Source organism: Balaenoptera borealis, assembly GCF_965194805.1.
Source record: "Balaenoptera borealis genome assembly, chromosome: 4".
Lineage (NCBI taxonomy): Eukaryota > Metazoa > Chordata > Mammalia > Artiodactyla > Balaenopteridae > Balaenoptera > Balaenoptera borealis.
This window is the reverse complement of record NC_138861.1, coordinates 43,331,585-43,403,673: the sequence shown is the minus strand read 5'-3', so window position 1 is coordinate 43,403,673 and position 72,089 is coordinate 43,331,585. Positions and strand designations below refer to the sequence as shown.

Sequence of the window (72,089 nt, the reverse complement as noted above, 5' to 3'; positions counted from 1 at the left end):
AGAAGATTGGATCCTCAAAATGAGAACAGTAATTCTGAAGAACATCAGTAGCATGAAAAATGTATGGTACTTGTGATCAAAGACAGATCCTCAGGGTCTGATTTACCACCTTTATTTTAAAACTTTCATTAGTGATTTGATACGAAGAAAACTTCTTTTATTGAGCAAACATAAGTTTATTTTTTCCATCTTATGGCTCTCAAATGAAAGTGGTTGACATTTATCACTGCTGACTGTATGTCAGACACTGTGATATGCTTCACCTCATGTGATCCTCAGATAATCTTATAAAGTTGCAACTTCATTTTACAGATGAGGAGACTGAGGTTCAGAGTGGCTAAGTAAGAGACCACACAGCACGTGTGTGACAGAGCTGGGGCCCAACTCCAGGTCTGAAGCCGAAGTCCCTGTTTTAACCAGTTCTCCATATTTGTCTCCAGCTCAGCCTGTCCACCTCAGTTCAGATTGTTCCAGCGTTTCATCCAAATAACAGCCAGTCATTATCACCTTTCGCTGCTGCACTCTATCATGAAAGCATTCTCTTGTCTATAAGTGAACCATCCTCCTCCACTAGTCCTCTCTCAGGGCTGGACACACAGGAAGGGAGGAGCAAACAAACACCTTGCAGAGGTGGGAAAGCTGTGGGTTCTGAAGATCACACTTAGCTCTCCCAACCCATCCATCAAAATCCTATGCACCCTTCGCCAGAGACCACCCTTCTCAGACCGAAGGAAACAGCTCCCTCTGGGGAGGCTCAGAGCCCTTCACCTCCCTTCCATTTGTCCTCCAGAACTGAGAATACACACCTACTGTGTGACTGCACACCTACTGTGTGCACCGCTCTTTGTGTACTTGTCCCATTCTTTCCATGAAAACGTTGCCTTTTCTCACTGTTGTAACTCAGAGTGCATAGCATTGGCCCAATGTATTGAGTCAGTAATTTTCTAATAGAAAAAAAGAAAGAGAAAGAAAAAATGTGAACGGCAGCATGCTGCACCACAGCTGATGGGTCAACAAGGGGAGTGGGCATGTTTGGAACACCTACTCCAGGCGCTGGATGCAGGTCCTGTATTGCAGCCAGCCGCACTCTGGGAGGCAGGACCTGTTCCCACTTTATGGAGAGGGAAACAGATGGGGCTTGGCCTGTAACAACCAGGATAGAGCCAGGGCTGCAGCCAGGGGGCGACCAGGAGTGCGCTATGAGAAGATGCGGGACCGTGGGTACCAAAAGCTGCTGGGATTCACCATGGAGCAGGAGTCAAGCCCCCACATGACACCTAATGAAAGGCTGAGGGGACCACGTCCTAGAGTGAGAAACAAGAGGGAAGGGGGTGGGAGACCAGGGATGTGGCAAAGGGCCAGAAGCAAAGGCAAACTCATTTTCCCTCCATTCTGCCCAAAGTAACCACAGCCCTAACTGGGAATAAAGTCCGCAGGAACTAACTGGTAAGGGGTGCCTGCTACAGAGGACGAAAATCAGTCTCACGGGTTCTTGGAACTTGACTGAGCGGCTTGCTTCCTACTAAGCAGGACCTTCCTCCAAATTCCTGTTAAACCTCACTTTCTTCTGATTGTATGGACACTCATTACATGGATTTATGACATTTTGTTTAATAAAACTTCATCCTCAATTCCGTGTCTTCAACAGCCTCAACAAAAATGTGCCTTTCTGGAGATGGGGGATGGTGATGGTTGCGCAACAACGTGAATGCACTTAGTGCCGTGGATCTGCACTTAAAAATGCCTAAAATGGTAAATTTTATGTTATGTCTATTTTATCACAATTTTTAAAATGTGATTACCAAGCGCTTACCAAAACTCTTCACCAACTTCTATTTAGGTCCTGTGACTTTATGGTCACACCCAAATCGTCCGGAGCCTGGGCTTTTAATTATGCCCTCCTCCAAGTGTTCCTTGCCTGCCCTCCACCCAACATCAGTCCCCCCCAGCCCCTCCTACCCTGCAAGCCCGGTCAGTCCCGAGGGGGCAGGCACAGGAGGAGATAGTTAGCTGTGGGTCTCGCTCATGCCTCCTGGTGAAGCCTTGTTGCCTGTGTCTGTGATTTTAGAAACAACGTACATCAAGGCTCAGCAGTCCCTGGCCTACGAATGCACAGTGCATAGACTGAGCTCCTGGCAGAAGGGGCATCTCTGGGGAAGATACTGGGCACGAAATCACTTTCCCTGCAGGTGCTGGAAGCAAAGAATTTCCTGTGTTCTACCAGCACGTGGTAGGAAACAACCCTCAGGGTGAAGACAGAGGCCACCTTTCAGATTGTGTTTTATAGCATCTAGTTTCTTCTTTTAATTCATCGGGCATGAGAAAGATTCCCATTCATAGTGCCTAAATCTGCATTCACTGGTTTGTAAAATTCAGAAATTGACTCAAAAGAGGCCAGAGTACTCAAGTGTTATAGATGTGTTTCTGTGTTACAGATATACTCCCAAAGAGCGGGGGGAAATCAATTGTTGAGCGTGACAATGACAGCTAACTTTTCCTGAGTGCTTCCCTGCACCTGGCACAGGGCTAACTTTCCCCCCATGCTTTGTCTCATGGAATCATCCAGGCAACCCTATGCTCAGGGCACAAATGAGGAAGTTTGGCACAAAGCAATTCCTTAGCTCACCCCAGATCCCAGTGGGTATACATGGCAAAGCCAGACTTGAGCTCAGGTGGCCTAAGATCAGAGCCCTACCTAATGTTAGAGCTCTTTCTTATCACCAAAGTACAAAGGAACCTTGTAAAAACCTATAAAAGGGCTTTTGATAAATCCTTTCAGGGAGAAGAGAAAGATTCAGCACTAAAGATGATTGGACCATAGTTCTTTCCATTCTGTACATTCAGACTTTCATTTATCAGATTTTAAGTGTAACATACTTTCACACAGTTCACCTAAGATGTTTTGTGGCACATTTAACATTTCATTGTCAAGGCAACAATCCAAATATGGTAATCCTTAGAAGTTGGAAGAGGAGCATATATATCACAGTCTGTAGAAAATCAGAGAGAAATGAACATTTCTGCTACCAAAACCTTTTGTTGAAAAGAAGAAAAGAGGCACTTAGCTCTCTGAGTCATAGAAGCCTTCTGTCATTTTAGATGAGCTGCCAGCCACCGACCAACCAGAACCCACGGGCCTGGGGCAGGCATCCTTGTTCAGATAAAGGCTGCACATGACCAGAGCAGGAAATAAAATAAAACCCGAAAAGCAGTTCTGAGGGTGATGAGAAAGATTCTGATGCTGATGAGATTGTTTGGCACTTTCTCCCTTGCAACCCACACCAGCTTTTGTAGTTTCCTGGGAACACTTGATCCCATGATGTTTGCAGTCAGTGATTCTCGGCTGGAACTGGGTCGTGGGCTGTTCTAGAGGTGATGCTGCTGGTCTGTGGAGTCCAGGGCTGGAGCCGGTACCTGGGGAGCAGCGTCCGCCCTCAGGAGGCTCTGGCCGTCCCTAATGCTGTGGGTTCAGGGCTCGCTCTCATCCTCAACCCCACCCCTTACCCCAGCATTCTTCCACCCTCACTCCTGAGATGCTCCTTCCCAACAACTCAGACTGAAGGATCTTTGATGTTAAGCACCTGCCATGCGTCTGCTGCTGAATCCATGGGGGGAAGGGGAATACCTTTTAAAAATTTCAATAAAGTAATGGGAGGAAACCACCCCCTTTGAAACCTTCCCTTCCTGCTTTCTCCTGTTGAAACCATTTTTACAAAAAATAGAGAACTCCCCCAAGACATATTAAATAGAACCTGACTGAGGAAAATTCAGTTTTTCAGACACACAGAAATGTTGTGTCTGTCATCTGGCAGGTTTGAAGCCGAGTAGACACCACGCTCTGTCTGGCAGTCGCTGGAGAATCCTGTGAGTCATCTGTGATTTCTCATCCTCGGAGTTTAGGGAGGGGCCGGGGACGTAAGCCAGGAGAGCAGGGTTTGGAGAGTCTCAGACTCAGGAAGCTTCCAGACTTTCATTTATAGTTTTTGGATACAGTCCAGCTGGGTAGGGAGGGAATTACCTGCAGCTCCTGGCACCGCTCAGACTGTGTGTCCCAACATGGGCTGGATAGGGGAGCAGGTGCTGGAAGTTAGGAGCCGGGCTCTAGGGCACTTTTGGTGATGCTACAACGACCAGAAGCAGATGTATCTGCTGGCACCCTGGCTGACAGTCGTCCAAGATTAAGTCCAAGATTAAGTGAATGTCTCTCCCTTTCTTACATAGCTCACACTCTCTTATTCTGTCTGCATGAAGAGTGCAAATGGCCCATTTTCTTTTTCTTTTTTAAATACATTTATTTATCTTATTTATTTATTTTTGGCTGTGTTGGGTCTTCGTTGCTGTGCACGGGCCTTCTCTAGTTGTGGCGAGCGGGGGCTACTCTTCGTTGCGGTGCGCAGGCTTCTCATCGTGGTGGCTTCTCTTGTTTGTGGAGCACAGGCTCTGGGCGCGCGGGCTTCAGTAGTTGCAGCATGTGGGCTCAGTAGTTGTGGTTCGTGGGCTCTAGAGCGCAGGCTCAGTAGCTGTGGCGCACGGGCTTAGTTGCTCCGTGGCATGTGGGATCTTCCCAGACCAGGGCTCGAACCCGTGTCCTCTGCATTGGCAGGCGGATTCTTAGCCACTGCGCTGCCAGGAAGCTCCCCATTGTCTTGAAATCACAGCTTTACTTCCACCCGTGTTAAAATCCCATGCTCTACCATGTGTGGCACACCTTGTCCTCGGTGAACTTCTGGGGCAGTTACATCTGTCATTCTCGCCGCACCCCCCCCAAGAAGGGCCTGTGAATACCCCGCTGCTGCCCCGCCCCCACCATGGGCCGTTCCCTGGGCGTCTCTCAATCCGCAAAGATGCTCCTGCCATGCTTACTGGAAGTCTCATTATGATTCTGGAAACACCTGCTTGGCGTTTCCCTGCTTTAGTTTCTGCTTCAAAACGATTCTGTCAGGGTTTTATGTCACAATCACTTTCCTAGTCAGTTTTTTCTACTTTTCTCTTTTGAAAATCATAATGCTGGTGACACTTTGAAATCCCACTAGTACACACGAGGAGGGAAAGTGAATAAAAACCCTCATGGTGTCTACCCTCTGTGCCAAGAACTTTGCTTATGACTCATGTGAAAGTGCATCAAGAAAATAGCAAGGGATCATATTGTGCATGTGTGTGTGTGTGTGTACATATATCATTATTGAACAGTAACAATAAAAGCATTTTAACAAAACCCCACCCATTATTCTTCTACTAACGCAAAAAATACTTTTGTAGTTGTGCATTCCATTCCCACCTTTGCCAAATACATACATTTTATATGTTAGATCACAGAAAACATACAGTTTTATTTGCTGATAAAGGAATTCCTATTGACAGTGGTTTCTTTCTTTGCACCTCCCCCAGAGCATATCAGGTAATCCACATTTCTAGTCTAGCAATTATTTCCCTACACCACAATTAATATCTGTGTATCATTCTTTCCTGTCGCTAGAGGGGAAAGAGCAGGACCCATTTATCTTTACATTCATAGAATCCAGCATGGCGTGCCTGGTACATAGCTGGCACCTGATAAGTACCTGTTAAGGGAGTGATAACAAGTACAATGCAATCTGAGTAGATTAGTCTAGACTGAGGTTATTCTTGCTCCAGGGACTGTGAGTTTGTACAGAGTCCAGAGTCCATGGAATCCTAGACATTTAGTACATGGGATTAGAGGGGGCACTCTGAAATTTTGAAAAAGCATGCCCATAGTAAGTTCTCAGTAAGATGTAATCTGCAAGATGCACAGTAGACATGCAAAGGCACCAGGAAAGATGAGCCACAACTTGAGCTGTTGCAGCTCAGCTCTTGGTCAGAAGCCTAAGGTAGACTTGCTCTATCACTGACCTTGAGGGCTGCTGATTGCTGAATGTGATTTGAAAAACTCAGAACTCACATAGCATTCAGCTCTAATTAACCATAGTGATGAAGAACATACACCATTTGAAGTAACTATCAATCCCCATTATGATGATCAACCTTGACCTGAATCTGCACTATACAGATGAATCAAGTTCAAAGCAAATAGCAAATTGAAAGGCAAATTAAATTTCATTGGCAGTGAAATGGTCTGAGAGAGATTCTAGAAAGATGGCAGTGGTGAAAGAATAGTTTTTTTAATCACATCAAATTTCCTCATAAAAAGCAACAAAGTAGCAAAACCAAAACCCCATGAACAATCTTTACAATGAAGCTGGAATTTAAACCATCCCCACGAACCCCAAACTACAAGTAGATGAGACACTGACAGACCATTGAACAGGAGAATCCCAAAGTATCATCAAGTGTTCACTGGAAAGCATGATGCAGTTTGATAGGGGCAGATGAAACCAGAAGGGGTCCATCCAGTCCAAGAGTGGGTGAATCCAAGAGGTCCATGGTAAGCTCAGTCTAATCCCTATGAACCCCCAAAACAATCCAGCCAGAGCCCCCTTCAGGTACAGAACTCCACGTGGAGGAGAAACTATGCAATCAAAATAGAGCAGGACATGGACAAGAAAGACAGGAGAGAGAAAGTCCAGATAAAGGTAATGAAGGGAAACAGAGCCAGGAAATCTCAGAACACAAGTCACACACACACACACACACACACACACACGCACGCACACACACAATCAAAAACCAAGAGGGAGTTCTGTGAAGATAGAAAAGTTACCCTACCTCCTTCTAAAAGTTGAGAAAAATTAATTTTTCCTATAAACAAACAATATAAAGAGTCAAATTCCATATAAAGTTCTTAAGGGGGAAAAAAAGAGCCAAATAACAATATACAGACATTGAAAGTATACCAGAAAAAAAAGTTCACAGGAAAGATCACAGTTATAACTTTCTCTTTCAAAATGAGCTAAAAAACATTAAGAAAATGATACAACTGAATAGACATTCCTTCAAAGAAAACATAGAAATGGCCAATAAGTGTATCAAAATATGCTCCACATCATTAGCCATCAGTGAAATGTAAATCAAAACCACAATAAAAAATCACTTCACACCCACTGGGATGGCTATAATCAAAAAGACAGACGGGCTTCTCTGGTGGCGCAGTGGTTGAGAATCTGCCTGCCACTGCAGGGGACACGGGTTCGAGCCCTGGTCTGGGAAGATCCCACATGCCATGGAGCAACTAGGCCCGTGAGCCACAACTACTGAGCCTGCACTTCTGAGCCTGTGCTCCACAACAAGAGAGGCTGCGATAGTGAGAGGCCCACGCACCGCGATGAAGAGTGGCCCCTGCTTGCCGCAACTAGAGAAAACCCTTGCACAGAAACGAAGACCCAACACAGCCAAAAATAAATATATAAATAAATAATTAAAAAAAAAAAAGACAGACAATAGCAAGTGTTGCCAAGGATGTGGAGAACTTGGAAACTTCATACACTGCTGGTGGTGGTGCAGCCACTTTGGAACATAGTTGGCAGCTCCTCAAAAAGTTACACAGAGTTACCATACGACCCAGCATTTCTATTTCTAGGTATTTAACCAAGAGAATTGAAAAAATATGTCCACACAAAAACTTGTGCATGAATATTCACAGCAGCATTGTTGATAATAGCCCCAAAGTGGAAACAACCTAAATGACAATCAATTGATGAATGGATGGACAAATTGTGGTATATCCATACAATGGAATATTATTTGGCCATAAAGAGGAATGAAGTGTTGATCCATGCTACAACATGGATGAACATATGCTAAGTGAAAAAGCCTGGCACAAAAGACCATATATTGAATTTCATTTCTATGAAATGCCCAAAACATGCAGATCAATAAAAACAGAAAGTAGTGTAGTGGTTGCCTCAGGAGTTGGGGGGAAATGGGGAGTGATAATGGGTATAGAGTTTCTTTTTGGAGCAATGAAATGTTCTAAAACTGTGATGGTTGCACTCTTCTGTGAATGAAACAGAGTTCCCCTAAAACTGAGCTCCTCTGCCGAGTCTATAATTAACCTCTCTATGCAAAACGTTATTCCCTCTTTGTCCAAAACATGTTCCGCTGAAGATTGAGGAGTAACAAAGAAAAGGGTGATTGAAACTGAGCAGGACACTGTGGGGCCCTCCTGAGCACAAAATCCTTTATGTGTCCCTCATATCTTGTTTGTAGGAAAAAATCTTCGACCTCTTAGACCTTCCCTGAGTTCCAAAGGGCAGATTCGAAGAGTTACTGCTTAGGGAAGGGAGGGAATGCAGAAACAAAGGAAAAGCAGTCAAACAATAGGGCAGCAGTAAAGCAGAGCCCTAATTCCTCCTCAAGGAATATACATAACAATATCTTTGCCTTCTTCTGTAGGAATTAAGGCCCCCACTCAGGTGGAGGATGGTAACTTCAGGCTGAGCACAAGATTCCTGGAGCACCGCCCTGTTACCTCACCACCAATTTACTTCTGACCAATTAGAAGAAAATCACACACTCTGCAGCCCTCACCCCAAAATTTGCCTTAAAAACTCTTCCCCGGAAACCATCGGGGAGTTTGGGTATTTTGAGCACAAAGCACCCGTTTTCTTTGCATGGCCCTGCAGTAAACCTTTCTCTGCTCCAAACTCTGATGTTTCAGTTTGTTTGGCCTCACTGTGCATCAGGCACACGAACTTGGGTTCGATGACACGAATACAACTAAAACCCAATGAACTGTACACTTTAAATAAGTGAATTGTATGGTATGAGAATTTTATTTCATAAAGCACTTATTTAAGGGAAGAAAATTGTAAAAGACATAAAAGAACAATATAAACTAGAATTCAAAACTCAGAAATGAGGTGATAGAATTCAGAAAGAATTAGAATTAAAAGGAAAAAATCATTTCAGAAATGAGGACTAAACTACAAGAAACAACAGGTTAAATAAAAACAATAGATAATGTTTTAAGAGACACAGAAGGTGAAAAGGAAGACATTTTTAAAAATCAAAAAGAAATGAAAGATATTAAAAGGATTCAAGAGAAAGTGACAAATATTGGAAACAAAGATCAAACACATAGATAGTAGGAGTTTCTAAAGAAAAATATCAAAGCAAGAGAAAAGAACAAACACTGAAAACTATAATTCAAGAAAACTTTCCTGAAATGAAAAAGATTTGAAACTATGTATTGAGAGATAACACACATCTTGAGTATTGACAGAACAATCGACGCCAAGATCTATTTTAGTAAAATTACTGGAGTTAAAAAGAAAAAAAGGAAGAAAGAAAAGAAAAATATCCTTTTGTTGTCCATGCAAAACTAATGAGAGACTTATAAGAGAAAGAAAATCAGATTTTCATCAGAAGAAAACAGAATAATATATTTAAGATACTCAGGAAAAGAAAATGTGAGCAAAGATTTTATATCCTGCAAAACTGGCTTTCGGGTAAAAGGTACAAAGTGTTATCAACATCAGAGAATATTGTTTCCATGAGTTTTTCCTGAGGAATCGATTAGAGAAAGACTCTCGAAAAGCCAGAATGATTAGAGATACATTGATATATGGACTGAGGGGGGAACATTAGACATATAGAACTAAAACTAAGTGAGGGTTAAAAAGGAGAGTATATAGTGTGTCATGGCTGAAAGTGCAGACAATGTGAATATAGAACAAGTATAAAAAATAATAGAGGAGAATAGAAAGAGCACATGTAAAAATTTTAGACTATTCTCAATAATTTTATTGGTGATGGTAGTAATGTTATTCTGAGACTGTTGTATATGTAATGTGGACTAAAGCAAATGAGTATTATGGATATACTAATTCTATCACCCCTTGAGAACCACGATTGTTGTTTTCAAGGAGATACAACTATAACAGAAAAGAGATTATAAAAAAACTGAAGTCCTGAATTGAACTGGAAATATCAGTAGAAATTCATGAGATATTTTATCTCTATCTATCAACCTATGTATTGATATCTATGTATCTACCTATCTATTGAAAGAGGCCTAGAAACAATCACCCAATCCAGTTGCAGTGAACATTTCCAATACTCAGACAGTCGCTTGAAATACCATTTTCCACTAAAAGAAACCAAGGCTTCCTGGAGAAATGTTTGAATCCCGGTACAGTATTAGCCTGGACTATCTTGTCACACAAAATAGGAGTCAACTAGCAAAGACCACTAAAGTCATGTCAGAAGGACTCAGAAAGCAACTTGAAGGGGCACCATTGACCAAATAAGGGACAATTTGAGAATCAAAAAGTATAATAAAGTCTACCAACTGAAATCATGAAATATTTTTCAATTCAGGGTTCGTAAGTCATTTCTACATACTCTATTGTTTGAGGCAGTCACATGCCCTCCCAGGTTCAATGGGATGGGGCACAGATCCCACCTCTTAAGCTCAGAAGTGCCAGAGAATTCGCAGCCATGTTTTAAAACCATCACAGGAACGAATTCATTTTCTCAGAAACTGGTAATTAAAGCAAAGAAAATTAAGCTATTTCTATGTGAATGGTGCCACTGGGAAAGCAAGCACAATATGAAGGGAAGCCACCCTTTACAAAAATGTCCAACTAATGAATAAAAAAAATGATTAAATAAGAATATCACAATTTTGCAGACCTCAGTGAATTAATGGAGATAGATGTTGAGTAGCAACAGCGGGTAACCTCACAAAAATAGAGACTACCAGTGATAACCTGTCTCGTGATGAAAGAAGACACCATAACCTGGAGTCCTGCAGAAGGGACTGAACGTGAGTGTGATCCAGCCTCCGGATCCAGCTACGAATGTGCAGGATATACAGAGGACGGGGGAGATGCTGGATTGTACCCACAAATCCGCAGTCAGGGAAATACAGACTCTGAGGTGCTCTGTAGGTCAAATACCCTAGGTTGAACAGATCAATTGAAAAGGAAATAAAGTGAGACAAGCTGGGACCTGGGACCTGGGACCTCGGACCCTTTGCTGCAGTGCTTGCACCTGGACAAACATCTCCTTGAGCAACAAAATACAAAGAAACTATAAGGGACTAAAAATAAGTGCATACATGGGCAGTTGGGGTGAATTATGGACAACAAGATACAAAAAAGACCAAAAAACCCAGCTGCCACTTCTGAAGCAGAAGGAGCAATAGCAGGGTGTTGCATATGTCCGCTACACACACCACCACCAAAGGGGTGGGCAAACTACCTAAGCCACCCCTCTGGCCTGACCCCTGGACACACCCCTACCCTCACCCCATAAAGGAACCAGCTCACCCCCCCTTGGGGAGCAAGTGAACAAGGAAACCTGTTGTTTGTTCTCGCTCTCCACTGCTGCAGCAGGGGCCCCAGTAGAGCCTTCCCTGAATTTCTTGTCTGGCATCTGATTGATTTCTATTGATTAAGGAGGCCAAGAACCCTGGTCAGTAACAGAAGGAACAGAGCAGAGCCTGTAGGTTAAAGTAAACTCAAAAGTTTATATCAAAAGATATAAAATGTAAAAATAAGGGGGGAGGCGCACAGACTAAACTATAGTGTGTCTAGGTAGGCATGCACATTTGGTTGATAAAACCATGAAGAAACAAGGAAGTGATTACAACAAAAGTCAGCATCGTGGTTACTTTCCAGGGAAGGGAAAGAATTGAGGTTGGAACTGTGCCATGGAGAAGGTGCCTGGGAGGCCAGCACTTTTGGTCACATGAGTATTCACCTTACGATGACTCACTAAAGCTCTGTGTTTGTTTTGGGGGGGTGGTTTCTAAATGCTTGATTTTACAATAAAGTGCAAAGAGAGGGGAGCAGAGGAAGACAGAGAGTGATTTTGATGGTGGTGGTAGTGGTGTTGGTCGTGGCAGCTAACATGTCTTGCACACTTACTAATTAGATAATGGATTATCTAATTTAATTCTATTATCACCACTATTATCTCCATTTTTCCTATGGTGAAACTAAGGGTTTAAAAGAGTTAAGTAACCTGAACAAGGTCTTAAGTTAGTGAGTGGTACACCTAAAATTTGCTGACAACTCACAAACTGAATATTCTCACAACTTAAGGGAAGAGCAAGGCCACCCCCATGCTCTGTTCTCCCCTCCTCTGCTGAGTGAAAAAAAGTGAAATACAGAGTATTTACTCTTTGATATCCATTATGGAGAGATTGTAAAAGGCACTCTTCATTTTTGGCAAATAGCACTTTAGGGGAGTAAAGCTGTCCTAAGCACTTTGTGATAAGTTACTGATACACAAGGTAATAATTCGATTTGAGATTTACAAAAAGTAATTTATCCTCTTATCATGGTTTTAAATATCCAGCTAACAGAAGCAAGAAAAACTACAATCCTGCAGCCTGTGGAACAAAAACCACATTCACAGAAAGATAGACAAGATGAAAAGGCAGAGGGCTATATACCAGATGAAGGAACAAGATAAAACCCCAGAAAAACAACTAAATGAAGTGGAAATAGGCAACCTTCCAGAAAAAGAATTCAGAATAATGATAGTGAAGATGATCCAGGACCTCGGAAAAAGAATAGAGGCAAAGATCGAGAAGATGCAAGAAATGTTTAAAAAATACCTAGAAGAATTAAAGAACAAACAAACAGAGATGAACAATGCAATTACTGAAATGAAAACTACACTAGAAGGAATCAATAGCAGAATAACTGAGGCAGAAGAACAGATAAGTGACCTGGAAGACAGAACGGTGGAATTCACTGCTGTGGAACAGACTAAAGAGAAAAGAATGAAAAGAAATGAAGACAGCCTAAGAGACCTCTGGGACAACATTAAATGCAACAACATTCGCATTATAGGGGTCCCAGAAGGAGAAAAGAGAGAGAAAGGACCAGAGAAAATATTTGAAGAGATTATAGTTGAAAACCTCCCTAACATGAGAAAGGAAATAGCCACCCAAGTCCAGGAAGCGCAGAGAGTCCCATACAGGATAAACCCAAGGAGAAACACGCCGAGACACATAGTAATCAAACTGACAAAAATTAAAGACAAAGAAAAATTACTGAAAGCAGCAAGGGAAAAATGACGAATAACATACAAGGGAACTCCCATAAGATTAACAGCTGATTTCTCAGCAGAAACTCTACAAGCCAGAAGGGAGTGGCATGATATACTTAAAGTGATGAAAGGGAAGAACCTACAACCAAGATTACTCTACTGGGCAAGGATCTCATTTAGATTTGATGGAGAAATCAAAAGCTTTACAGACAAGCAAAAGCTAAGAGAATTCAGCACCACCAAACCAGCTCTGCAACAAATGCTAAAGGAACTTCTCTAAGTGGGAAACACAAGAGAAGTAAAGGACCTACAAAAACAAACACAAAACAATTAAGAAAATGGTCATAGGAACATACATATCGATAATTACCTTAAACGTGAACGGATTAAATGCTCCAGCCAAAAGACACAGGCTTGCTGAATGGATACAAAAACAAGACCCATATATATGCTGACTACAAGAGACCCACTTCAGACTTAGGGACACATACAGACTGAAAGTGAGAGGATGGAAAAAGATATTCCATGCAAATGGAAATCAAAAGAAAGCTGGAGTAGCTATACTCATATCAGATAAAATAGACTTTAAAATAAAGAATGTTACAAGAGACAAGGAAGGACACTACATAATGATCAAGGGATCAATCCAAGAAGAAGATATAACAATTATAAATATATATGCACCCAACATAGGAGCATCTCAATACATAAGGCAACTGCTAACAGCTATAAAAGAGGAAATCGACAGTAACACAATAATAGTGGGGGACTTTAACACCTCACTTACACCAATGGACAGATCATCCAAAATGAAAATAAATAAGGAAACAGAAGCTTTAAATGACGCAATAGACCAGATAGATTTAATTGATATTTAGAGGACATTCCATCCCCAAACAGCAGATAACACGTTCTTCTCAAGTGCGCACGGAACATTCTCCAGGATAGATCACATCTTGGGTGACAAATCAAGCCTCAGTAAATTTAAGAAAATTGAAATCATATCAAGCATCTTTTCTGACCACAACACTATGAGATTAGAAATGAATTACAGGGGCTTCCCTGGTGGCACAGTGGTTGAGAATCTGCCTGCCAATGCAGGGGACACGGGTTCGAACCCCGGTCTGGGAAGATCCCACATGCTGCGGAGCAACTAGGCCCATGATCCACAACTACTGAGCCTGCGCGTCTGGAGCCTGTGCTCCGCAACAAGAGAGGCCGCGATAGTGAGAGGCCCGTGCACCGCGATGAACAGTGGCCCCCGCTTGCCACAACTAGAGAAAGCCCTCACACAGAAACGAAGACCCAACACAGCCAATAAATAAATTAATTAATTAATTTAAAAAAAAGAAATTAAAAAAAAAAAGAAATGAACTATAGGGAAAAAAAAGCACAAACACGTGGAGGCTAAACAATATGTTACTAAATAACCAAGCGATCACTGAAGAAATCAAAGAGGAAATAAAAAAATACCTAGAGACAAATGACAATGAAAACATGACGATCCAAAACTTATGGGATGCAGCAAAAGCAGTTCTAAGAGGGAAGTTTATAGCTGTACAAGCCTACCTAAAGAAACAAGAAAAAGCTCAAGTAAACAATCTAACCTTACACCTGAAGGAACTAGAGAAAGAAGAACAAACAAAACCCAAAGTTAGCAGAAGGAAAGAAATCATAAAGATCAGAGTGGAAATAAATGAAATAGAAACAAAGAAAACAATAGCAAAGATCAATAAAACTAAAAGCTGGTTCTTTGAGAAGATAAACAAAATTGATAAGCCATTAGCCAGACTCATCAAGAAAAAGAGGGAGAGGACTCAAATCAGTAAAATTAGAAATGAAAAAGGAGAAGTTACAACAGACACCACAGAAATACAAAGCATCCTAAGAGACTACTACAAGCCACTCTATGCCAATAAAATGGACAACCTGGAAGAAATGGACAAATTCTTAGAAAGGTATAACCTTCCAAGACTGAACCAGGAAGAAACAGAAAATATGAACAGATCAATCACAAGTAATGAAATTGAAACTGTGATTAAAAATCTTCCAACAAACAAAAATCCAGGACCAGATGGCTTCACAAGTGAATTCTATCAAACATTTAGAGAAGAGCTAACACCCATCCTTCTCAAACTCTTCCAAAAAATTGCAGAGGAAGGAACACTCCCAAACTCATTCTATGAGGCCACCATCACCCTGATACCAAAACCAGACAAAGATACTATAAAAAAAGAAAATTACAGACCAATATCACTGATGAATATAGATGCAGAAATCCTCAACAAAATACTAGCAAACAGAAACCAAAAACACATTAAAAGGATCATATACCACGATCAAGTGGGATTTATCCCAGGAACGCAAGGATTCTTCCATATACGCAAATCAATTAATGTGATACACCATATTAACAAATGGAAGGAGAAAAACCATATGATCACCTCAATAGATTCTGAAAAAGCTTTTGACAAAATTCAACACCCATTTATGATAAAAACTCTCCAGAAAGTGGGCATAGAGGGAACCTACCTCAACATAATAAAGGCCATATACGACAAACCCACAGCAAACATCATTCTCAGGGGTGAAAAACTGAAAGCATTTCCTCTAAGATCAGGAACAAGACAAGGATTCCACTCTCACCACTATTATTCAACATAGTTTTTGAAGTCTTAGCCATGGCAATCAGAGAAGAAAAAGAAATAAAAGGAATACAAATTGGAAAAGAAGAAGTAAAACTTTCACTGTTTGCAGATGACATGATACTATACATAGAGAATCCTAAAACTGCCACCAGAAAACTACTAAAGCTAATCACTGAATTTGGTAAAGTTGCAGGATACAAAATTAATGCACAGAAATCTCTTGCATTCCTATACACTAATGATGAAAAATCTGAAAGAGAAATTATGGAAACACTCCCATTTACCATTGCAACAAAAAGAATAAAATACCTAGGAATAAACCTACCTAGGGAGACAAAAAACCTGTATGCAGAAAACTATAAGACATTGATGAAAGAAATTAAAGATGATACCAACAGATGGAGAGATATACCATGTTCTTGGATTGGAAAAATCAATATTGTGAAAATGACTATACTACCCAAAGCAATCTACAGATTCAATGCAATCTCTATCAAATTACCAATGGCATTTTTTACAGAACTAGAACAAATCATCTTAAAATTTGTATGGAGACACAAAAGATCCCGAATAGCCAAAGCAGTCTTGAGGGAAAAAAACAGAGCTGGAGGAATCAGACTCCCTGACTTCAGACTATACTACAAAGCTACAGTAATCAAGACAATATGGTACTGGCACAAAAACAGAAACATAGATCAATGGAACAAGATAGAAAACTCAGAGATAAACCCACGTACCTATGGTCAACTAATCTATGACAAAGGAGGCAAAGATATACAATGGAGAAAAGACAGTCTCTTCAATAAGTGGTGCTGGGAAAACTGGACAGCTACATGTAAAAGAATGAAATTAGAATACTCCCTAACACCATACACAAAAATAAACTCAAAATGGATTCGAGACCTAAATGTAAGACCAGACACTATAAAACTCTTAGAGGAAAACACAGGAAGAACACTCTTTGACATAAATCACAGCAAGATCTTTTTTGATCCACCTCCTAGAGCAATGGAAATAAAACCAAAAATAAATAAATGGGACCTAATGAAACTTCAAAGCTTTTGCACAGCAAAGGAAACCATAAACAAGACGAAAAGACAACCCTCAGAATGGGGGAAAATATTTGCAAACGAATCAACGGACAAAGGATTAATCTCCAAAATATATAAACAGCTCATGCAGCTCAATATTTAAAAAACAAACAACCCAATCCAGAAATGGGCAGAAGACCTAAATAGACATTTCTCCAAAGAAGACATACAGATGGCCAAGAAGCACATGAAAAGATGCTCAACATCATTAATTATTAGAGAAATGCAAATCAAAACTACAATGAGGTATCACCTCACACCAGTCAGAATGGGCATCATCAGAAAATCTACAAACAACAAATGCTGGAGAGGGTGTGGAGAAAAGGGAACCCTCTTGCACTGTTGGTGGGAATGTAAATTGATATAGCCACTATGGAGAAAAATATGGAGGTTCCTTCAAAAACTAAAAATAGAATTACCATATGATCCAGCAATACCACTACTGGTCATATACCAAGAGAAAACCGTAATTCAAAAAGACACATGCACCGCAATGTTCATTGCAGCACTATTTACAATAGCCAGGTCATGGAAGCAACCTAAATGCCCATTGACAGACGAATGGATAAAGAAGTTGTGGTACATATATACAATGGAATATTACTCAGCCATAAAAAGGAACGAAATTGAGTCATTTGTTGAGACGTGGATGGATCTAGAGACTGTCATACAGAGTGAAGTAAGTCAGAGAGAGAAAAACAAATATCATATATTAATGCATGTATGTGGAACCTAGAAAAATGGTACAGATGAACCGGTTTGCAGGGCAGAAGTTGAGACACAGATGTAGAGAACAAACATATGGACACCAAGGGGGGAAAACCACAGTGGGGTGTGGATGGTGGTGTGCTGAATTGGGCGATTGTGATTGACATGTATACACTGATGTGTATAAAATTGATGACTGATTAAAAAAAAAAATCCAACTATCTTTACTGAAAACAAACATCTTACACACCCTTATTATTCATTCTGTTTCTAATCTTTAAAAGGGAAGGAGTTTTAAATCATATGCTTAAAAAAATTTATATAGAGGAAGAAAATAATTGATTTGGTTTTTAAAATAAAATTTTGGCTATAAAGTGAAGCCATACCATTTATTTATTTATTTATTTATTTTCCAAGTTTGTTAATCTTTTATTATGCATAGGAGATTATAGAAATTTTGGCATTTTAAAAAAAGGGACATTGGGGGCTTCCCTGGTGGCGCAGTAGTTAAGAATCCGCCTGCCAATACAGGGTACATGGGTTTGAGTCCTGGTCCAGGAAGATCCCACATGCCGCGGAGCAACTAAGCCTGTGCGCCACAATACTGAGCTTGCGCTCTAGAGTCCGTGAGCCACAACTACTGAGCCCACGTGCCACAACTATTGAAGCTCGCGCACCTAGAGCCCATGCTCTGCAACAAGAGAAGCCACAGAAATGAGAAGCCCACACACCACAATGAAGAGTAGCCCCCACTTGCCACAACTAGAGAAAGCCCACACGCAGCAATGAAGACAAAACGCAGCCAAAAATAAATAAATTAAATAAATATTTTTTTTAAAAAAAGGGACATTGGGTCCTGACTTAGTCTAAATCCCAGAAACCTAATGCCATAGGTTTATTATACTTTGTGAGAATGAAATTCATTTAAGTGAAATACCTCAACTTTTAAGACAGTATCTGAATCAAAACAGTGAAAGCCAGCTTTGAAAATTATACAGTATCCATTTTCCCAAGCAACTTAATTTTAAATCAGTGATCCATATTGATGTATAATAATAAACTTTTTTAAAAAATAAAATGAATATTTATTAAGTGAATGAATAAAAGTTGGCTGCACATTGCAATCCCTGGGGACTCCAAGTGATTACAAATGCCTGGGTACCTCCCCGGACGTGCTGATGTAATTATTCTAGGGTGTGGCTTGGACATCAGGTTTTTTAAAAATTTTGTTTTATTTTTTAAATTTAAATGTAAATTTTTATTTATTGAAGTACAATCGATTTACAATGTTGTATTAGTTTCTAGTGTATAGCAAAGCTATTCAGTAATACATATATATACTTTTTCAGATTCTTTTCCATTATAGGTTATTACAAATACAGTTCCCTGTGCTATACAGTAGGTCCTTGTTGTTTATCTATTTTATATATAGTGCTGTGTATCAGTTAATCCCAAATTCCTACTTTATCCCCCTTTCCCCTTTGGTAACCATAAGTTTGTTTTCTATGTCTGTGAGTCTGTTTCTGTTTTGTAAATAAGTTCATTTGTATCATTTTTTTTTTAGATTCCATATATAAGTGATATATGATGTCTTTCTCTGTCTTACTTCACTTAGCATGATATTCTCTAGGTCCATACATGTTGTTGCAAATGGCATTATTTCATTCTTTTTTATGGCTGAGTAATATTTCGTTGTATATATGTACCACATCTTTATCCATTCACCTGTTGATGGACACTTAAGTTGCTTCCACGTCTTGGCTATTGTAAATAGTGCCGCTATGAATATTGGGGTGCATGTATCTTTTCCAATTGGAGTTGTTGTCTTTTCCGGATATATACCCTGGAGTGGGATTGCAGGATCCTATGGTAACTCTATTTTTAGTTTTTTTAGGAACCTCCATACTGTTCTCCATAGTTGTTGCACCAATTTACCTTCTCACCAACAGTGTAGGAGGGTTCTCTCTTCTCCACACCCTCTCCAGCATTTATTATTTGTAGACTTTTAATGATGGCCATTCTGACCGGTGTGAGGTGATACCTCATTGCAGTTTTGATTTGCATTTCTCTAATAATTAGTGATGTTGAGCATCTTTTCACGTGCCTGTTGAGGCCATACCTTTTAAAGAAAAACTATTAAAATAAGGTGTCTTCTTGTCTCTCCAAATCACTTTGAAAATTACAAAGCAAAATATTTTATCTTCTAAGATAAAAGCAGACCCTTTAAATGCACAGGACTTATTAAATTTCTTTTGTGTTCTCTACCAAGAAAATTCAGATGCAGGGCCTGTTTGATAACCAGGCCACTGCTTCCTGAATTTGCAATTAGTGGATTGTCCAGAAGGGGGCACTCGTTCCCCAGGCTACTCAAAGGACGCTTGACGGGGTGAAGCAGAGCAGCTAAGAACAAAACAGACACAACCCACTCAGAGGACCAAGAACAAAAGGGAAAATTTTTAAAAAGCAAAAGAAACTCAATATTTAATGCTGCCTCCTGTAATCTCCACAAACAGCCTAGAACTAGGCCACAGCTTGTCACAGACAGGCTGAATTCTGAGTTATAAAAATAAACTAGAAAAGACCTGTTCTTTTTTTAATGATATAGTTTGCTTAGTGTAATAAATTCCATCCTAGTAATACCTATTTACTCAACAGCCAGTTTTGCCTGACTTGTGTTTTCCCAGAATGAGATGCACTCAGACATTGCTGAATCCAAAACCAATAGATTTAAACATGAATCATGCATTTGGTGGGGCAAAATATAAGTGCTCTGTTTGGTAAGATAGTGGTCAGACACTCAGCCTCCCCCGAATCAGGCCCCGTGTTGTCCCTGGCTTTGTTCTGGTTTACTACTGAAAACACATCCCATCCACATGAAGAGTTTTCCTCAAATAATTATGCTTTTAAAAACTTAGAGCAAATTTCATGGTCCGTTTTTAAGAAAACAGTAACCATTCCTCAGCAAACACAAAGAGAGGAATATTTCAGAGTAAGCAACTCAAAGCAAACAAATGGAAACCCAGCCCCTTGTTTACTTACAGGTCTTTAAGCTCCTAATATTGACATTAGCTCCTGAGGTCTCCTGTGCATGTTCTTTTCTATAGCAAACAAGAGTGCTTGAATCTATAAAGAGGCAGGTTTTGCTGCTCCAGAAAGATGCGTTATTTGTCCCCCCAAGGACAAAAGACAAGTAAACGGTTCGGAAGAGCTGACAGGCTGAGTTATTGGGAGCAACGGGCAAGAAGTCTCGGTTAGCAAAATAAGCTCCTTTGCATAAGCTATAGCGATGCATTACAGAATCCAGGATAATGACCCAGAACAAGAGACGGACAATCGGAAGATTACAGTGTCTGAGAAGGATTCAGCTACAGCTTTTTCTTAGGGTCTGTGTTAAAGTATTACCTTGAACTTCAGCATGCCTCTCCAAAAGGTATTTTTAGAAGCAATTATGTTAAAAGCTTTGAGCTCCTTGGAGTTTTATCTATACGGCTATCTCTTGGCCTAAGGGACCTTAAGGTATTGAATTAAGTGAGTTTCCTCTTAAAAAGCAAGAGCTTCTCTATAGAAAGACAGCAGCTACACTTGCAGCACACAAGCTGGAACACATCTGAAGAAGGCCAGGTGCTCTGGGGAGGAGGTGAGAGTGCTTGCTGTCAGCAGTCATTTTCCCTCAAGGGATAAATGGATGTATATGTATATAATCCATTCTTTTTCAGATTCTTTTCCCATATAGGTTATTACAGAGTATTGAGTAGAGTTCCATGTGCTATCCAGTAGGTCCTTGTTGATTATGTGCAGACTTGATAAAGGGCTCATCCCCTTCCAGGATGGTCTCTAGGAAAAGGACTAGATGGCACATAGGAGAGCCCTCTGCAGCCTTCCTTTCCCTGTGCTTCTTGATTTCCTCTCTGGATGAGCCCAGTCACCCCTGCTACGACCACCTGCAGACCCGAAGCCCGTTCAGCCAGAGCTCGCCCTTCCCTCAGGTCACATCGTCCATCAGTGATGTTTTCAACTTCTGTGACTTCCCGCTCGTTTTCTAGCGCAGGAGGTTTTATCCTGGGGCCTTAAGGATGGACGATTTCAGGGTCTGGAATGCCTTGAAGTCATATGTGAGAGGTGTGGTTATAAAAATGTGCATTGTCTATTCATAATAGCCAAGACATGGACATGTCCATTGACAGATTAATGGGTAAAGAAGGTGTGGTATACATATAAACAATGGAAATACCACTCAGCCATAAAAAGAACGAGATAATGCCATTCACAGCAACATGGATAGACCTAGAGGTTATCATACTAAATGAAGTCAGACAGAGAAAGACAAATACCATATGATATCACTTACACGTAGAATCTAAACTATGACACAAATGAACCTGTCTATGAAGCAGAAACAGACTCACAGACATAGAGAACAGACTTGTGGTTGCCAAGGGGGAGGGGGTTGGGAGGGATGGATTGGGAGTTTGGGGTTAGCAGATGCAGACTATTGTATATAGGATGGATAAACAACAAGGTCCTACTGTATAGCACAGGGAACTATAGTCAATATCCTGTGATAAACCATAATGGAAAAGAATATGATAAAGAGTATACATATGTATAAGTGAATCACTTTGCTGTACAGCAGAAATTAACACAACATTGTAAATCACCTATACTTAAATAAAATAAATAAAAAAATAAAAATGTGCATTGTTTTCCTTAGAGGATGAGCTTAAACTTTCATTGGCTTCTCAAAGGGATTTATAGCTCCTGAAGGGCTGTGGAAATCGCCCCAGAGGGACTGTGGGGGAACTGAGGTTGGAGAAGCCGCATTGACTCAGGGACTTGACAGGTAGAAGAGCCCCAAAGAGCTGACAGAGCCTCCCATCCCACGATGTCTAGGAGACCAAGGGACCTCAGAGGTCATCCCATCCCAGTCGTTGATTTTATAAATAAGGAAACTGAGTCTCAAAGTCACCCAGGGTGGGCATAGGCCAACACCTGGGTCCCTAACTCTCACCTGGGAGCTCCTTCCATAATACCACTCAGGATGATCAAGTTCTTCTAGTTCTGATCCTGGAAGTTGTGGGGAGACGTGGCAGGAGAAAGATGACCTCCAACATCATCAAGGTCCGTTCAGACTTTACAGGGTTTACATAAGCAGCATATTGTTTGGGAGCATGGCCTCTGGAGTATGGGTGTGAGTCTTAACTCTGCCTCTTCTATGTGACTTTAGGAAAATTATCTCACTCGATGTGCCTGTGAAGTGGGAATAATAGTAGCACGCACCATATAAGATTTTGTTGTGAGGATTAAATGAGCATATATCCCATGTATATAGAAAAGGATCTGACACGTATTAAGCACTTGGTCTCATCCTCATCTATTATTGATATTTTACAAGCGTTTATTGAGCACCTATTATATTTGAAGCATCATAAGAGATACTAAGGATACTAATCAAGACAAAGACACAATTTATTCCCTTTAGTCGGATGGATTGTGGGGGAACCGCGGTTAATTAAAATGTACTGTGACAAGAGCCTCCTCGATAGTGGTTGGCCCAATGCCCTTGGTAACTGGGAGAGGCACCAACACCTAATGTCTTACATTTTTCATGAGACTCAAAATGCAAACCTACACAGGTAAACCACAGTCTGCTCTGTGGATCTACCTACCAAGGGACCCTGGAGTGATGAGGGAACACCATATGCCAATGCAAACATTAGGGGAAGGGCTGACAGGAGCTCCGCATGGCAGTTTGGGATTGGATGAAGGAGCAAATTTGGGGGTGAGGGCCATGGGCTGGGGAGAGCCCAGGCGTGAGGACCAGATGCTGTACCAGCTGCCAAAACATCCTGGGGTCTGCTTACACCCCAGAGCTGGTGGCCAACAGGTGCAAAGACAAAGAGAAGCAGAGCTGGGCTGACTTCCTCTGTTGTGGCTGTGTATTCTGTGATCCTTTTTGAAGGCGTGTGGCCAGGACCCCAAGCCTACCAACCCTCTGGGTTAAGTATAAAGCCCTTTGTATTAGTTGGGGTTCTCCTGAGAAATAGAACCAACAGGACGTGTATATACAGAAAGAGATTTATTTTAAGAAATTGGCCATCCCACTGTGGACGCTGGCAAGTCTGAAATTTGCAGAGCAGGCCAGCAGGCTGGACACTCAGATGGGAGTTGAGGATGCAGTCGTGAGTCTGAGGGCTGGAAACTCAGGCAGAGTTTCTTTGCTGCCACCTGGTCTCTCTTCAGGAGACCTCAGTTTTTGTTTTTGTTCTTTTTCTTAAGGCCTTCGACTGATTAGACGAGGCCCACCCACGTTGTGGAAGATAATCTGCTTTTCCCCAGGTCGACTGATTTCAATGTTTATCACATCTAGAAAATATCTTCACAGCAACATCCGAAGTGGAGTTTGACCACACAACTGGGCGCCGTTGGTCCCACAGCCTCGCCGAGTTGACACAAAGTGAACCATCACACCCTCTGACGCCAACACTCACCAAAGGCTGTAAGCCCACGTGAAGGCAGAGGGAAGGAGAGTCTTTTAAGTTTAAAATCCTAGCAAATCTGAACCTTTTCTCCCAACTCTCGGTGACCTTGTCGCCTCCTCTGCAAAGGTGCTCCTGGTTCTGTGCCAAGAGTATGTCCCCGTCCCCTGTGGAGCCAATGTCCCCTGTGGAGCCAGTGTCCCCTGTGGAGCAAGTGTCCTCTGCCTGCCCCATGACCCTGTCAGTTCTGGGTTGTAACCATGTTTATTCTCCCAACCCTGTATTTCATCCTTGGATCCCCAAGGGCTTAGCTTTCACTGCACCTACCGCGCACAGCAAGCGCTCAACAAATGTTTGTTCAGTGATCAAGTTTCTGCTTCTGGAATTCTGCCTGAGCCTACAAGACTGGGGAAGAGAGGAATTCAAGTTCCCTGTCAGACCTTGACGCCCAGAGAGCCCAGCACCTGCGGAGGCAGGAGCCTGTGTATTCATGTTAGACCTTGAACTTACCCAAGTCCACGTCATGGCACGATGATGAACACGACTCTTCTATGTAACGTGCTAACAGAAATGCATATTTGTCTTATGCACCATCAGATAGCAGCTATGAGTCCCTTCCTCAGGAGTGGGAGTTCAAACTAAGGATCCTGATATGGAAGTTTCCAGACCCAGTTCTCTGGGCTTGTCTCTTGTTCATTCCTTCCTGTACCCTAAAAGCATTTCTTGGATGCTGACTGGCCCAGGAACATAATCCCAGTGCTCAAGGAATGCATGGCCTAGGGCTCAAGACTTCCCTTATATCTTCATAAAGAAATGCCAGATTCACTTGATATTTTGCCATAAGGAAATATAGTGAATCTTGGGTCAAAATGTATGCTTTTTCAATGACTTCACCGTTAAACTTGACGCGAAATCAGTGCTTTGGGCGTGGTGAGGCACTGGGCCACTTCAAATTTGTGCTATTTCTTCTCTAGCAAAATGTGAGATATGAGTGTCCCATATCAGGCTATAATTTCTGGTACTTTAACCACTGCAAACTTGGAAAAACCCAAAGTCAGGGAGGAAAACTCCCTGCTCTCCCCCTTTCTCTGGCCAGTGCTTCCAAATTGAACTTGGAAAACCAGGGGGAAAGAGAGAAAAGTTTCCTTTGTAATTATCATAAGATGAGCATATTGTGGAATTTTAGATTACAAATTAGAAAAGGAAATTTGTCCAGAGGGGTGCTTTATAAAACCCAATATGGGAACTTTCCTGGTGGCACAGTGGTTAAGAATCCACCTGCAAATGCAGGGAACACGGTTTCGATACCTTGTCCGGGAAGATCCCACGTGCCGCGGAGCAACTAAGCCCGTGCACCACAACTACTGAGCCTGCGCTCTAGAGCCTGCAAACCACAACTACTGAAGCCTGCGCGCCCTAGAGCCCATGCTCCACAACAAGAGAAGCCAGCGCAATGAGAAGCCCACGCACTGCAACGAAGAGCAGCCCCTGCTCGAGGCAACTAGAGAAAGCCCGAGCGCAGCAATGAAGACCCAATGCAGCCAAAAATAAATAAATAGATAAATTTATTAAAAAAACCCCAAAACCAATATGTCTCAAAGTACAAAATATGCTTCAGTTGCACCTTGTATTACTAAGTCCACCTGTACAATGTCACCCCTGAGAACTCTCTCTTTTGCCGTCCACGTGCTGATGAAGCATGGGAGGTGAGCGTTTCATTCCCACGTCTGGCTCAGGAGAGCACAGCTCATGAAGTCCTTACAGTGTGCATCACAAAGGAAAGAAACTAGATTTGAGATATTTTCCAAATAAAGTACAATATTTAAAACATCCAGCTATTTCACGTCTAAAGACTTGCATTTTAGCTGTAGGAGTTAGACTGATGTGGAATTTTAAGTCAATAGAATCTGGAGAGCAGTTTTGACAACACGGCAGCCTGGGCTGAGATGACCTCTCCCCAGTGACGTGCTGGTAAATGTTTCACAACCAGCTCTTCCGAAATGCTGTATGTGTATATAAGCTTATCACACATTTTCTTGATTTAAAGGATGTGTATAACATACAGTTTACAAATAATAATTAAATATACTCTTTACAGTAGATTTCATATCACCACTTGACTCTCACAGAATGCGTTTGTTGAGTTTTGCAGACCACTTATACCTGTAGTGAATCTCTGTTTGCAGTCCAATCATGATTTGACAAATGGAGTTGCATTTTAATCTGCTAACTCATTTCCTAATAGATTTATTGTTATAAAATCTGGTACGTGACTCACAGTTAAACTATTTCTCATGCTTAAACAGATTATATTCATTAAGTTGAAACCTTTTTCAGCCTCAGCACTAGATATGACATACTCTTAAGTTCAATCTGCATTATTAATATTTTCTCATCACCTTCTTAATTCTAGACCAGGGATTAACAGACTATGGCCAATGGGCCAAATCTGGCTCGAAGCCCGTTTTGTAAATAAAGTTTTATTGAAAAATAGCCACACCCATTTGTCTCCATAGTATCTGTAGCTGCTTTTGCACTGCAGGGGCAGAGTTGAGTAGTTACAACAGAAACCGTGTGAACCACAAAGCTGAAAATACTTACTCTCTGGCCCTTTAGAGAACAAGTCTGTCAACCCTTGATCTAGATGATCAACAAATGATAAATCAAGCCCTGATCTGTGGTATTAGCAGGCTTCCATGATGTAGGTACTCCCACCGCAGTCAGTTTCAAGTTACCAACGTGACGTCACTGAATGCAGAGTTGGGAAGAATTGCTGAGTAGAAACCATCACACAGAAATCTGACCACACAGATACAGTAGATGTAAATGACCTCAAGAGCATAGAGAACAGTAAAATGTCCAATAACTTGCAAATGACAAGTGTTGAGTTTTATTACCTGTGTTTTTATTATAATGTATTTAATTGTGAGTTTCCATAATTTAATTTTTAATAATGGCTGTGTTTAGCAACTGGCTCATAAAATTCCTAAACATTTAATAATCGGTTCTTATGAACTGATACAGACCAACTCCAGTACACCACTGCCACCACCCTAAACTAAAACTCATGGGAATGCTGGTTAAACTACAACATATCAACTATAACAGGCGCTAGAAACAAAAAGGGAACTTGGAGCCGGAGCTGGAGTGGTGAGTGAGCTAGAAATAGGAGAGTGGGCCAAAGGGCCAGGGGATGTCAAACCCTCAGGGTTGCAGGGCCTAATGCCCAAACGGGGACAGCAGCCATGTCTGGGCGTGTGCAAGATAACTGAGACCCAGTGTTAAACAGGGACCACGGAGGGCAGCCCCTATCTGTAAAGAGATTAGAAAACGACCCAGCAGCCCAAGTAATGGCAAGGAAGCATGTCTCCGGCCTGGGCAGATTTTTTTTTAATCTTAATTTTATTAGGGTAGAGTTGATTTACAATGTTGTGTTAGTTTCCAGTGAACAGCAATGTGATTCAATTATACATATACATGTATTCATTCTTTTTCAGATTCTTTTCTCATATAGGTTATCTGAGAATACTGAGTAGAGTTCCCTGTGCTATATACAGTAGATCCTTGTTGGTTATCTATCTTATATATAGTAGTGTGTGTATGTTCATCCCAAGCTCCTAATTTATTGCTCCCTCCCACCCCGACACGTTTCCCCTTTGGTAACCATAAGTTTGTTTTCTATGTCTGTAAGTCTGTTTCTGTTTTGTAAATAAGTTCATTTGTATCATTTTTTAAAATTAGATTCCACATGTGAGTGATAGCATATGATATTTGTCTTTCTCTGTCTGACTTTACTTAGTATGGTATTCTCTAGGTCCACCCATGTTGCCGCAAATAGCATCATTTCATTCCTTTTTATGGCTGAGTAACATTCCATTGTATATATACACCACATCTTCTTTATCCGTTCCTCTGTTGATGGACATTTAGGTTGCTTGCGTCTCCTGGGTATTGTATAATAAATAGTGTTGCAGTGAACATTGGCGTGCATGTATCTTTTTGGATTATGGTTTTCTCCAGAGATATGGGCAGAATTTTTTTTGTCTCTTATGAGAAATCAAAATCCCAAGCTTGTGTCCAGTGTGGATGTGAGGTCCAAATTCATACTATCTGCAGGTTGAGGGGATTACAAGTCAAAAATTACTATAAAAATTGTTCCTGGACCAGTAAAGTCCTAGGGCCAGGGCAGAGGCTAACATTTTTTCTCTGACAAACAGGTTCCAAGTTCCAAGTCACAGATTGGGAGAATGCCCAGAAAAATAAAGAATCCTACAACTCAATAAGAAAAAGACGAACAATCCAATGGAAAAATGAGCAAAGAGTATGGAATTAACAATTTGTGGAAGAGGAAGTATGTATGGCCATTAAATAATGGGGGAAAAAGCTCTACCTCATTGGTAATCAAAGAAATACAAATTTACATAACAAGGGCCTAGCATTTCATACCTATCAAATTGACCAAATGTTAAAGATGCTAAAACCAAATTTTGGCAGGGTTGTGGGAAGGTCAGAAGCCTCAGCCAGCACCAGTGGGGATGTAAAAGTCACCACCACAGGGGAGAGCAATTTGTTATCCATACAGTGGGAATGGAAAACAGAAAACGTCAATCCTTGGGGGTGGCTAAGTAAATTGTGGCAATATTCATACACTGAAATACCACGTATCAGATAAGATGATCCAAATAGATGTATTAATATAGATATATTTGGAAATACTTAATGTGAAACAAACAAAAGAAGGTGCAAGAGGCTTTTTGTACCTAAAAAGGAACCAAAATACCATATAGTATGGTATATAAATAAACACACTAAGCAACAATATATATATTGAAGTTATTAAACCGTGGGTGAGGGACACATACCAGTTTCAGGGTCATTACTTCTGCGGAGGAAGGAAGCGAAGGAGATAAATGGGATGGCAGTGAGGACTCCAGTTGTATTTATAAAAATTTCTTTCTCTCCAAAAATGTATGAAGGAAATATTGCAAAATGTTAAAATGTGTTCAGTACTAATGTTTGGCATGTGGGTATCTGTTAAATTATTTCTTGTGTCTTTTTTGTGTGAGTTTGAAAACTTTTTTGAACAGTGTCTAGGAAGCAGTCATGGCTAAATCCATCCACTTGATAAATTGTAGGAAATTGGAATAGAAGACCCTCCATCTCCATCTATTTGGCTCCCTTATTTTAGAAGACAGAAAAAACAGTGTTGAAACTGAGAACTATCTGAATATTTTCTGGCATGGATTTTGCCCATTAAGGATGACTACCAGATACTGTGAAATAAATGGGAAATGCCCTCAATGAAGGTTCCTTTGCTGCCCATTGTTTTATCATCAGTTACCCCGAAGGTGTATGGACTGAGGCCTGAGACTTCCAATCCTGTCCCTGCCTTGTTTCCCACTGCTAGTCCGGGCGTGGTTTTCAAATTAGAGTGTGCAACTGTCATCGGCAAATTACTAAAAATGCAGTGTCCTTGGCTTTGATGCCAAAGACACTGATGGGGTGGGTGGTGGAGGGGCAGGGCTGGTGGGGGCTGGTGATGGGTTATTTTTAACGTGCACCACGTTGATGGGGTGGCAGCCTGCAGAAAAACAGCTTCAGCCTTTTGGCCACATTTGCCAAGTACCTGCCTTGGTTTCCTCTTCTTTGAAAAACAAAAAAAAAAGAGGATAAAAGGAGGCCTGGCTTACTGCTGGTGAACATGAGACCTCAGAAACCAGGGCAAGGCTCATCACCCAACCTCATGGAAAAAAAAAAAAAATACAGACTAGTCGCCAAAATGAAAGTAGATTATATATCTAGTTAGAAATGGAAGCGGCAAGTTTCCATTGTAGGTGCCAGGGTGGCGGTAGGGTGGTAAGTTAATGCTTGAAAGAAAGGGGAGTCTGGTCTCCCCCCCACCTTCTCGATGGGCGGAGGGAGAACATGAGGAAGAACCCAGCTGAGAAAGTTCCTGCTGATTTATTCACAGCTGGGTACTGCTGTCTTATCACTAATTCATGTTTGCAAACTGCTCTCAGACTCTCTGATAAAAAAAAGGGACAAAATATCGGCAGCATGTTCATTATTATTACATTGTAGGAGAGGCCCAGCATGAAGATGAAGATGGCCACTGACACCCCAAAGGCAGAACTCGCTAGCAGGATAGACAGACAGAAGGACACACTGGTGGCCAGAACTCCAGAATGATATAAACTAAGCCTTATGTGACACACCCTCCACCCTCCAAGCCACGTTCTTTTTCCAAAGTCTCAGACAGGGTCTGTAACTAGCTGCCATGGCCGGTGGCATCCGTCACCTTGGAGATTGATGAACTTTGGGGGAGGCCGTTGAAATGACCCACATGGGAAACCCAGCAACTGGGAAGCCAGGGCACAGGCACCAACCCAGGCTCAGCCAGGCAGATCCATCTGCCTGGGGCCTTGAAACTTGAGTTAGTGAAGCAAAGAGTCAGGGATGAGGAGACCATTTTTCAGGCAGTGACCATGATGGCGGCAGAGCTGTGACCATGTCCAGAGTGTGGTGTGGGCAGAATCTTCACAGCCAGTTTCTAGGGCATGATTCTGGCTGAGTTCTGCTTTGGGCTGTCCATGTTCCCATGGGTTTCATTCCTCCACGTGGCTCTCCGTGAGCTACCCACGGTCCTTTCAGTACATTTTTTTTTCTACTTGAATCAGCCAGTGTTGGTGTCCATTGCTCGCATCTAAGAACCCTGGTGAATTCAACCAATGCTTCAGAGATGGGAAGAGTTCCAAGTAAAGGAAACTACCTACTTAAAAAACAATCGCCGTAACTCACCCCAGAGATGATAAAGTCAGGAGCTTCAAAGCCTCGTTTGTTGGAATACATGTCAAAGATCTCTACACATTTAGGAAGTGGCATAAAGCCTTTGACTCCTGTTCTAAGGCTTTATCTCCAGAAACATTCCCACAAAGATGGTGTTAGCTTTTGGGCTTGACCTACACAAGCATGATGGTGGTACCATTTTCTGGAGCCTGATGGAGGAAATAGGGTGGGTGGAGGGGGTGGCAATCGAGGGTACCATTTAGGAAATGTCAAGTTTGAGTTGCCCCTGAAGTATCTGAAGGAGGTACCAAGCTGGTACCTGGATGAGTGTAAGAGTCTGGACGTTAGAGGTATTCAAATGAAGGAATAAATTTGGAAGTCATCAGTAAACAGATGAGGTTCCAAGCCATGGATGAAAACACCTAGGAAAAAGAAATTGATAGAGAAGAATGAGAGGGCATATGCAGAGATCAGGGAGAGAGTGACCCGATTAAGGAGACCGATAAGAAGTGTCTGGTGGGATAGGAGCAAATGCTGAAGGCTATTGGATCAGGGAAAACAAGAGAGGAGAGTGATTCAAGGAAAGGAAGTGGGCAGCTGTGTATATTGCACCTTCCAGGATGGTTATATTACATGGAAGTTGGAACTGACAACACGGAAGTCATTGATGACCTTAATGAGAGGAGTTTCAGGGGAGTGATGGAGCCAGAATCCAGACTGGAACGGATTGTAGAGTTAATTGCAGGTGACAAAGTAGAGGTAACAGTGTGTTGTAGACAACTTGGTGGAGAAGTTTGCTCTGAAGCAGAACAGAGAAAGGCAAGGAAAGCTGAGGGCCTGTGGAGTCAGGGAAAGACCACTTTTCTTGAATAATGGGTGATTCCAGCCCATATTTGTATGTTAGTGGGAATGATCTAGTAGATCATTGGAGATTGATGGTACAAGAGAAAGAAAGAGAACAGAGGAAGGAAGTCCCCTTCATTCAACAATCATTCAGTGTTCACACGCATCAAGTGCTGTTCTGCGTGCAGGTTATAGAGCACTGAATGACCCACACAGGGCTTCCACTCCCATGAGCTTCCATTCTGGGGTGAGTTCAGGTGAAGGGATGGCTTTTGACAGGTGTGAGACAGGTGTAGATGTGGGTACATTTGCAAGGTAGGGATGGGAAGAGAATTGAGCTCCCGTCTGACAGCAAGGCTGAGGCAGGTCATGAGCTGACATTAAAGGTGGGGGAGGAGGTCATATGGGAGCTGTGAGGAGCGAGGAAAAGTGTGTCACCACCACCTGGGGAAAGTAAACTCAATGAAAACCAGTGGGGCAGCCAAGTAGTGCCCATGGGAGGTGTGTGGTCCTGAATTTACAGTGAAACCAGTCAGCCTGGTTGATTGCGTGATTTTTTTTCTGTCAAGGTCAGCTGCTCAAGGGCAGGCAGGTAGAAGGTCAATGCTTGAACCACTCAGGCTTGGGATTTTGCCACAGGAGTATGGCTGAGGGAACAGAGGAGCGTGGGAGTGGAAGAGGTCTCCCAGGGAGAGGCTGGAATGATGGATCTTGTCATCTGAACAGGTAAGGAGGACACTGATGAGGGAGGGAGACGGATAAGACACAGGTAGGGAAGGTGGGGTCCTCACTGAAAAAGTGTCCTAGGGCCTAGAGGAGAGCCAGGAAGATGGGAGACAGCGGCTGGGGAGGAGGATGTTTGGGACTGATGTCTTGGAGGTGGGGGGACGCTCCTTACACCAGGTCTACGGTGTGCCCGTGACTCAGGAGGGGTTGAATGGTAACCCCCAAAGGACGTGTTCATGCCTTGGAAACTGTGGCCGTGACCGAATTTTGAAAGTCTTTGCAGATGTAATTAAGTTAAGGATCCTGGATTATCCGAGTGGGCCCTAAATCCAAGATGTGTCCTGACACCAGAAAGAAGAGGAGACAGACCCACAGGAGGAGGCCATATGAAGGGATGGGTGCACAGCCACAGTCAAGGAACAGCAGAAGCCACCGGAGGTGGGAAGGGGCAAGGAAGGGTCCCTCCTAGGGCCCTCGGGGGGACTCTGACCCTGTCCATACCTTGATTTGGGACTTCTGGCCTCTAGAACTGTGAGAGAATCAGTTTGTGTCCTTTTAAGCTGTCCTGTCTGTGGTTCCAACAGCCCCAGGAAACTGATATAGGACTTAGCAGCTATGGCGCTGCTTGGCTCCTCCAGGTGGGTATAAAAGTCACTGAGGCTGATGATGGGGTAGAAGTTGAGGGGCAATTAGCAAGTCGGAGTTAGAGTTATTCATGAAGAGGAGGAAGGTGAAGGGATGGGTGCACAGCCACAGGTCGCAAAGATAGCGGTGAGGAGAGGCAGGCCATGATGCAGCTGCATGACACAGCTTCAAGTAAGCTGGCGTTCTTAACGGAAAAAAAAAAAAGAGAGAGAAATAACTTGGAAATGGCAATGGGGGAGGGCTCCAAGGGAAGCAGGGTCTGGGGGGACACAGTCTGGTTTCAGTCAACACAGATGGCGGGAACACTGAGAGGAGGGGCTGGAAGTGTGGGATCTGCCAATCACAGCAGAACAGGGGTGAGGTGAGGGGGGCGATGGGTCCATTGAGGGGAGATGGAGGGGGAACAGGGGCAAGTCAGGGACCACTGCCCAGAGGCCGGCAGCATGGAGTCCTGGGCCTTGAGAGGGTGCCGGGCTGTGGGCCGGGGGCCGTGCTTCTGAGCACTTGACTCTGGGCCTTGGGGGCCCTCCAGCACGTAAGCCGGCTCCTTAGCTTCTCACCGTCATTTCCCAAGTGCAGAGCTGAAGCATTCGGGCTCGTTTGTCTAGATGAATGCCCAGATTATATCTCGAGATTTATATTAATGTATGCCTAACAATGAGAGGTCTGTTAAATAATTATGGTGCATTCACACGATGGAAACTTCTGCGACCATTACAATGTGGTTAAGAATATGGGAAAATACAATAAATAGTTAAGTGCAAAAACTGGGTTACAAAACATACAATATGATCCCAGTTTGGCAAAACAAACAAACAAAAGTTTACCTACAAGCATACGTAGGCCTGGAAGTAGACTATACACAGAAACAGTAACAATAGTTCTCAGTGGAGAGGAGTATGAGAATCTTAATTTTCTTCCTACTTTATTGTATTTTCCAAAACTGACAATGAGTATTTATCACTTTTGTGATCTGAGGGAAAAAGAAAGAAAATTTGTCCTAATAGCATGCTCAAATGTTTTTTCCTCTCTCTCTCTCTGAGAGAAATATTTAAAGAAATTTTCCAAAAAAATAAAAGAAATTTTCAAGGTTCCTTTGGTTCACAATGAATGTGAGACTTCTTCCTATCACAGCTACCCCCTCATACCTCACGCCAATATCAGGTGCTCCTTGAACTTGATCCTGAGCTATCCCTCCAACACGGGATCAAAGGACCTGGAGTTGGAATGGCCACAGTGTTCTGGATCTGTGGGCCGTTTCTACAATGTCCCAGGTGAGTGGCCTCCTGGACAGGACCTGTTCCCATTTGGATATGACACCTGCCACATGTGCAGCCAATTTTTTTTTCTTCTGAAACCTGCCTGCCCTCATCTGGTACCTTTAAGGGAGTTCAGGACCCTCAACTCCCTTAAAGTTAATACTCTAGGCGCGCGGGCTCAGTAGTTGTGGCTTGCAGGCTCTAGAGCACAGGCTCAGTAGTTGTGGCGCAGTGGCTTAGCTGCTCCGCTGCATGTGGGATCTTCCCGGACCAGGGCTTGAACCCGTGTCCCCTGCATTGGCAGACAGCTTCTTAACCACTGCGCCACCAGGGAAGTCCCTGTCTCTGCCCTCTTAAAAGAGATGGACGCGTTTGTTGAATGGGCTCAGGACAGAGCCCGGGGGGCAGGTCTCTAGAAAATTCCCATAGGACACAGTAATTGAACTCATCTAACATCGATGATTTGGCCCTCATTTCTCTACATTTTGACAAGTCCAAGGTCAAAGGCCTTGCTGAAATCCCTGCAGAAAAATCTCAGCACTTCCCTGCTCTGCCATAGTTCTTCCTCAATCCCTATGCTGCTGATGGACTTAGAGCCTCACCCTTCCAGTCTGTACAGTGAGGAGAGGGGTAATACTGGTCTCAGGCCATAGTGAGAGCACATATGTGAAAGCACTTAGTGGCTCCCAATTTATGAGTGTCACCCAAATGGTGGTAGTTGACAGTTGAAACCCTACCGAGACAAGACTGAGAGGCCGGTGTGACTTGTTTTTGGTGATCTGTGCCCCTCCCAGTGATCCTGACTGCTAAATGCTCACAAATCATCCATTGAACAATCTATTATGGACTATTGCTAGCGATTTTTTAAAAATCAAACTCAATGACCTATAGCTCATAAAAGGAATCCTCTTCCCCCTTTTGAAAGTTGAAGTAAACTTGCATACCCTGATGTGTCAATGACATGGTAGTAGTTTCCAGACTATGTAGAGAACTCCAATGAACCAGTAAGAAAAAGTTAAACAGCCCAATAGAAAAACTGACAAGGTCAAGGGTAAGCAATTGACAGGAGAGGAAACCCGAATACCAAAGAGGCTCTACCTCATTTGCAAGCAGGGAAATGCACATTCAAATCATGTTGAAAAACCATTTCTCACCCTTTAGATCAGGAAATATGAAAGTCTGACGATTCCAAGTACTGTGAGGACACGGAGGATGGGAACTTCTCACACTGCAGTGGGTGGGGATTGGGTGGCTCTGGAGAGCAACTGGCGACATGTAGTTAAGCTGGAGGCGTGCAGTCTCCCCATCCCCCCACCCTCACCTCCTGCCCAGCAAGACAGAGCCTCAGTGTAGACTCGAGGCTACTACACGCGCCCAAGGAGACATGGACCAAAATGTTCACAGCAGCATTGTTTATTGGGAGAAAAAGTGCAAACAACTTAAATGTTCATCAAAGAGAAAATAGATTTAAAAACTGTGGTATATCGATACAGTGGAATTCTATACTGCAATGAAAATGAATGAACAGGAAAGGGCATATAAGGAAGGCATCTAAACCCTAGTAATGTTCTGCGTATCATTTTCAAGCTAAGTGATGGTTATACAAATGCAATCACTTTATAAAAAATTCCTTGAGCTGTACCTTTAAGATTTGTGAATCTTATTGAATGGCTGTTACGCTTCAATAAAAAAGTGTACCAAGTATGAATGAACGTGAACTACACGTATCTGTATAGATTGATCTAAAAAACACAGGGTTAAAGAAACAGATATCGCTGAAGGTGACATAAAGTATAAGGTCTAAAAACTTGCCAAACAACTGGGTAAGTTGTTTACAGATACACACAGAGGTGGCAAAAGCAAACAAATATGCGTCAGGGTGCAGAGGCTCAGGGAAGAGGTATAGAAGGGCATATGAAACAACACATCTGTAAACTTTTATTTCTTATGCTAGGTGATGAGTACACAGGTATATTATTATATCATTATTTATATTTTTGTATAAGTAAAATGTTTTATTTAAAACTTTTTATAAAAAATCAGGATACATTCTGTCTGTCTCCAGTTTTCTGGTTCCCTCCCTTTCTCCAGGATTCTCACAGGTGACCCCAGAAGCCAAGAGTTCTGTCTGCCTGTTTTTCTCCTGCCAAAGGGAGGTAGTGGTGAGAATTCTGGAGCCAGACTGCCTGGGCTCAAATCCCAGCTCTTCCATTTGCTGGCTGTGTGACCTTGGGCAAGTGATTGAACCTCTCTGTGCCTCAGTTTACTCGTCTAAAAAATGGAGATTATAACAACACCCATCTAACAGGGTTATTGGTAGATTAACTGAGCTAAGACGTCAAGAACTGTGCCTGACAATTGGCCTGCGTCGCATGCACTAGTTCTGATGGACTCGCTGGGCCAGAGGTCTGCTAACCTTCACTTCACTCTCATTGTGCTGGTCCACTCTTTCCAGCCCTCCTCTTAGCAGAAGGCAAAACAAAAATAGAACAATATAAAAGCAGAGCATTCCCACATTCTGACTGTTTTCTTCGTGGTCCTTCCCAAGTGAAAGACCTGTTCCTCCCCCTTTTACCTTCTTGCTCTGAAATCCCACTGTTGTCCCCTTTAGCTGTCTTCTCAAGCGTGAGGACCATCTGGGCCTGCCTCCCTGACCTTCTGCTTCAGAGGCCATTAATTACCAATATTCTGTTGGGTCCACGTGGTGTTTTAAAATATTTGAAACAGTTGCCTACATTTATAAATTAGGAGAGTTCCCATTAGAGTCTGGATCCTTAGCTGCTGTTGAAAAACTGTACCATCTGGCAACACTGGGCCCACATCGCCGTGTGGCAACCAGGATTTGGGCAGAGGGCCAGCTCCACAGCTCTCCCGACTGCCTTACCAGGGTGCCACCCACAGAGGACAGGTGTGCCCCGTGCCAGCGGGCCTGACCAGGGCGCGAGGGCCACTGGAATGTACCCAGGCTCTGCCCAGCAGGCTGTGGTCCTGAAGTGAGGGCGCATCCCCCAGAAGACAGGTCCCCGTTTCCTGAATGACAAAGGCACCATACGGGCTTGAGGCGGCCCTGCTCTGTCCCCGGGCTTGCTCGGGGCAGTTGAGTTGGCGAGTGCCCCTTAGACTGGAGACCCCATGCGCTCCTCGTGGGACCATTCTGTCTGAGTCCTTCCGCTCATCTTTAAAATGTGAGCCCCCTGTGAAGTGCATCTACCCTCTGAGGCCCTGTGAGAAAGCAACCGAAGGTGAAAATATTTCATTGACGTTAAAGCATTCATCTGAAATTCCCTGGGAACGTGAAATCCGTGATGGGTAGAGGCTGGCACTTCTATGGTACCTGTGTCATCACTTCTGCCTCCAGAGCCTGGAGAACCACTACTAAAGAATCCCAGATCACCCGCCTGGGTGCCCGGAGGAGGGGGAGGCTGTGAGGGGGGTGGAGGACAGAGGGGGCTACGCCAGGAGGGCAGTGGCTCAGCGCACCTTGTGAGGATGGCAGCGCCAAAGGCCCCTGAGATGTTTGCCGCCTCTGGAGTTTCTCCATAATTGCATATGTCTGACCCTCATCTGTTTTTCTCGGTGATTTGCCAATAATAAGCCTTAACCCAACGGGAATAAATGCAGATCTGTGGAAGCAACAAGACAAAAGCTGAGCCTTAAGACTGTCTACTCAGAGGTGATTTGGGGAGAGGGTTGGTGGCTGCAGCACTGACAGCTGACAAGGAAGGGAAACCGACCAAATCCCAGGCTCTCTGACAGCAAGGGGAAGCGGGCCTGGGTCCGAGAGGAGGCCAGCAGGTTCCAGAGACACGGCCTCTTTCTCTAACAATAGGTTCCTTCATACTTCTCTGCTTGGAATTTTACTTCTGAGAAGCTCCCTTTTTTCTTGACTATTTTCTTTTTCAGAATCTCAGATCTTAAAATCTGCCATTCTAAAGTCAGTAATCTCTAACCAAAATGTCAGACTTCCTGCAGAACCCCGCATGAGGGCTGCTCTGTTATTTATTCCAGGACTATGTCTGGGGTCCATGCGGAATCAAGGCACCACTCCCCCACCCTGCCAGAGTCACCAAAACTTTTCTCCTTTGGCCCAAATTAGATGCAGAGCAGAGCTCTCTCCACTACCTCTGGGAGTCACTTTACCAAGCCCTCAATGCTCACATGAGAGTTGCTTTAACTGGGACTTTGTATAAATTGGAGGGAAAGGAGGATATTGGGACATGATTTGCAAGCAGCTTGAGGTGGCAGACATACTCAAGTCTCTTTTACTTTCAAGTTTCAGGTTTAGTGTTTTTTTGTACCTTTCTTTCAAAGAAAGAACTGCAAACCCAGTTATCAGATTTCTGCTCAGGACTGAATACGCACTAATGGGCTGCCAGGGGGCGGGGACGGGGTGGGCCAGCGGGCTGAGGGGAGCTGTTTAACTTTCACGTTTTGTTTGCCCTGATGTGGATAAAGCCTGCAGTGCCGGTAACTGCTTGCTGTTTCATGAAGAAATTAAAGAGAAAAAGTTCTTTTTTTAAAAAAAACTATCAGAATATAGGTGGAAGAAAAGTAGTTAAGGGAGAAACGTAAAAGGCAATGCAAGTCTAATGATATTTATTATACTTAGTGAATGGACACAAAAATCGAACTGAAAGCCAGTTCAGTCAAGTTGCTGCCATTCTGAATTCCTACAGCCCAGACCTTGTTTCCCATGTGAAGCCATTTGAGAATAGAAAAGGAGCACATTTAAATTCTTTGTATGCTCTGGACTGAATGTTCGTGCCCTCCCACTGCCCGCCCCCCCACCGCCCGGTGTTCATATGTTGAAACACTACCCCTCATGTGATGGTGTCAGGAGGTGGAGTCCTTGGGAGGTGATTAGGAGTAGATGAGGTCGTGAGGGTGGAGCCCTCATGAATGGGATCAGTGCCCTTGTGAGAGTCAGGAGAGAGCCTGCTTCCTTCTCTGCTCTCCACCATGTGAGGATACAATGAGAAGTAGGCATAACTTAGCCCATTCTGATTAATGCAGAAAGTTATACAGTCGACCCTCAGTATCCATGAATGATTGATCCCAGGACCCCCACGGATAACAAAATCTGAGGATGCTCAAATCCCCTATATAAAATGGCATAGTATTTGCATGCAACCTACACACATTCTCCTGTATACTTTAATTACTCTCTAGATTACTCATAATACCTACTACAAGGTAAATGCTATATAAATAGCTACAGGTGCAAATTCAAGTTTTGTTTCTTGGAACTTTCTGGAATTTTTTTTCCAAATACTTTCGATCTGAGGTTTGTTGAATCTGTGGATGCAGAACCCACAGATATAGAGGGGCGACCATACCTACCAATAAACATATAAGATTGTATGCACCATGGACTACACTTCCCAAGTTAAAAAAAAAAGTAGGGGCTTCCCTGGTGGTGCAGTGGTTGAGAATCTGCCTGCTAGTGCAGGGGACGCGGGTTCGAGCCCTGGTCTGGGAAGATCCCACATGCCACGGAGCAACTAGGCCCGTGAGCCACAACTACTGAGCCTGCGCGTCTGGAGCCTGTGCTCTGCAAAAAGAGAAACCACGATAGTGAAAGGCCCGCGCACCACGATGAAGAGTGGTCCCCACTTGCCGCAACTAGAGAAAGCCCTCGCACAGAAACGAAGACCCAACATAGCAATCAATCAATCAATCAAAAAAAAAAAAAAAGCTCCTCATTTCCTCCTCTTCCCCTTTAAAAAAAAAAAGTACATCTTGGGTCCTGTCATCACTTTCTCATGATATTGTCTTTTTTGCAATGAATAGATCTAGCTCTCTTTGTGAGGAAAAAAGAAATAACACAGACTGAGGTAAAGATGTGGAGAGAGTAGACTGGAGGTGAAAAGAAAGCACAGCAGAAGAGCAGGCATTTTGATTTGGAAATATTTACAGTCCTGATTTTGAGGTCTTCACTGAAACCCAGAGCTCAAAAACAGGCTTTACAGAGGGGCTGGGTTTAGTGGAGAATCTCTGAACCAGGTTCAGACCCAAGTTCCCCGGCTCCATTCTTTCTTTACCATCATACCTGTCGCTTTACCTGTGTAAAAGGATAGTAAAATCCCACACCTTCACAGCAATTTCAATGTGCCTGTCCCTGTTCTAAGTGCCTTATGCATGTTGAACCATTTGATGCTACAACAGCCCTTCCCAGTTAGTACTATTATTACTCCTTGCCTAGACTGAATAACAGCCCCAAAGCTATCAGGTCCTAATCCCTGGAATCAGTAAATATCACCTTATATGGAAAAAGAGTCTTTGCAGATGTGATTGGGTTAAGGGTCTTGAAGTGGGAAGACTATCCTGAGTAATCTGGTGAGCCCTAAATGCCATCATGTGTCCTTATAAAAGAAAGGCAGCAGGAGATTATAGACACACAGAGGATGAGAATGCAACATGATCCACGGAGCCCGGATTGGGGTGATGGAGCCGTAAACCAAGGAATGCTGGCAGCCACCAGAAGCTGGAAGAGGTAAGGAAAAGATTCTTATCTAGAGCTTCTGGAGGGATACTGATTTCAGACTTTTTGTTTCCAGAATTGTGGAAGAGTAAATTTCTGTTGTTTTAAGCCATCCTGTATGTGGTAATTTGTTATGCAAACTGGAAATCTGTTGCAGCGGCCACAGGAAACTAGTATATCCCCATTCTACAAATAAGGAAACAGAGGCACAAAGAGATTAGGTAACCTGCTTGGATCTCCCAGCTGGTGAGTAGCATAGCCCGATCTGGACCCAGATCAGGTGTCTCTGGGCTCTGAACGCCTCTGCCTGCTGCTGAGAGGACATGGTACCCAATGGATGCCAGGACCCTGCTTTTGTGCCTAATGTGAGCAGCTTTGCCCCAGAGGCAGTAGGGAGTCCTTCAGTGCCATCTTGGCCACATGTTCCCCACAGTTTAGCCACCATCCCCTGGCACTGGTGTCTCCATGGTCCGTTCAGAGTTGGTGTGCTGCAGAATGTCACCCTGCCCACTGGCAGTCATCCCTCGAGGTCCACGTCCTCTAGAGACCAGCACTTTGGTAGAAGCAACAGCACCCCCAGGAGAGTGGGTGCAGCTCCCTAGTTGCAGCACCTGGAGGTTTCTGGTGGGTTCTGGTCTGGGCTGAAATGTCATGAGAATTAGATTTAGATGTGATCCTGGGAAGAAGAAATGAGAACAGATGTCAGAATTTGGCTCTTCCTTAATAAAGGTATGAATACAAACCTATTGGGACCAGGTAGGAGGCTAAAGGGGGAGCTAGTGTTCTACACTGGTGTGGGCTCTGCAAACACAAGCTCAACTCTCTTCCCTAGACAAGCAGGGGAAAGTGTGCCACTCGAAGAAAAGTGCTGCCCAGGCTCCTTCATGCATTTGTCCCTTTGGCTAATTCCTTACAGCAGAGACTCCCAGTATCTGTTCCCCTCTTCTTGCCTCCCAGTAGAGGCCCTGGTTGTACCTGGGCAAAAGGCTGCCCAGAAGAAAGACCATGTTTCTTCACCTCTCTTCCAACTAGGTGGGGCCATGCAACTAAGTTCTGGCCAATGAGATGTAGGTGGAAATGTGTGAGACTTTTAAGACACAGACTTAAAGTGTGGGATGTGCCCTTCTCTCTCTCTTCTTTCCAGCTGGTGAAAATCCCAACATAATGGCTGGAGCCCATGCAGCCATCTTGAAGCAATGAGGTGGAAGCCTCATGTAGAGGGTGGTGGAGGAGCAAGAGAGACTGGATCCCTGAAGCCTTCTCCTCAGCATAGATTGCTTACCTTTGGTCTTCCTTACCTGAGACCACTGCTATTCAGGATTTTAGCCTAAACTGACAGACCCTTCTTTCCACAATCGTAATCACTCTTGTTTGTATCTGGATCATCACAGAGATTCTTTGCCTCCAAATGCACCTAAGGCAGCCAACTTTGTTTCCCCCACTTAGAGAAAGCAAAGAGAAGACATATGTCAGGGGCGGGGTGGGGGGGAGTTCTGGTTCTGCTTAAATTAAAATGAAGGTGAAATACAAAAGCTATTTTTAGATAATGTTAAAGCCATGCCTGTGACATCTCTATCGCCCATTTGCTGAGTTAGTTGAACTGTCTTATTGCGCTGTTTCAGTTCCAAAAGAGGAAAAGGATGTATTCAGAACACGTGCAATGGCTGCTCTGGGGTGGTAATTATCTGTCTGCCCTTGTGTGTATGCCTGTCTTGTGTCGCAGTGTCTTAGATCCCCAGCTACATGGTAACTGAGCGGACACCGCATCTAATGCGTGTTTTGTCTCCATCGTAGCGCCCAACACATGGACTGCCTCCTATAAACGTGCTCACTGGGATGACTCGTGTATGCCTTTATCAGAACTGCTCTAGATATGTCTGCACATTTACATACGTCTCACTTTGTTTCCCTTCTGCTGGTTTACTCAAAGAAATGTCTAATAATCTTTAAAATTTCTCCTCTAAACAATCTTTCATGGCTTTCTTCTCTGGTCTGAGAATTAGATGCAAGTAAGTTTTTGACTTGCAAATTCTAGCTCAGCAGCTGACCCCTTCAAGCAGAGGCTCCTATGTTCCCTTGCCTTTCTCTCTGAAGACTCCTAAAGGAGAATAACTCCATTCTTTAAGAACGTAAAATTTCTCATTTTGAAAGCCCCTGTATTGTAATTGCCTTTTATGATGATTATATTATACAAAATTTGTTGGAATTGCATTAAAATAGCCATCTGCCAGCATAAACACACTTTAACAAATGCATACTGTATTTATATGCTATCTTGCAGTTTTTCTTTAATGATTTTACATTTCTTATACTTCCTGCAAAGAAATTTACTATTGCATTATGCTATTTCATTGTCAGTTAGGTTTTCGAAAGACGTCTTGTTCGAATCCTCAGCTATATGCTTTAGTCTTACTATTTATAACCAGAACAGAAATGAAATCGGTGTTTCCAAAACAAACCTTCCAGCTGCAAGGGTCAGCTCGTCTGAACTGAGTCTCACAGTTTACAGATGTGGGAAGCCCTCCTGAATGGGGCCCGCCCACCGGAGAAGTCTCATGATGCTTGGAGGAAGCTCCCAAGACAGTGGTGATCAGGAACACCGATTCCAAACTACTTCTTTCCACAAATGGAGGCCACGCCCACTCTCCAGGGCACAGGGATAAACTTAGGGGATTGATGCATAGCCAGTCACTGACAAACCAGGTAAGCCTGCTGAGTCAGTCTGTGGAACATGTTTTAATTTTAGCTGCTCCACATCAACCAACAGGAGGGTTTTTTTTTTTTTTTAATTATTTATTTATTTATTTTTGGCTGTGTTGGGTCTTCGTTTCTGTGCGAGGGCTTTCTCCAGTTGTGGCAAGCGGGGGCCACTCTTCATCGCGGTGCGCGGGCCTCTCACTATCGCGGCCTCTCTTGTTGCGGAGAACAGGCTCCAGACCGCGCAGGCTCAGTAATTGTGGCTCACGGGCCTAGTTGCTCCGCGGCATGTGGGATCTTCCGGGACCAGGGCTCGAACCCGTGTCCCCTGCATTGGCAGGCAGATTCTCAACCACTGCGCCACCAGGGAAGCCCCAGGAGGATTTTTTTAAAAAGTCATCTAATTAAAGATGGAAGGGGGTTAAGACAAAGCAGCCAGGATCCCCTTCGCCTGCTTAATGAGGTCTGCATTGGTGCCCACGTTACAAAGCGCCTGGGCAGAGTGATCCATAGCCCCCAGAGCTGAGGTCGGGGGACGGGGGCACAGGCCCCTCAGGGCTGCTTCTACATCTCGTTCCAGGAAAAGTTTTCCCAGGACTTAGTGTTGCCAAGAACAAGGCCTCAGAGGCCCGTGTCATCTTTCTGATATCAAGCAGAAATTTGTGTACAAGGCAGACAGTAGAGGTCCCATGCCCCAAGGAAGAGATATTCGTCTAGAAAGGGTTTTCGTTCATTTCCATGTTGAATTTAACTGAAATAGGTAGTAAAATTCACAGAGCAATTTTGTGTAAACAGAAGACCCAGATTACTTGAGGCAGACGCAGAAGCGGAAGTTCCTGGAAGCCATCCCCCTTTGCCTGGCTTTATAGTCCAGGATACCCCTTCTCCCCACTCCTCACTGCCACTGGCGACGGTCAGGTGTTGCCATCAGTTGCTCAGTTTACCTTAGGAACCTTCTGCTACTGTTTCTCAGCCTCCACACCACGGCCACCACGGTTGTTTGTAAATGGTGCTCTCCGGGTGACTCTCTCACAGGAACACTTTGATGCCTTTCAGAATAAAATTTCCATCTTTTTTCAGAGCACCCCTGCCCTGGGACCTGCCTCTCCTCTGAGCCTCCTCTCCAGGGCTTCCTACACGCTCCTGGGTCCAGTCTTCCAGAGTCTGCCCCAAACCCATCTTGCTGTTTCTTATGCCTTTGCACAAACTCTCCTCCTGCCAGGTGTGGCCTCCCTCCCTCCTCTCCCTGCATCTGTTAATCTCTTGGCCTCACACTCAGTTCCTAGAAGTCAGCAAGAAGCCTTCCCTCACTTCTCAGCACCCTCCCCTGGGCTCCCTCTGTGTCCCTGGCACGTCTCTTTCAGGGAGTTTATCTCGTTGTGTGATTAAAGGGGGGCTCCTGTATCTCATAAGCAACAGTAGGATACAGACAGTGAGATCCCTGTAGGCAGGGCTGTCCACCATTCAACAGTATTCAGCACAGTGTCTGGCACAAATTATATATTCAATAAATATTAGTTGATTAAGTGAATGGATTCATGATCATATAGAAACAGAGTGCAGGAACAGTAGCTGTGCTGTCTACTGCAAACCAAGACACAGTGGAGCCCTCCCCTTTTCCTTTTAGGAGAGTCTCCCACTTCGCCCTCTCTTTCCACCTCTTCCTCCCTGACTCTCCATAGGCACCAGCCTCGTGGGCAGGCCCCTGAGAACACACTGAAGGTGGCGCAAGGGAAGGAACGTTCTAGAAAGGTGCACTGGTCTGTTTCACTATCCATTTCCATCTAAGCGCCTAACATCCCCCATCACATTAGGTATGGGTATGAGCCACAACAAGAGCTAGAGCAGAGAGGGGAATGGATTGGGAAAGGAGAGGGAGGAAAAGAACCTCTAGTTTTGGGTAGTACCAGTGGAAATACAGTCCCATAAGATGAGTTATAAAGAACCACTTCAAATTGAGAGAGGTACTGCTGAATATATAAATATCAGAAAAATGTAAACTTCCTATGCACGTAGAAGCCGTTGGCTGTGTGTGTTCTTTGCTCCCTCAGATCCATTTTCTGCCCTGCTGCTTGTCCTGGGAGGCTGATGTGTCCAGGCTGCATCCACCGGGCTTCCTGACTTGGGACAGGCCCATGGGAGGCATCATTAGTAGATCAGAGAGAAGGAGGAGAAAGAGGTATTCATTTCCTTCCTCCCTTCTACTGCCTGGCTTCTGGCAAAGTTCACTTGTCCTATTTTCAACAGAACTGCCAGACCAGTCCCGGAAAGGATGAAGGCTTCTGCACTTATTCAAGAACATGGTATCTGCAGCATGAAGTGAATGGGCTTTGTAAATGTCACTGCTACAGGAACAGAGGAAGCCAGAGAAATGGCGGCTGCAGTGGTCCCAGCTGGACTTCGGGCCACGGTGGATAGCGTGAACTGAGACTTTCTCTGAGTTCCTACCTCTCTCTTCTGAGACAAGGGCCACCCCTGCTCACAAGCTCTGTGCTCAGGCCCCTTTCCCTTCACTCATCTAACAAATATTTCTAGAGCACCCAGGACCTTTAATCCTTGGTAATGAATTTGAGCCATGGTACCGCTCTCCTTTTGCTCAGCGACCAGAGTCAGATGTTCTGTCTGAAAGCCAAATATCTGAGGCTGCTTCCTTCAGTGGTCTTTGAGAGTCTTCATTTTCCTACTTTCAGGTCAAATGAGTGTTATCGATCATAGGGAAAATTATAACCACAGATAAATCGCTGTAAGGAGAATGCTCTGGAGACATCTCCCTTGCTGAGGTCAGGGGCAGGGCTAAGCACTTCCACACGCACTGGCGAATGTCATCTTAAAACCTGTGAGCTGGTGAACATTACTTCCCTCATTTCACAGATAAGAAAACTGACTACCGAGAAGTCACAAAACTTGCCCAAGTTTACGCTAGCTCCCAACGGCCAAGGCCAGATTCAGACACAGAGACGCCAGAACGCTTGTTCTTAACCGCCACATTCTACTACTGTGAGAACTCCGACAAGCCCGTCATCCTCTCTAAGCCTGCATTTCCTCCACTGAGAGTAAAGAGGCAAGATTAAATCATTTAAAAAGTGCCTCTCGCTCCAAAACGCAGGGCTCTTCTGCGGAGGCTGCTTTACCCCTCTCAGCCACCAGGTGGTGCAGAGCCAACCGTACAACCTAGTTGCCAGGGCTCCAGGGCCAAGAGCGGCTTGCCCCCTGAACGGTCTCTGACCCTGGCGTGGGAATAAAGCACAAACTTGTTCCCAGTAGTGATCGCTGCAAAGCCACACAGCAGAGCCAAGAGTTTAACCAGCTGGTCTGACTCCTCTGGGCACATGTCCATCAGCTGCACTGCTGCTACTCTTAAGGGGACAGGTAAGACGGAAGACCTCTTAGCTCTTTTGAAGCACCTTTAACTTTCCTGCAAATGGCATGGTAGAGTCAACTTTCAAAATGAAAAAAGGTTAAGAAGTAGATGCATGCCAAACCCAAGTAGATGTTCTCAGTCAATGAAAGAGAGGATTGCTGCTAGTAGCACACCCAAACCCACTCTCAGAAATCTCTATGAGGCCTCTGGCCAGTACCCCCATATGTATGCGTGAACATAAAATAGGCTGAACGTGGCTGGCAAAAATGGAGACGTGGTTTGTGGCACAAGCACATCCCGGAAATTACTACCCATGGAAATGGATTTCAAGTCCGCAAATGGCATCTTCTAAGTCACAGAAGACCACGTTCTTCTCTAACAACCTCAGGCACTGAGAAGTTACAGGAATTGTCCTCCATATGTCAACTCTTCCTTGCTGGTGGCCCTGGCTGGCCCAACCTTGGCCTGCTTTGTCTCCACGCTCTGAGATAAACCCTGGAGAATAGAAATGGGGCGTGAATGCCTACGGACTTGGGAAATGAAAGGAAAAAGATGGAGACAAGGATTCTTCCTTCTTAATGCTCTGCCTGAGGTTCATGGGTGTGCCTGTGTGCTAAGTTATAAAACTGGCAGTGACAGACAGACAGCAAACATTTCCAAGGAGAGAGCATGGAGGTGTTTCCAAGGAGGTGGAGAGGGTTATTTCATGAGAGTACAGGATCCCAAGTCCCAACGTCATAGTTACTGCACATCCCCTCTCCAGATTCTGGAAGCATCTGTGGCAGATCGAGTAACTCAGAAAAGTTAGACCAGTTATCCTGACAAACTGTGAAATCTTTTTGAGAAAAGCATAAAAATGTCTGCTAAAGAGAAGAAAATTATAAAGGTCATTATGCTCATTTAGAACTGAGTTTACCCACTTGGATTCTTGTTTTCTCTTCCTGGTAGAAAAGAAAAAAAGTCATTTCAGTCTCCAAAGAGATAATTTTAAAAAATTAAACCGATTTGATTTATTTAGAATGTCAGTGTGGTCTGTAAAGATGGTTCTACAAGAACAGAGTTTCCCTCCCCCTCAAGCTGCGTCCCCCAAACACCCCAGGAGCGAGAAATCAGCTATGCATCCAGCATCAACACTTTGGGGGGAGCAATTAGCACTGAGTCAGGGCCAAGTACATGTTGGGAGCTGATACACCTTTAATCATTGCACACCCTGTGTGAAGACACATGCACTCATCTTCGCTCTCGGTCACTGACCGTGGCTCCCCACATTATGAGCTGGGAGGTTTGTCAGGCTGAATCAATAGAATCATACTTGTGACTCCCTCGGTCCCACTTTTTTCCCTGGCATGGACTGTTCTTCCCATGAAATGTCAGCTCTCATGAGCGAAGAGAACAAAGGAAGCCACAGTATGAGCTGGAGGAGAACTGAGACACCATCTGGTGGCCGTTCACTATAAATCTTTGCCTCTGATGCAAATTCCTCACACAAAGGAGCCTGGTCTTGTTATTTGTAGGCTGCAGGAAGTCTCTATTACCTGGGAACACCCAAACTTCCACAGTGGGCAGCCCTCTTTTCAGTTTTTTTCCCAATTCAAAGTACTCAACTGTATAGCACAGGGAACTATCCTCAATATCTTGTAATAACCCATAATGGAAAAGAATCTGAAAAAGAGTATATATATATATATATATATATATACATATATATATATATATATATGAATCACTTTGCTGTACACTTGAAACTAACACAACATTGTAAATTAACTCTACTTCAATAAAAAAATTAAGTACGTGGCCCCAAGTTTTATAATAACATCTTAACCACACAGCACAAGAGGCAAACTCCCCTTTGAAGACTTTCACACAGTGAGAAAAAGAAAGTGTCACTTGGGTTGCGATGTTTTACCCTGTCGGTTGTGAGAGTTCTTGAAAGGAAAAAAAAAATGCCTGTGAAATGCTGATTTTTTTTCCATGAGTGTTCTGCAGTAAAATAGGAAAAAAAGAGCCTATCAGGTTCCCCGTCTCATTGAAAACTTCCTTCACTGACTGAAGACCATTTTTTCAAGACAAGTGAATTACAGACTGAAACTTCCCCAAGTCCACCTCCTTCCGTGGGCACCCTGACCACAAGCTGGCCTTTGTCCTCTTTTGTAGACGGCAGTGACTAAAGTGCCCTGAATTTGACATTTATTGATGGCTAACCGCAGGCTCACCCTGAGCAGAATCCCTCCCCAGCGCTCCTCACACCCACTCAGCGGGCGGCTCATCCTGTCCTAGGACCACTTCTCTCCCTAACTACCCACGATAGCCCATCCTGACCAATGTGGGAGCTTTGTGTCCCAATCTTGAAGAGTCTTGCTTGCTAAGGTAAAAAACTCTCAGAGAGTATTTTTATTTTTAAAGAGGTTTCACAAAACCTGCATGAGTCAAAGGAAAGAATTTCTAACAGTGTAATTTTACTACTTACCAGTGTTAAGACAGCGCTGGGAAACAAACAACAGGGTCACCCCTTGGGTACTCTCTGGATGGGCCATGTCCTTGGGTAGGTCCTTCCCCTGCTCTGAGTCATTTCCAATGTCGTGAGTGTGACTGTGGGCAGTGGCCCCTCCACCCCTAGCGAGCCCCTGCCTTGCGTGTGGTAAGTGGGTCTCTAAGACCCTGAACTTGGTGTTCTAAGAATGAACACCCCTCTCCCTGCTGCCGGAACCCAGCACCCATGGCTCCCGTCCAGAGGAGCCCAGGGCCTTTACCACCTCTCCCATGCTGTGGTTGGGAGGCCCATGTTCAGACTTGCCTGTTCTGAAATAAATAGTTGGGCACTGCTCAGAAACGGGAACGTCACGTTAATTAACAGGAAGAAGATGAAACAGAACCCAGCTCAGAGGGAGCTGCTCACCTCAGGGAGCAGGAGTAGGGATTGGGGGAGGGGGCGAGGGCCCAGGGTGGGCACGGGGGAATGGCCTGCACCTGACCTGGTCAGTGTTCTCAAGCTCAGGTCGGTTTGCCTGTCCTGGTCTGGGACTAGCAAAGGGGCAAAGGAGGGCAACTCTCTCAGCACTCACTGGCTTGGACGTTAGTTAGAGCTAAAGGCAGTCACCAATACATCCCCATCTGCAAAGGCCAAAAGCCGGGACAACCTGCCCGGAGCACCTGGACGTCAGGTAACTGGGGGTGAGGAGGGGAGTAGCGGACAGGGTCCCACACGACGACTTTGTGCCTTTTAATCAGATATCCCTAAGCCCCCAAGCACAGACACGTTCACAGCCACCTGCTGGTCTAGAGCTCCCCCCGGGACGCCGAGGCCGTGGCCACGGAGCAGCTTGGAGTCAGGCTGAGGGGAACCCGAGGAGGAAGACGCCGCAGCCTGGGGTCCCCAGTACAGGGGTGGTTCCAGACCCCTGCCAGCCTTGGGTGGCCAATGACCCTGAGATCTTGAGGGAAAGAAAGCCCAGGTTTCTGATCTCACAACTCGTCAGATTTTAAGAACTCCCCATTAGCCATGGACGTGAGAATTTGCCAGAAGTACTTGGCCACTGAAAGGTTTGACAGGAAAATTACAAGATGTCAGTGCCAAGGCACCACCCTGAGAGCAGAGGCAGGACTGGATGAGAGGCCAAGGGGGCCAGGGTGTTATGGGTTGAATGTTCCCCCTGCCAAAATATAGGCTTCCTACCCACTATGTACCTCAGAATGTGATCCTATTTGGAGACAGGTGTTTATAGAGGTAATCAAATTAAAACGGGGTCAGTAGGGTGGTCCTAATCCAATAATGACTGATGTCCTTGTACAAAGGGGAAGTTTGGACACAGCCCACAAGAGAAGAATGCCGGGGGAAGATGAAGATGTCCGTATACCAGCCAAGGAGAGAGGCCAGGAACAATGCCTCCCTCACGGCCCTCAGAAGGAACCAAGCCTGCGGACACCTTAATTTTGGACTTCCAGCCTCCAGAACCAGGAGACAATACATTTCTGTTGTGTAAGCCACCAGCCTGCGGTACTTTGTTACTGCAGCCCTGGGAAGTGAATACACGGGATCAACCCCTGGGTGTCCTTGGATGGGTCCCTCCATTCCTCTGGGTAACTAGAAGGTGGCCGGACACAGTCCAGAATCCCCTCACTGGCCCATCACTCTGACGCTCTGGCCTCCGGGCCCCTGAGAACAAGGGGGGCATCTGGTCCGCTTGGAACCTAAAAAAATTACTGGACCAAGACCCTGTTTTTGTGCAACAGGTCATGATTGCCACGTTCCTAAGATGCTGCTAGCTGCTGCAGCTCTGTCCAGAGATGGGGGTGGGGTGGGGCAGTGTGGCTCGGCTCTAAAGCATTGTTGAAAGTAGCGTCTACGCAGCTAGGCATTTGAAACATTTGACGTGTAAATCTTCATCTTCCCCTCGCCATGCTTGCCTTGAGGTTCAGGGCCCGTGATTCTTAGGTGTCATTATTGGATGACGCTGATGAAGACGCCCACGCCTTTGAACCCACCTCATTCGTTAACCACACTAGCTGTTCCTGCCTCTTTCCCACAGCTCCTTCATGGATCTGCTTGGGTTTTGCACGGGGATCTGTGTGTGCCGGGCGGGCTTTGTGTGTGTTTGAGTTGCAGGCGCAGGCTTGTTGGGTGAAGAGATGCAGGAGGGGTGGGTGTGGCACGGGTGGGGACCCAGGCTGGTGCACGTGAGCAAGTTGGGGAACATTTTGGTGGGTCTACGAGTTCTTGGAGGTGCCTCCCCCTCTCAATGCTTGTGTCTTCTTTTCTTGACAAGACAGGTACTAAGCAGGCAGCAGCTGTGGCAACCAGACCTGAAATGTTAACAGATCAATGAAATCGCTTGTTTTCACATTTTGATACCAAAGTCGGTGGTGGGACCATTCTAGGAATGGGTTTAATTGCAAAGCATCCCAAGCCCTCCCCCTGCAGAGGCCTCCGGGTGTGTAACTCTGCTCAGAAAACAGATGCCAGGCGGCAGGAAAGACCAAGCCTGCGGGGGACCTGATGTAATTTCTCCCTCCTGGTTAGTGGGTGGGGGAAGGGAGAAGCCTCTGAGGTACCCGGAAGAAGAGGGGAGGAGGGAGGGGGAGGGGGAGGGGGAAGGGCAGGCTTCTTTGAGGTTCAACCTGTGCTGAGTGACTAAAATGAGGGTGACGCAATGAAGCCTCTGCAGACTTCCCGCTGCTGTAATCCTGCGTGAATAATTCTGATAATGACCCTTTACTCAGCAAGGGTGGCATCCAGATAAGCAGATTGCTAGAGCCGTCCTGTCAGCTTATGTGCACTGCGCACTCGTTTGCCATCTGATGTGACGTAACCCACCACCGTGACTGACACTGCCCCTTGGGGCCCCTGGAGCCCAGGGAGAAATGATGAGACAAGGCCTGTCCAGGTGGGGAGAGGACGCCATGGGGTGCTGGGGCCTGTCCCCTCCTTTGTGCTCCTGGGGCGGAGGCCCTGCTCTCATCCCTGTTGGTGAGCAATGGCCACCAGGAGCAAGTCGAGTGTGCAGAGGCCTCAGTCTTGAGGGGAAGAGTTCAAGGTTGTCTTTCTTGTCAGGGGCCTTGTGTGCGGGGAGAGAGGTTGTCACAGCAAAGAGCCTGGGCTGCGGTTTTTCTGTGCATCTCAAAGGCAGAATTCGGGACCAAGAGCATCCTGTCCCACACACAGCGAATCTTCGTGTCACTCTTCCCAACACCCCTTTCCTCCCTTTGGGTAAAAGTCCAACCACGGTCTCTTTGAGGAACCACCCCTCCCTGCATTCTCAGCCCACGTGTTTGGGGGACTTCACCCACCCTTCTGGCCCCAGAGGGGAGCATGTAGCCCAGGGCTGGCCAATGAGAGCACTGCCCCTCCCAGCACAGGCGCCCGCCAGTCAGGGACACTCCCGGTGACACTGTTGTTACTGTCATCGGGAGACAGGTGCTTTCTTTCTGCTGGAGTTGCTAAGCAAGTAGGGTTCATCGAGCATGGCCAGGGGCAGCTCTGCCATCCTGTGAAGAGAGGCTGACCAAGAATAAAGGCAACACAGGCTGAAGCTAAGCAGAACAGAGAGATAGAGGGAGATGGGAGACGGAGAGAGAGATTGATCCCTGGCACCCATTCAAGCATCCAGACCCGGCTTTGTTTGAAACTGAATGGGGTTGTGTTGAAACCCCATTATTTTCAGGCATATAAGCCAGTAAATTCTCAGTCTTTGTCTCTGCTCCTGTTTTGGGTTGGGTTTCCGTCATTTGCACCTGACAGAGTCATGAGCAATACGCAAAGCCTGTTGCCTCCACAGGCCCAGCATACAGAGTCCACCTGGTCTCCCAGAGGCCCAGCTCTGTTCTCTGGGAAGAGCCGGGGGTCGGGCCACCCCTCACAGACGGGCCAGTGGGTCTGAGTCTCTGCTACAACGCTCCTACTCATCTCTCTCTTCCCCTGGTATTCTGCATTCTTTCTCTTCTTTCCTTTTCTCCTCTTCTCTCTTGATTTTACCCAGCATTTTAAAAGATGCCAAATATTTTGTGTTGCCAGAAAGTAAACAAGAGCTCCAAAAATGATGGGGCACAAAGATGGAGGAGCAGCTGGCAGGGGCTCTCACTGGCCAATTCTGGAACAATTAGAGCACTAAAATAATGGAGGGCAGTAGTGAATTATAGACCATTAGAAAAGAGGAAACTATGAGTCCACACCAATAATAAATAGCTCAATGAATGAATGAGTGAATGAATGAGAAGGAAGAGCTTTTGCCACAGCAGAATGTCAAGTGCTGGTCAATAAACGTGAAGGAAATCATGGGTGAAAATGTTTGAAGATTTTTCATGTTGAAAAAGCGTCATTTTTGAGCCATCATAATAAAGACTTACGTAGTCAAGAATGGATCAGTGGATGCTAATTTCAGGGGAAATTTTGATAAGAAGCAGGATGTTTTCATAGTCTCAAAGTACCTCCCCACAGATTGCCCGTCAGTTGCCAAGGGCGTCAGAGTAACTATCAGGGGAGGAATACGACCACGTCTTCATTAAAACTAACAACGGCAGGGAGGGCCAGGTGGACACCACGTGCCTCCAGGTGGGACACCCTGAGGAGAACACGACTTAGAGAGTTCCCCCTCCCACCCAACCCCATAAACAGAATCTAATAACGAGCAGTCATCTGACAAACCCCAAACAGAGACCGTTTTAATAGTTTAGTTCTTTTATTGTGGTAAAAAACACATAACGTAAAATTTACCCTCTTAACCATTTTCAAGTGCACAGTACAGTAGTGTTAACTACATACACATTGTGGTGCAACAGATTTCTAGAACTTTCCATCTGTGCTCATCATTGAACAACTCCCCTGCTCCCCGTCCCCAAAGCCTCTGGCAACCACCATTCTACTGGCTGTTTCTAAGAGTTTCGCTCCTTTACATACTTTGTATGAATGGAATTGTGCAATGTTTGTCTTTTTATGACTGGCTTATTTCACTTAGCATAACGTCCTGAAAGTTCACCTATGTTGTAGCATGTGTCAGAATTTCCTGCTTTTTAATGGCTGAATAATATTCCATTGTACATATATACTTCATTTTCTTTATGCATTCATGGTTATTGATGACATTTAAGTTGGTTCAACCTCTTGGCTATTGTGAGTAATGCTGCTATGGACATGGGTGTGCAAATATTGCTTCAGGATCCTGCTTGCAGTTTTTTTGGCTATATTCCCAGAAGAGGGATTGCTGGATCATATGGTAGTTCTCTTTTTAATTTTTTGAGGAAACTCCATGTGTTTTTCAGAGTGGCTGCACCATTTTACATTCCCAGCAACACTGCACAAGAATTTCCTTTTCTCCGCATTCTCTCCAACATTTGCTATTTTCTGGGCTGTGTTGGGGGGTTTTTCATTTGTTTTTTTGGTTTTTGTTTTGTTTTGTTTTTGTTTTTTTGATAGTGGCCATCTTCATGGTATGAGGTGATAGCTCATTGTGGTTTTGATTTGCATTTCCCTTATGACTAGTATTGTTGGGCACCTTTTCATATGCTTGTTGACCATTTCTATATCTTCTTTGTAGAAATGTCTATTCAAGTCTTTTGTTCATATTTTAATTGGATTTTTTTATTGTTGAGTTTTATGAGTTCTTTATATATTCTGGATATTAACCACTTACCAGGTATATGGTTTGCAAATATTTTCTCCCTTTCAGTAGGTTGTCTCTTCACGCTGTTGATTGTTTGGTTTCCTTTGCAATGCAAAAGTTTTTAAGTTTGATGTAGTCCCATTTGTCTATCTTTGTTGCCTCTACTTTTGGTGTCATATCCAAGAAATCATTGCCAACTCCAGTGTCATGAAGCTTTCCTCTATGTCTTCTTCTAAGAGTTTCATGGTTTCAGGTATTACATACAGGTTTTTAATCCATTTTGAGTTAATTTTTTAAAATAAATTTATTTATTTATTTTTGGCTGCATTGGGTCTTCGTTGCTGCATGCGGGCTTTCTCTAGTTGTGGAGAGCGGGTGCTACCCTTCATTGCAGTGTGTGGGCTTCTCACTGTGGTGGCTTCTCTTACTGCAGAGCATGGGCTCTAGGCACGAGCTTCAGTAGTTGCAGCACACGGGCTTCAGTAGTTGTGGCACATGGACTCAGTAGTTGCGGCTCGTGGGCTCTAGAGTGCAGGCTCAGTAGTTGTGGCCACAGGCTTAGTTGCTCTGCGGCATATGGGATCTTCCTGGACCAGGGCTCGAACCTGTGTCCCCTGCATTGGCAGGCAGACTCTTAACCACTGCGCCACCAGGGCGTAGTTAGTTTTTGTACATGGTGTAAGGTAAGGGTCCAGCTTCATACTTTTGCATGTGAATATCCAGTTTTCCTAACACCATTTGTTGAAGAGACTATCCTTTCTCCATCGTGTAGCTGTAGTACACTTGTGGAAGATCAGTTGACCATATATATATGTCATCTCTGGGTTTTCTATTCTATTTCATTGGTCTTTATGTCTGGATTTATGCCAGCACTATACTGTTTTGATTACTGTATTTTGTAATATGTTTTTAGAAATTAGGATGTGTGAAGCCTCCAGCTGTGTTTTTCTTTCTCAAGATTCTTTTGCTATTTGGGGTCCTTTGAGATTCCATATAAATTTTAATTTTTTTTTCTATTTCTGCAAAAAAATACCATTGAGATTTTGATAGGGATTTCACTGAATCTGTAGATTGCTTTGGCTAGTATAGACACTTTAACAATATTAAGTCTTCCTATCCATGAATTTTGAGTATTTTTTCCATTTATTTGTGTCTTTAATTTCTCTAAACAATGTTTTATAGTTTTCAGTGTCTTTCATCTCCTTGGTGAAACCTCCTTGGTTAAGTTTACTTCTAAGTATTTTATTCTTTCTGATGCTATTGTAAATGGAATTATTTTCTTAATTTCCTTTTCATATTATTCATTGTTAGTGTACAGAAACATAACTGATTTTTGTGTGTTGACTTTGTATCCTGAAACTTTACTGAATTCATTCATTAGTTCTAAGTTTTTTTGTGGACTATTTAGGGTTTTCATCCTGCAAACATTTTATTTTTTAAAAAAGAACTGAATTCCTTATAAATGTTGATTTTATAAAAGAGAAAGAAAAATTGTGGACGTAGTTCAGAATAAAGGAGACTAAAGCAACATGAGAACTAAAAGCAATCCCTATATTGCATCCTATAATGGAGGGAAAATGCTATAAACAACATTATTGGGCCAATTAACAAAACTGGAGAACAGATGGTTGATTAGGTAAAAGAATCATATCAATGTTTAATTTAGTGAAGTTGATAACTCTACTGTTGAGTTTTATGCACAAAAACAGCATTATTCTTAGGAAATACATGTTGAAGTATTGAGTAAGGGACTTAATATATGTCACTTACTCTCCAAATAGTTCAGGGGGAAAAAAATAGAGAGAGAATGAGCACAGATAATAGAATGGGCAAAAAAGGTAAATCTAATTAAAGGGTATATGGGGGTGTACCATGTACTATTCCTATTCTCATAACTTCTCTGTAGGTTTGGAGTTATTTCCAGATTTTTGTTGGTTTCAGGATGCTGGCGTCTGGTGCAGGGCTAGGGACACCCTCACTCGCCTGGGGACAAGGCTCCCACCAGCCGTGAACTTTGCTGGATCACTTTGCTGGATGACCCCTCCTGTCCCACCAGACCCTGCTGTGACTATAAGAGCAGCACGTGAGACATCTTTCCACATGGATTGGTAGTTTTGTCAAGTGGAACTTAATCCTTCCAAATCAGGAGGATTATTTTGGATAAGCCATTAAAATTATTAATTAAAATGTTAGTGTCTGATTGCCTTTGTACTTGTTTATAAGAATTTTCTCAGAGCCTGGGTGCGTTGACCTCCCTCTCCTGGCTCACCTGTTGAATCCATGTTAAATCACTCTCCATTTCTGCCTATACCAGAGGATCCTTCTAAAAGTGGGCACAAGGTTTAAGAGAAGAGACATTTTAAGACATGCTCAAAGTTACAAGGACACCAAATATTTTGGACTGAATATTTTTGGAACCTCTAGTGTGTGCAAGGCAACTTGGTAGGGTATGGCTATTGTCCTCAAGCAATTTACAATCTAAAATAATAAAGCAAGGGACTTCCCTGGTGGCACAGTGGTTAAGAATCCACCTGCCAATACAGGGGACACAGGTTCGAGTCCTGGTCCGGGAAGATCCCACATGCCGCGGAGCAACTAAGCCCATGAGCCACAACTACTGAATCTGCGTGCCACAACTACTGAAGCCTGTGTGCCTAGAGCCCGTGCTCCACAACAAAGAAAAACCACCGCAAGGAGAAACCCACGCACTGCAACAAAGAGTAGCTCCCAGCTCGCCGCAACTAGAGAAAGCCCGCGCACAACAATGAAGACCCAAAGCAGCCAAAAATAAATAAAGTTATTTAAAAAAAAAAAAGAAAGAACGAAAAGAAAGCAAGAGAACACACAAAAAGCTAGGTAATCATAGAAGTTGATTGTCATAGTTCCCCACATGAGAAACCACCAGGCAATTGGAAATTAATTGATTCATTAAGGGAAAACTGTAAGGACTCCAAATATTCAGAAAAGAAAAGGATCCCTGTTGGTGGAGAGGGTTAAGGAGACTTTATGGAACAAAGAGGTAAGGCTGAGATGGAAGGATGGGTAGGATTTGTATAAAGGACAAGAGCATTTTCCAAGAGGGAGAGCCCCACAAACCAGCATGTGGAGGTGAGAATGCTCAGGCCTTTTTGAAGCACAGTGAACGAACCGGTTTGTCAGAGGTTGAGGGTGTGTGAAGGAGAATTAGAGGAAAGTTTTTTTGAGTAAATTGGTAATGAATCTCCAGAGGTCTGAATTCCAGCAGTGTAGGCTTTTGTGGGTGATGGAGAATCAAAGAAAAGGCTTTGGAGCAGAGCCTGGGGGTCAGAAGCTGCCTTCAGAAGCTATTGACTATCAGAGTTCACTTATTGAATACCCATTGTGGTTCAGGTACTTCCTATACTTATCTTTGAGCCTCACAGAAACTCTGCAAGGCAGATAGAATCACCTCCACACTGGCAGGAAGAGCCTATTTCTGGGAAGGGCAAGTGCTCTGCCTGGGGTCATGCAGGTAGGAAGGGGCAGAGCCAGGGGTCAACTCAAGGCCTGTGAGACTTCAGGGTGGAGCCCAAGAAGCCCTCTCATTTTTTTTTTTGGCCGTGCCATGCAGCATGTAGGATCTTAGTTCCCCAACCAGGGATCGACCCATGCCCCCTGCAGTGGAAGCTCGGAGTCTTAACCACTGGACCTCCAGGGAAGTCCCTGGAGCCCTCTCCGTGACACCCTTTCCCCTCCCTGTCTTTGAAGTAAGGGCATGGAACCATAAAGCCTGAACCAGGGCAGTGGCAATGGACATGGAAGGAAAAAGAAAGATGTGGGGAAAATGTGAAGGAAATACTGACAAGACTGGGTGAACAATTAAGTTTAGAAGGTGACTGAAATGGAAGTTAAATCAAGCTTCATTTTGTTTTTCAAGTGAGAACTTACGGTTACTACTGTGCTAGCTATTTGAAGAAAGGAAAAAATGATTATAATATTGTCCCTACACTAAAAAACATTAAGGTCTAATATAAGATGTTATAATGTTATAAATGTGCATAAATATGTATAATATGGGAAAGAGTTAGATAAATACTACAAGAGTAAAACAGACAAAATAGACAAAATAGATAGACGGGAGAAAATCTAGGCAGTAAAATCAAATATTCATTGAAGAGAATATATTTGATCTGGATTTTAAGAGATGGATACAGCTTCTCCTGGCCAAGGGAAGTGAGGGGAGGCTATTCCAGATCAGGGTGTCTCAACCTTGGCACTATTCACATTTGAGCCTGGGTGATTCTTTGCTGTGGGGGGCTGTCATGTCACTGCAGGATGTTTAGCAGCATCCCTGGCTTCTACCCACTGGATACCCCTCCCAATTGTTCTCTAGACATTGCTGGAGAGCAAAATCAACCCTGGTGAGAACCACTGTTCTAATCTAAGAGAATGATGTTAGAAAGGGTGTATGTTTGGGGAATAAAGGAGCATCTGTATCAGTCTGTTTCAGAATGTGTTCCTGGGAACATTAGTGTCTGGTGAGATAGTTGACGGTCCCTTAAATAGGGTTCATGGTCAAATAGAATTGAGAAATACCACATACTTTTCCCCTCAATTGGAAATTCACAGTGTATATTAGAATACTAAAGGCTTTGAGAGATTGTGCAGGAAAACTATCTGACATTGGTTAAATTTAATTATCAAAGAACTTAAAAAAAAAAAAAAAAGCAACAAACAAGTATTAACTTCCTGAAGGGTATTATTGTATTGCAGGACACAGCTTGAAAAATGATGGTATATTTGACTGAAACACAGAGTATATGAAAGATTTAAAGCTGGAAAAACAGAGATAGATTCTAGAACCAAATTCAGAAAGCTTGGAATTCAGGTTAAGATGTCTGAATTTCATTTAGTCAACAATAACCATCAGGAAGCATAATTAAAACTGTGCTTCAGTTATTCATTTATTCATTCAGCATATATTAAGCAACATTAGTCTAGTGGCAGCAAGCCAGCTAGACTAGAAGATGTAGAAACAAGAACCAAAGTGCGTTAAGTTATTGCAAAAGTAATAACCTAGAGTGGTGATGAAGGAAGAAAGGGATCCATGCGAAAGGCATTTTGGAGAGTAAGAGAACATAGTGTCTGATTTGTTGGAGGGTGGAACAAGAAGATGAAGGAGCCAATGATGACTATAGACTTTTAGGCTTGAGTTACTGGGAGCTTCTTGGTACCTTTAACAGAGAGAGGATAGTCAGGAAAAAGATTTGGGGAGAAATGATCTCATTTTGGACATGTTGAATTTGAGGGGTTGGTAGGACATCCAGCGACAAACGTTGAGTAGGTAGCTGCAATTAAAAATCAAGAGTAAAAATGGGACTGGAAATAATTTGGGGAAAGTCATCTGCCTTAAAGAAGTTGTGAATGTGAATGGGGCAGTGTAAGGGGGAAAGAGCAGGGAGAGAAGGAAAGAAGGAGACAGTTTCGAACAGAGATGAGGAAAACATCTACAGAGAATGGAAGAAGAAAGATGACGTAGAAAGGGAGCTGGATGGATCTGTTGGAGAAGTAGGAGACCCAAGAAAAAAGTCAGAGAGGCCCAGGGGAGGGAGAGTCAAGAAGCATTTGACCACATTACAAAGAAGTCAAAGAAGATGAACACTGGGGAGAGGCCATTGGATTTAGGATTTACGTCAAAGGAGGCTATTGAAAAGAGTTTCTTTGACTTCCCTGGTGGTCTAGTGGTTAAGATTCCACACTTCCACTGCACGGGGCGTGGGTTTGATCTTTGGTGGGGAAAAAGAAAAAGAAGAGAGTTTATGTAGAGTAATGGGGATAGAAATTAAATTGCAAGGACTGAATTGGTGCTGAGAAAGTTGAGACAGATTGCTTTTTGAACAGTTTGCCATTCTGACTGCTTAGAAGTAATACCCATTGAAGGCAACAGGATTGAAGAAAGAATTGTTTGTTTTGGGATGGGGAGATTTGAGCAAATTCAGTGACAAAAAATAAGGAACCAGAGGAGATTAAGAGATTCAAGAAAGAGGAGTAATTATTGATAGGGCAAGGCTTAGGAGGAGTCAACTGAGTTGGGATCAAGGTCAGAGATTCTTTGACAAAAGAGGAGAGACCGTGTCTTCTTCTGAGTCAGGAGGAAAGGAGGAAAAGATAGATAAAAAGGAGACAAGTCTTGAGGTGGAGACCTCAACAAATTCAAATGTTAATACATTCAGAGATCTAGGTCATCAGCTATAATGAGGGAGGCAGGAATGGGATTGAACATTTGAGATTACAGGAAATAGCAGTTATGAAGAACATGAAAGAGTTCAAAAGAGACGGCTAAAATGTTATCCAAGCTAAAATGACGTCTAAAATTTGCTACATGGACTTATAGCTGACCCAGTTAGTATAACTTAGTGACCTTCCTCAGGAGTGCTCAGAAAGTGAGCAAGAAATCAATAAGGAAAAATAAGTAGACAATTCCCCAGTATTACCATACCAGGTAATGTACTACTAAATAACCCATGATTCAAAGAGGCTATCTCAATGGAATTGGAAAATATTTGAACTGAATGATAATGAAAATATTACATAATAAAACATGTGGGATGCAGTTAATGTCATTCTTAGAGGAAAATGTGTAGTCTTAAAAATGAATAGCTTAGAAGATGATATTTGAAGAGTAAAGAAGATGGAAAATTAATGATCTATCCAGCTCAATCTGCAGATAAACTTTTAGAATTAATAAGGAAATTAAGCAAATCTGTTGGAAACAAGGTTAATACACAAAAATCAATTGTCTTTCTAAATATCCACTACAAGTAATTAGAAAATTAAATTCAAAACTTGATGTCATTTACAACAGGATAAAAAATCAAATCAAATATTTAGGAATAATTCTAACAAAAGCTGTGTAAGATATCTATACAGAAGCTACAAACATTTAGAGGCAGTAACTAAAATCTAAATAAATGGAGGGATATGCCATGTTCGTGGATTGGAACATGTAATATTGTAAAGACATCAATTTCCCGCAAATCCATAGATTCAACGTAAACCTCAAAAATATCCTGGCAGGTTGTTTTTTAAACGTGGAACTTGACAAGAATTTAAATTATATGTGGAACTACAAAGGGCCAAGGGCCAAGAATAGCCAGGACAATCTTGAAGAAGAACAAAGCTGAAAAACTCACACTGGATATCACAAGTTATAATGCTAGGTAATTAAGACAATGTGGTATTGGCATGAGAAAAAAATAGATCAGTGGACAGAATAGAGAAACTAGAAACAAACCAACACTTGATTTATAACAAAGATGATGCTGTAGTACAGTGGGGGGGAAGGATAGTATTCTTAATAAGTGATGCTGGGTCAACGGATATCCATATGGAGAAAACCTCAACTTAATCTCTACCTCACATGTTAAAAAAAACCCCACAAAACAAAACAAAACAAAAGCCCAGCTGGACTGTAGATCTAAATGTGAAAAGTAAAACAATTATACTCTTAGAAGATAACACAGGAAAATATTTTTGTGCTATTAAGTTATGCTAAAATTTCTTAAACAGGACATGAAAGACACTAGCCATAGATAAATGAGACTACATGAAAATAAAGAGCTTCTGTTCATCAAAAGATACCGTTTGAAGGAGTGAAAAGGCAAGCCACAGACTGAAAAAAGTGAAATGCAATATATATTTCTAACAAAGGGCTCATTCAGAATGAATGAAAAAGTCCTTTAAGTTACTAAGAAAAAAAAAAGGAAAAAAATGCTACAGAAAAATGGGCAAAGGATTTTAGCATGTACATCACAAGAGAATATCCAAATGGCTAATACACATCTGAAAAGGTGGTCAACCTCATTATTCATTAGGGAAATGCTAACTTAAACCATAATTAGATACCACTTTTTACACACCAGAATGGCTAATAGTAAAACAACTAGAGAACTCCTATACTGTTAGCGGATGTGCAAATTGGTACAACAACTTTGGAAAACTGTTTGGCGGTATGTACTAAAGCTGAATACATGAATACATTATGACCCAGCAATTCCACTCCTGGGTATATAGTCAACAGATGTGCATATATTTGTACACAGAAAGATATTAAAAATGTTCATGGTAGTAGTAGTAGAGTAATAAAAAACTGAAAACAACCCAAAGCCCCTCAACATTAGAGTGGATAAATAAATTATTAAAAAGTTACTTATGGAATGTTATAAAGCATTGGAAATTAATTAAATATTGTTCTATGCAACAACATGGATGATACAAAAATAATATTACATATATAATATATAACAAGAAGTCAGACACAAATGATACATATTGAATGGTTCAATTTCTATAAAGTTCAAAACAAAGGCAACCACCTCACACTCATTAACGTGACTACTGTATTTAAAAAAAGAAAACAGAAAAATACAAGTGTTGGAGAAGATGTGAAGAAATTTAGACCTCTTGTTCACTGTTGGTGGGAATGAAAGATAATGCAGCCACTATGGAAAATGATGTGGCAGTTCCTCAAAAAATTAAAAATAGTATTACTATATGACATAGCAATCTGACTTCTGGGTATACACCCAGAAGAACTTAAAGCAAGGTGTCAAAGAAATATTTGTACACCCATGTTCATAGCAGCATTATTTACAATAATCAAAAAGTGGAGGCGACCCAAGTGTCCATTAACAGAAGAATGGTAAGCAAAGTGTTGTATGTACATAGAATGGAATATTATTCAGCAGTATAAAAGAAGGAAATTCTGACACATGCTACAACATGGATAAATCTTGAGAACATTATGCTAAGTGAAATAAGCCAGTCACAAAAACACAAATATGGTATGATTCCACTTATGTGAGGTACCTAGGGTAGTCAAATTCTTAGAGACAGGAAGTAGAATGGTTGGTTGCCAGGGGCTGTGGAGGCCAGGACATGGAGAGTTATTGTTTAATGGGTATAGAGTTTTAATTTTGCAAGATGAAAAGAGTTCTGGAGATTGGTTGCACAATAATATGATTGTACTTAATGTTAGTTAACTGTACACTTAAAAATGGCTAACATGGTAAATTTTATACTATGTGTATTTTACCACAATTAACATTTTTTTAAAATAAATAAAGGTAAAATGAATGCGGTGATTGAAATCAGAACAGTGGTTACCTTTGGTGAGGTACTAGTGACTGGAAGTCACAAGGAAAGTTTGGGGGTTATGAGGATGATCTATCTTCTGATCTGGGTAGTAAGAACATGAGTCTTTTCACTCTTGAGAATCAATCAACTTATATACTTTGACTTGTGTACCTTTCTACATGCTTCAAGCAAACCAACAACAAAATTTATTTTAAAATTAAGCCAAAGTAGAACATATAAGAATAGTCAAGGATTTGGTGGGGGAGGAAGATGGATAAAGATTGGTTACTCACCTAATATCAAAATATATTATAGGGCTTCCCTGGTGGCGCAGTGGTTGAGAATCTGCCTGCCAATGCAGGGTACACGGGTTCGAGTCCTGGTCTGGGAAGATCCCACATGCCGCGGAGCAACTGGCCCCGTGAGCCACAATTGCTGAGCCTGCGCGTCTGGAGCCTGTGCTCTGCAACAAGAGAGGCCGCGATAGTGAGAGGCCCGCGCACCGCGATGAAGAGTGGCCCCCGCTTGCCACAACTAGAGAAAGCCCTCGCACAGAAACGAAGACCCAACACAGCCATAAATAAATAAATAAATAAATAAATAAATAAATAAATAAATAAAAGTTACTTAACATAAAAAAAAAAAAAGAGGATTCCTAGTAAAATTTGAATTTCAGATAAAGACAGCAAAGAACTTCTAAAAAAATATATATATATTATAAAACTATTAGAAGAGTGTGATTACTGGCACAGAAGTAGACAATCAAATCAGTGGAAGAAAATAAAGTCTAAAAACAGCCCCATATAATACATGAAAATTTAATATGTGATCAAGGAGGCATTTCAAATCAAAAGGGGAGAAGATGAATTATCTATAAATGATATGGAAGCAACTGGCAACTTATTTGTGTGTCAAGGAGCTAGAGCCCTACTATATGCCTTACACAAAAGAAGAAATTCTGCTAGAACAAAGATTTGCATTTTTATTAGGAACCATAATATACTATAATAATAATCATATCATAGTTATAACGTTTTAAATTAGTTCCCCAAAATACTAGTAAATTTTACCTCTTTAAACAGCTTCTATAACTACCAAAACAGAAAGAAAAATTATATATTCTAAAAATATGTGACAGCAAAGGACTTATATTTCTAAGACATAAAGAGCTTTTACAACTGAAAAAGAAAAATGAACAAATGACATGGAGAGCTATTTCATTAAAAAAAAAAAAGCAAGTGGCCAGTAAACACATAAAAATGTATCAATATCATAAGTTAGCAAAGAAATGAAAATTTAAACTATTACATATATATGGGTTCATCAGATTGGCAAAGTTTAAAAAGAACCTGGTGTTGGCAAGTGTATGAGAAAATGGGCAATATTGTATTCTGATTAGATTATAAACTACAGGGCAGAATAATAATCTGTATCAAAACTTGAAATTAACTTTCTCTTTGATCCAGCAACTAATTTCTAGAAATTTACCTTTAAGTAAATAGCCAAATATCCAAAAGATGTCCATTGCAGTGTAGTATATAATAGTGAAATAGTAGAAGAAAACTAAGTGTATGTCAAATCATAGTTGGCTAATGAATTATGATACTCACATACAATGAAATACAGTCAGCCCTCTGTATCCATGGGTCCACATTTGTGTCTTCAACCAACCTGGTATCAAAAATACTCAGGAAAAAAAAGTTTCAGGAAGTTCCCAAAAGCAAAATTTGAATTTGCTGGTGCCAGGAACTATTTACATAGCATTTACATTGTATTAAGTATTATAAGTAATCTAGAGATGCTTTAAAGTATATGGGAGGATGCACTTAAGTTATATGCAAAAACTACACCATTTCATAGAAAGAACTTGAGCATCTGGGGATTTTGGTACCCTGGGGGTGGGGGGTGTCCTGAAACCAATTCCCTTTGGATATTGAGGGGCAACTCTACCAAGTAGTCATGAGAAATGGTTATATTTATTGTTGATGAGTAAAAAAGGCAGTTACGTAAAAACAAGCATAATATCATCCTCTAGAGTAAATTTATTTCTAGGTACACACACACACACACACACACACACACACACACACACACACACACACGGAGCTATCTGGAAAAATGGTCACCAAATTATAATAGTCGCTATCCCAGGGTGACAGAGTTCAGATTTCTTTTTAATACTTTAATGTTTGAATTTGTTCAATGAGTAACACATTATTTGTAATGATAAGAAAAACAATGTTATTCTCTTTTGAAAAATAAAAGGTCAAGGGACACTAATCTGGTCTGTCTTAGTCACAGGCACTACTTTCACATTCTTGGGCTGCTTGCCGGTTTCCCCACTTGTCCTATTAACCTCCCATTGAAACAGCAAATCAGACTGAACTAAAGGCTGGGAGGGGCTCTTTGGGGTTTAACGTCTCTGCTTAATTCACAGTGACCGGCACTGGAAGGCCTTCTCTGCACCATGCACATCGCAAAAATCAAGGTGTTTTCTTGCACTGAAATGCTTGCCTTCTGCCAGCAGCTGGCAGCTGGGCCTCCTCCGCCACCCCCTCTGAAGCAGGAAATAATGCCTGGGGGTTCCCAAGGCCCCACTTGTTTTTTCTGTGTTCCGAGGAGTTCAGGGATGGCTGAGAGATTTACATTTCTATAGGCCTTTCACTAGGGATCTACGAGCCTGGAGCCATTAATCCTGATTGCAAACTCTGGCGGCCCTTGGGGGACAGGAAGGGACTAGTTAGTTTGGGTTTTAGGGGAGATATTGATATAATGTTCTACCAGTGACAGGGCATTCTACCAAACGAAGTTTGAAATGTTCAGTCCTACCTATAATCTCTCTTCCACCACGTTTGCTAATCCTACAGAAATAGTCATAATTTTCATTTTAATTGGCAGCTGGGAGATATTAACTCCTAGCAAGCAAGGGAAGAAAGGAAACACTTAGGATTTGGGCTGCACAAGACACTGCTTCCAAGTACCACACTGTTCCCACTCAGGGTTGAGCACACCACTGAAATAAAAACTTAAGCAACTGGAAATTTTGACTTTCTCTCAAGTGGCTCCTGCTAGTATAGACACTTCAGTGCGACGGACATTCTTTTCAGGGGGCAAAGTGTGATGGAATTTTCACCTTTAATCTTTACAGTTTTGAGAACTAGAGATGCTCAAAGTATTGGCCAGAAAGCCTCAAAAATGGGCACTAGGACCCACCTGCAAGCAACTCTCTTCCCTGACCTGCAAGCAAACACCTTTCTAGAGGGTGACCAGGAAGCCCTACAGGGTCACATGCATCACCCCATGCCAACTCCCCACTCTCCAGGGCACCTCCAGCTAATCTGGAAGTTTGATTATAAGCCAAGGGGTACGGTTATATAACTCTGAAAGTTTAAACTTGGGAAAACACACACGTATCTAAACAAGAGCCCAATTAAAAGGAGAAAACCACAGCACTGGATCCCGTTTCTCTAGTTCACTGACCTGTTAAGCAATAAAGATGTATTAATTGTTACATTTACCTGTCTTCCTGGCTACCCAATGGCCATGTCATACAACTAATTAAAAAGAATGTTCTTGCTGCATCCTAGGGCCCTTCAAATGTCATCCCCTGTGTTCACATAAAACCAAAAATTTCTGTAAATGTCTGCTGTACTCATCTTTACATTTCTTTCTTATGACCAGTACTAATGGGCATGTGTCCCAGCCCGGGAGAATGAATATGGCACCTTCCCTGGGGCCTACGTGTCTGGTCAGCAGGAAGCACCCTTCCCACCACTGCACGGAGGCTGGAGGCCAAGGCAGTGGCAGAGAGTTCAGTAATGGCCTGGAACAGGGACAAAGAAAGACAAGGGCCGAAGGCTGAGGGACGTGGCCCAGCCCCCAGACCCCAGCGTTGGGTTCTGTGCTTCTGCTTTCCGTCACCTCTTTGCTGCCAGAAAGCTCCATGGGGAGCTGTGGGGCCAGGTGGGCCAGGAGGCAGTCAGGCGGCTTCAGGGCAAGCAGGGTTCCCAGGTGGTGCAGAGAGAAGGAAAGGAAATGCACGCTCGGTGCTGAGGGGAAGACTACTGGCCTGGCTAATCCCCGTGAGAACGGCTCGCTTGGGGAGACAAGGGCAGGAGTCCAGGAGCCAGGGCCCTGGGTGCTGTCCCATGAGAGAGCTAATTCCTCTGCCTCACCCTGCCCTGCTCTGTGGGAGAGGGTCGTGGGCCTGTCGGGAGGTGGCTGGGAACCAGGAGGGGTACCGTCCCTGGGAGCACCCCCCCACCAATCCCTCATCCTCCAGAAACGGGCAGCCACTGTCCCCAGCTGACGTCAGGCCCTACTGCCCAGGGTTCTGCCTATGAGGCTTCTGGAGGGAAGGCAGGTGGTTCAGCTCAGTGCTGATTAATGCATTTTGCTTTGACAAAATAAGGAAAATACAGTGAGATTTTTAAAAACTTAAATGTATCCAATTTAAAGATCACTCATTCTACTTCAGCGTCCAGTCTTATGTTCTGATTCCGTTTATTGGTGGCACCAGTTGGTGATCATTGTTGTTGATGTCCTTACTGGACAACTTGTCCATTTTTTTCTTTCGATTTTACTGGCCCATGAAAACCCAAACTTCAGAGGAGAAAAGCATCCCAGGGCATGTTTTTTTTTTGCCTGTTTCTTGTGTGAAGAAGAAAACTAACTGTATCTTATTTCATAGTATGAACATCTATCATTCATTTCATTTAGTCATTCAACAGATATTAAGTAAGCATCTACTATATGTTGGATAAAGACTTTGTCAAGATATAATATTTTCTTACAGGGGATAAAACTTTTTTTGGAATATTTTGGAAATAAACAACATAAAACAAAAGTATTAAATTGGTATCCTATTTATCCCACATTTAATCTCTGATAAATTTAACCAGCTTAGCCACTAACATTACACCAGGCAGGTACCATGAAGAAACTTACTCTTTGGTTATGAAATCTAGTTTTCTTTTTTCTTAGCAACATTATTATTTAAAAAGTCATGAATCTAAATCCTTCCCAAATTGAAGTGACCACAGCTGCTCTCATTGCCTCTCCTTTTAGTTGCTATCTAGATTTGCTATTTCACTTACCCGACCTAGTAAGTGAATGTGGTAGAGACTTCCAGAGACTAGATTTCAGGGCTCATTTGTTACTGCAACATAACCTAACCTATCCTGACTCATACAATGACCTACTAGATTAAACCTCTTTTCCTCTGAGTGCTGAGTAGGGCTGACCTAACCCCTGGATGTTATTGCTTCTGAAGTGTGATTTGCAGGTTTCTCACCCCAAAGCACTTCTCTCTTTGTTGTCTAAGTTTCTACCTAAAGTAATTTGACCTCAGATCTCTCCAAGCTTCCATTTCCTCAGTTTCGGTGTGTCCTCTCTCATAGGGCTATGGTGAAAAATAGGTGATATAATTGTGTAAATCACTTTACACATGATGCCTACCACACAGTAACAATTCAATGATGATGATGATTGTGGTGGGTATTCTTTTCCTAGGGCTGCCATCACTAAGTACCACAAACTGGGTGCTTTAAAGCAATAGAAATGTATTGTCTCCCGGTTCTGGAGGCTCAGAGTCTGAAATGAAGGCACCGGCAGGGTTGGTTCTTTCTTAGGTCTGAGAGGGAAACTCTGTTCAGGCCTCTCTCCTACCTTCTGGTGGTTCGCTGGCCATCTTTGGCGGTCCTTGGTTTGCAGCTACATCACTCTAGTCTCTGCCTTTGTCATCACATGACTTCTCTCTGTGTGCCTCTGTGGTCACATGTCCATCTCCTTATACAGTAATGACACAAGTTATAATGGATTAGGGGCCCACCCTACTCCAGTCCAACTTCATCTTAGCTTGATGACATGTGCAAGAACCCTATTTCCAAATAAGATCACATTCTGAGGCATTGCAGGTTAGGTCTTCAACATATCTTTTGGGGGGAACACAATTCAACCCATGACACAAGAGACAGGATTTTACCTAGTGTTATCATCATTATTACTGTCTGCATCATTTTTCTACCACCCACTAATCTGGCGCTGTGCATGGAGCACACCATCACCAGCTGTTGGCTGAATGGCAGTTTCTTAAAGCAGTCCTGGCCCAGTCCTCCACGGGGGGCTCCCTGCCCTCGGCCAGAGCAAGTTACCCCTCCCGTCTCCACCGCCACCTCCACCGCAGCGAGGTCCCCACACCTCGCCACTCTCCGCCTCCCTTTCACCCTTCTCCATCTTTCGCCACCCACATCAGGATGAGGCGGGACCGCACAAATGGAAGCAGGCTGCCTAGAACATAATGAGACTGGCTCTCTGAACCTCCAGGAAAGTGTCTACTGCTGCACAGCCACTGTTCACACGGCGCTAAGCTTGCCTCGTGCCCACCAGGTGTCCTGGCCGCCTGAGGACGTCCACCAGGGGTCCGTATCTCCTGCAGGAATAACTCGTTTTTGCCATCCCTGGCCTTCCTCAAGGTGACGTGCCAATCAATCTTCCTCTATTTTTTAATTTTTTTCTTTTTTCTTCTCCAAATGATATCCTATTTTAAAGGTATAAGGGGAGTTTTACTAATTAAAGAAAGCTTGTTGTCTCTCCTGTTGACAACAGGATAAAATAATCACTCACTACTGTATTTTCAGCAGATCCAGATTTTCCTATGTGGAGTTGGGTCTGCTTAAAGTGGGCGTGCACCTCGGCATGGCTCTGCAGCTTAAAGACGTGGGTGTGCCCGCCAGAACGAGACCAAGTGATGACAGGCGTATTCGGGCCACTGATTTCTGACTTCTGTCAGGGCCTGTCTTGAAGGATCGTGTGGTACCTTGGACTCGGTCTCTTCCCTCCCTAGAGGGCAGCCACGGTGGGCCCATGACACCCGGGATTATTCTGCAGCATCCCGATGGGCCCCTTCCCAGAGTCCGCGGACTCCCAGGAAGCAGTGCAGCTCTGCATCTGGAACCCCATCCTTCATCCCAGGCTGTCCGTGCGTCACCCTCCTTCTGGGGCAGCTGACCTCAGGAGCTGAATTGCTGAGCCCCGAAGAATCTTCTGGACTACATTTACCACCCTGGCTTCGAGTGGAGGGGGAATGAGCAGGGAAGTTCTTCGCCTCACTTTAGAATTGCCAGGGGGTTCCCTGGTGGTCTGGTTGTTAGGATTCGGTGCTTTCACTGTCATGGTCCGCATTCAACCCCTGGTCAGGGAACTGAGATCCCAGTCAGATTTAGTTCATAAAAAGATACAAGACACCCAGCTAAACCAGACTCTCACGTAACATCAAATAATCTTTTTAACAATACTAATTATTTTTAAGTATATAGTTCAGTCGTGTTGAGTATATTCATATAACAACACATAATTTTTAATATAAGTTTGTCCCAGTCAATATTAAAATAATAAAAATTATTCATTGTTTATCTGAAACTTGAACTTCATGGGGCATTCTCTATTTTATTTGGCAACCCTACTGTATTTGCCCTAGCTTATTTCGTTTATTTATTTGTATAACTGGTTCCTTGTCTCTGCAGAGAAAGGATCCTCAGGGGATTGAGGCCATCCTGCTCCATAACCTCGTAGGTGAGAGGCTGGCAGCCTGGGATACGTATACTAAAAGCTTAGAGGGTGATTGTTTAAAAATTAATTAATTAATTTATTTTTGGCTGCGTTGGGTCTTCATTGCTGCATGCGGGCTTTCTCTAGTTGCGGCGAGCAGGGGCTACTCTTCCTTGTGTTGCTCAGGCTTCTCATTGTGGTGGCTTCTCTTGTTGCAGAGCACGGGCTCTAGGCGCGCAGGCTTCAGTAGTTGTGGCTCACAGGCTTAGTTGCTCCGTAGCATGTGGGATCTTCCTGCACCAGGGATTGCACCTGTGTCCCCTGCATTGACAGGCGGATTCTTAACCCCTGCGCCACGAGGGAAGTCCCTAGAGGGTGATTTTGACCAGTCAAGACCCTAAATAAGATCATAACACAGGGACAGTGTATCTGTGGTACTTCCTGTTTCTCTCTCGTGTCCACTTGTCATCCTGTCCCTCCCTAGCAGCCATCTTCCAGGTTATTAACTCATCCTAGCCAAGCACCAGCTGATAAAGATAAGGTGTTAGCTGCTGATATGCTTAAAATGTGAACTCCTCTCTGCCATACTTATTCTTTTTCCCTCAATGGACCCAGATGATCAAGAAAGAAGGGTGGTGACCAAAATGGCAGCTACTACTTGTGTGGGGTGAGGCTGCCCAGCACTCAGGGCAGTGGAGCCCAAGATGCCC

At 43.3% G+C, this 72,089-nt stretch overlaps 1 long non-coding RNA gene across 1 annotated transcript; it reads left to right on the top strand.

Moving 5' to 3' along the window:
- The first annotated feature begins 49,522 nt into the window (after positions 1 to 49,522).
- Positions 49,523 to 64,453, top strand: LOC309628164. Its single transcript, XR_014244209.1, has 3 exons — positions 49,523 to 49,806; positions 50,438 to 50,621; positions 56,680 to 64,453. It is a non-coding gene; the product is annotated as an uncharacterized lncRNA (long non-coding RNA).
- Positions 64,454 to 72,089: the final 7,636 nt, after the last annotated feature.